At 39.7% G+C, this 72,089-nt stretch overlaps 1 long non-coding RNA gene across 1 annotated transcript; it reads right to left on the reverse strand.

The window, feature by feature from the left end:
- Positions 1-35,717: 35,717 nt before the first annotated feature.
- On the reverse strand, positions 35,718-57,649 carry LOC309385502. The gene is made up of 3 exons (XR_014174237.1): positions 57,569-57,649; positions 40,448-40,539; positions 35,718-36,384 (listed from the first exon to the last, which is right to left on the reverse strand). It is a non-coding gene; the product is annotated as an uncharacterized lncRNA (long non-coding RNA).
- Between the last annotated feature and the right edge of the window lie 14,440 nt (positions 57,650-72,089).

The raw sequence follows: 72,089 nt of genomic DNA on the forward strand, positions 1-72,089 counted from the left end.
GAGTCCCTTTGGGGAGAGGGGGCGGTATAAAAATCGAAATAAAGGTAAAGGTAAAGATCAAGCTGAACTCATTGTGAAGTTAAGGGCCATCCTGAGCCGTTTTCGCCAGGCTGGGCTAAAACTTAAGCAGGAGAAATGCAGTGTGGAATTTTTCGGGTACCTGGTGGACGACAAAGGCATCCACCCTACCCCATCAAAAATAGAAGCCATAAAAAAGGCACCCACGCCCACGTCTAAGGTAGAGCTTCAGGCTTTTCTGAGGCTTCTTAATTTTTACGCCATATTTTTGCCCCATAAGGCTTCATTGGCAGAGCCTCTGCACAGGCTCCTGGACTCTAAGATGCCCTGGCATTGGGGTCCCAAGGAAGCCCATGCTTTTCGGGCGGTTAAGGATGTTCTCATGTCCCAGTCACTGCTTGTCCAATACAGTGACCGCCTCCCTTTGGTTTTGGCGTGCGATGCATCACCCTATGGCATTGGGGCTGTTCTGAGCCACGTCCTTCCTAATGGCTCGGAAGCCCCAATTGCCTATTATTCCGGCACACTCTCAGCTGCAGAAGGGAACTACAGTCAGTTAGACAAAGAAGCTGTAGCTGCTGTAGCAGGGCTCAAGTGTTTTCACGATTATGTCTATGGTCGTTTCTTTCAGTTAATTACAGACCATGGGAGACTGCCAGACCCCGCAGATTTTGTCACCTAGAATGTCCAGATGGACCGTTTTCCTGGCCGCATACAATTACCAACTTATCTATAGGCCAGGAAAGAATTTGGGGCATGCAGATGCCCTCAGTCACTGCCCTTTGCCAGCGCCTGTGGAGGACCCTGTTCCCGCTGCCTCAGTCCTCCTCGTAGAGGAATTAGCCATGCCAGTATCCACCCAGGATATTGCCAGGTTATCTGCATCAGACCCAGTCCGCTCCAAAGTGCTGGTCTGGGTGCGCAGGGGGTGGCCACAAGGGCCAGTTGGTCAGGAGTTCCAACCCTTTTATGTTCGACAGCATGAGATGTCCATTCTCAATGGGTGCCTGCTGAGGGGAAACTGGGTAGTACCTCCCCCCAAGCTTAGGGCGCCAATTTTGAGTTGCCTGCACACTGCTCACCCAGCATTGTGCGCATGAAGGCGCTGGGCCAGAGCTACATGTGGTGGCCCAAAATTGATCAGGAGATAGAGCACTGGGTAGCCGCCTGTCAACAGTGCCAGCAGTCTAGACCGGCTCCCCCATCAGTGCCCGTCAGAGAGTGGGACATGCCCCAAGCTCCATGGGCGTGAATCCATATGGACTTCGCTGGCCCATTCTTAGGGTAGAATTTTTAAATTATCGTTGATGCCTACTCGAAGTGGGTGGAGCTGGCACTCATGCCCTCCACCACTTTGGAGACCGTCATTAAGGTGCTGGGGAGACTTTTCGCAACCCATGGGCTGCCTGAAGTGGTGGTGATGGACAACGGGCCCCAATTCACGTCGGCACCCTTCCAAATGTTTTTAGGCCAGCATGGTATATAACATGCACCCACGGCTCCGTTTCACCTGGCCGGAAACGGCTTGGCGGAACAAACCGTCTGGTCGGCTAAGGAGGCACTGGGCTGCCTGGGGCCAGGAAATTGGCATGACAAATTGTCCCAATAGCTTCTGTTGCAGCATTCAACTCCGTGCCCGGTTACCAACCAAAGTCCCGCAGAACGACTTATGGGTCGGCGGCTCCGGACAACCCTGGACCGGCTGCACAATGGCTACGCCGCAGAGAAGAGCTTCAACACTTGATGTGGGAGACCTGGTCTATGCCCAAAACTCCGGGGCTAAACTAAGGTGGCTCCCCGGACTAATAACACAACTAACTGGACCCTATAAGAATAGGGTCCAGCTCGACGATGGGTGAGAGTGGCGCCGGCACATCAATCAGCTTCATCAGAGACCTCCCAGTGCAGCAGATCAACAGCCAGGACAGGCCAATCCTGCCCTGGTGAACTAACGCCACTAGAAGCCGCTTCCGCACCCTTCTCCAACGCGTTCTCGTCGCCAACCCTACCTGGTAGTCCAGTTGGTCCAGTGGAGGTCACTCTTCCTGCCGTCTCGGCTGCTCAGTCTCTTGCAGTTCCACAGGCCCAGCCAGCAGAGACTCCTCCTCTGACCACCAGAACTGAGACGATCAGGGCAGAGCCGTCGCTGGCCGGCGTACTTGGCAGACTACGCATGTGCCAACTGGGAGGAGAGGGGTGTTGAGTACTGAAGTTCCCTGCCATTGACTTACATTGCTAGTTCCTGATTGGCTGAGATGCGAGCAGCCTGCTGGCTGGAGAATCTAGCTACCTGATTGGCTAAGCGTCTGACAGCTCTAGTATAAAAGAGCTGTCAGCTGTCCTTTGCTTCTCTGTTTGCCGGTTCGAGGTTTGCTTTACATATGAGCTGTTTGTCACTGTTAATAAAGGTTGTGTTAGCTTCAACCTGCCTTGCCTCAGTCCCTGTCTGCCTCGTTCTCCCTACAGAACAGAATCCAGGACAATATTCTTCCATTACTGTTTAAACTGGGATTTGGGATTCACTTACCTTCCCAACCAGTTTGCAAATGTGAGTGTTACATACTGGCAAACAGTATGGTAGTTTCCACCAAGGTCCTCTGTTCCGGTGGGAACAGTATTCAAATCTGATTGGTTGAATGGTCTAACAGCTCCCTATAAAAGGGCTGCTTCCAGACGGAGTCTTTGCTGGATTGTACATAGTTGTCACTTAAATATGAACTGTTGTTTGCTGAAGCTTGAGTCTGCCTCATCCATTCACCCGATCTAACAGTGAGCATGCACGCTTTGCTCACATGCACCTCATCTGCACATGTGCATTGCCTTCTGCGCATGCGCAGTGCTCGCCAATTATGCTGGGCATGTGGGCAGAGCCTCCCTCAGCCACCGCTACTGGTTCACCTGAACCTGAGAGAACTGGCTGAATACCACTTCTGGAGCAATTGTATTCCGCTCCCCGCTCCCCGCTCCCATCTATCAATGGCATGTTAAATTTTCTCTTGGCATGAAGTAATTCTGTTGATAGCACATGACAAACTAGTAGCAGAAACGGAAAAAAACCCCACCCCTCACTCCTGGGGAGGGACATTTTTCTCTTTTTAATATATGATACTGTCCTGGATCTGCCATTTAATTATCCTGAAACTCATGAACAGAGTTCAAGCCCAGAGCATTTCCCAATGTAGGGAACAGGGTGAGAAGAAGATTGCTTCCTCTCAAAACCACATTGCATGTGCAGGCACAGAACACTGGCTGGGGACTATGGGTGCTGAAAGCTTCCTAATATGCATCCATACATCATGAGAATCCTTTTTACGCTGTGGTAGAGTAGATACAGATCACTTCTAGTCAGGGCACATAACTTTTCTACAACATGAGAAAATGAATTATTGTCCCCTCCCAAAATAGAGCCATTCAGCAGAGAGATCTGGAACTGCGTGATAAGGTGTGAATCTGAAGTTGTGGAAGATAGTCAGGAGATAATGGATGTCTAAGAGGATGGTAAAAAAAGAAAAAGAAAATCAGGATTCTGGCAACACTTTTTTGCAGTAGGATTTAAGCTAGGGTGATGTGGGGCGATGAGGAAAGGAGTGCAAATCAGGTTACATGTGAGACAGATTACAAGTACCTTTCCAATGAACAACTGTAAGAGGATCTTCAAGAACAAAAAGTCAATAAATCAGGTACATACTTCAGGCCGAAACTGCTCAAGACTAAAAGCATCAGATTTATTTTATTTATTTATTTATTATTTATTTTACCGTGCTTCTAGACCGCCCCCTCTCCCAAAAGGGACTCGGGGCGGTGTACAGTCCATGCAAAATATATCAAAATACAATAAAAGTTGAATATGTACAGTTGGAATGGAGGAGGTTAAAATGGAATTAAAAGAACTGTACAGAGCCAGTATATATAAATATAAATTTAAATTATAAACCCCTAAAACACACACAATAAATTAAAAACAATACCCCTAAAATAACCAGTTAATAGTGCATTTGCCAGGAGGAACAGTTGTAATTATGCCACTTGCCCACAACTGAAAAAGAGCAAAGCAGCAATGCAAAAAAAGAAAAAGAAAAAGAAAAACATTAAAAAAAAAACCCGAACCGAGTTACCTCAGAACAATAATGGGATAAACAGACGGAAAGCTGAAAAAAATAATGGGATTATTATTTTTTATTTATTAATATTTATTTATTTTCAAATATTTATTTATTTATTAGATTTTTATGGCCACCCATTTTAAAATAATTCTGGGCAGCTAACAACCATTATATATGAATCATACAGTTGTATGACAAAAACTAAAACCCTAAGATTGGTGGAGTCAGAGTGAATGGGACATTGTAGAAATAATAAAACAGGTCTCTTATTGATTCAGCGGGCAGCTCAATGGTTAAGATGCCGGGTTTGTCAGCTGGAAAGCCAACAGCCCAGGTTCGAGACCTGAGCGTAGAGCAACGGGGTGAGCTCCCTTTCCTGCCCAGCTCTTGTCAACCTACCAGTTCAAAAGCAGGCAAATATGAGTAGATAAATAGGTATCACTTTGGTGAGAAAGTAACAGCGCTTTGTGAGGTCACGCTCGCCACATGTCCATGGAAATGTCTTCGGACAACGCTGTCTCAGTGGCCTTAAAACAGAGATGACCATCACCCTTCTATAGATGGCAATGACTGGTGGAGTAAAATCCGCAGGGACTTTTTAACCTATTGTTTCAGCAAGTGGCTTGGAAGTATATGAACGGAAGGAGCCTATCTGATCTCTGAAAAATGCCTTTGCACTGCTCCTGAAGATAAATTCTGGTTGGTGTTAAGTTTCTGGAACAAGAATAATAAGATTTACCATTTCCCCCCTTCATGTCTGTGATCCTTCTGTTGAAGAAATAGCAGAAGACTGAAGTGACTTTATCAGACAATTGTCAAACTAAATGCAGGCAAATGTCCCAGCACTGTGAGAAAGTCTGTTGCCTGAATTCAGATAGCCAACTCCAAGCCCTGCCTATCTGCTCTGCATCCTCAAGACCGCACTGGGCCTCATTTTCTCACTTTAGACGTAAACTTTTCTCTTTTCCCTGGTACTCCCATTAACACTGGCACATGGAGTAAAGTGATTCCGTAATATTTTTTATGCCTCTTGTTCTTGTGTGTGCTTTCTAAAGATAGCTCTAAAAGTCAGAAAGTGCCATGAGAATTATGGGTTACTATACTCTATTGTACTTTATAATAATTATAATTATTGTAAATACTGACCCAGACACTGTAATTTTCGGCTCTCCATTGGGTCTTTCTTTGCATTTTCTTCTTTTTTATGAGTGTTTTCTAAAAAGGTTTCTACATGTCACCTTATGCATGTTTAAAATAAGAGCTGAATTCAAAAGAAAGGGGTGGATAGAAGGTTATTGGAGGTAAAACACAACAAGATCAAGGGACATTGTAGCTTATTTTGAGAATATGAAGCATGCCTTACTCAATATAGAACGGGTCTTTTGAGTGGTGGCGCCTTCATTCTGACATGACCTTAGACTGATTCAGGAGACATCTCCATTATTTTGGTTTAGGTACCAAGCTAAAACTTTTTGAAACAGTTTTGTTGTTTTTTTGTTGCTGCAACTTGATTGGATTCGTTTTATGCCTCATTATTGAATTACGTTTTACCAAACTTTTTTTGGGGGGTGGGGGGGTGGAGAGTATTGTCAAACTTGGGTTAAATTTAAAGTTTCTCCAGATATTTTCTTCTACATATGAAGCTTTTTGAAAGAAGTCCCAAATTAATTTTGCTTTCAGAACCTCAAAGAAGTTTGAAGCAATTTTTTTTACAGAAACAAGTTTACAGATTAACAGAGTTGGAAAGGACCATGTAGGTCCATGATGGTGAATCCATGGCAGGTGGCACATGAAGCCCTCTCTGCAGGCATGTGAGCCATCACCCCAGCTCAATTCCACCGTGCATGTGTGCATGTCTCCCACCGGCCACCTGATTTTCAGGTCTCTGTGGCCCATGCGTGGGGGAAAGGGAGGAGTTGTGCATGAATGCATGGGGGGGGGGAGTGGTGTGTGTGTGCAGCATGCACATTACATTATGGTTGTGGGCACACGCATGCTACCGCATGCATGCGTGCTTTCAGCACACGAAGACAAAAAGGTTAGCCATCACTGATGTAGATTGTCTAATTCAATCCCACATCCAAGCAGGAGACCCTACACCATTTCTGACAAATGTCAGTCCAATCTCTTCTTGAAATTAATAGTATTGTTAATAGTTAATAGTACTGTTTTATTAGTACTGTTAATATCTTCTGCGGGTATTACTCTAAGTTTGGAAAAGCCTGATTTTCATAACAATATAAGTACTCCCAGATTGGTATGGAACTGTGAGAATTCAAGTGTGTTGCCAATCAGTATATATCTACAATTTAGGCATTCCTAAGCTGAGAACCCCAAATATTATTTCAAAGAGAGTTGAACATGGTTAATATGAAAGAAATCAGCATTGTATAATAAAGGGAAACTGCCAATCTAGTCAATCCTGTTGGAACCAATTCTGTTTTTTTTATTTGCTATCACTTTGTCTCTCATACAGTTAGCTATAGGTTTACTAGAACAACAGTACAAGGGATAGGCTAAATGGTAAGGTGTCAGATTTGAAATTAATATCCATTATGCAATGTTCTTTCTATGATTAATATGTTTTGAACTAAGAGGGCAAGGTCCACTAAAAAAAAGGAAAGAAAAGAAAAAGAAAGCCAATTAAAATGAGGGTCATCCAACTGCAATAGTTAAGTAGCAAGAAATCCAGATGGCCCAGCAGGTCAGAAGAGTTCAAAGAACTGCTAGAGTATTTGAAAATCACTGGAAAACCTCACTTATCTTCATTTATTGCAAATGCCATAGATTCTTTAGGATTATAGCTCTATCATTAAGAGTTGAGAGAGTTAATGAAATTGGCCATGTTTCTTTCCCTCTTCTCTCGCTCTCTTAAATGTGACTCCTTGGCTGGAAAGTTAAGTAAGTGACAGCTGAGGAAACTGAGCGACTAGCTGACGGGCAAGAGATTTGGGAAAAACCAACTGAGCCATGAGAACAGTAGGAAGGAACAGTTAATTTTTTAAACACTCTGTGTCAGTTTTCCCATAAACTAATTATTATAATCCCTATTATAGTTTATAACACCATCTGCATACAATAGTTCAATCTTTTGAAGCTATACTATCATATGTTTTCCTATTTTTTTTTATACAGGAGCTCCAGTTAGCACCTTGGTGTTTGTTTTTCTATGCTCCCCCCCCCCCAATATTCTTGTCCTCAGTATCACTTTTTTCAGAGTTCCCCAGATCAAAGTTCCAAAGTTTAGCACAAATATTTAGTGACAATTTGGAGGCATTTAAAAAAAAAACATTTCCTAAAGTAAAAAAATAGATGTATTAATGCTCTAGAGCATCCCTTCATTTCTCTTCAAAACAGCCACAAAAAATAAATTATAAAAACAGGCCAAATGTGAGTTTTGTGCTATCTATGGCTACTACTAGATTGACTCCACACTGTCTATAGATATATTTAAAACTTAACAATAAACTTGAAAGGTAATGTATCAGTTAAAATGCCAGAACTGGATCAAGGACATATTTAGTTCAAATCCCTGGGCAGCCTTGAATCCCAATGGGTTTGATCTCAATGGATCACATCATTCTTTTGCAGCCCAACTTACATTTCAGGGTCATAGTGAAGATAAAAACAGAGGGGGAAAGAAGAGAAAATATTATTATATTTCTTATGATAATTCTTAAGGAAGGATGGAATTTAGAATTCAATAAATATATAACTCTGGCACAGTCATACCACTCTTGACAATAAGGAATTGATACTTACTGCTCAACTTAGCAACTAAACAGGGTTTCAGTACATACACACACACACACACACACACACACACACACACACACACACAGGTCCTGTGTAATTTCAAAGTTGATTTGCAGTTATCAGCTACAACCAATATGACTAGGACAACTAGTCTAGATAACCAGACTAGATAACTAACTATCTACAATATCATCTATCTACAGCAGGGGTGGCGAACACGCGGCTCTCGAACCGCATGCGGCTCCCGGCCAAAATGAATGCGGCTCTTTGCCTCTTATCATTATTTTGTATACTGTGGCTCTTTGCCAAGTTTGGATTTTGTGCCTTTCGGCGCTAAACCCGGATCGCGCGCTCCCTTTCGGCGCTAAACCCGGAAGTACGGTCTTGCCCTGCCCCTGGCGATGCGACGACGCTTGCCTGCGCTCCACCAGCTCAGCTGGGAACGGAGACGTTTCTCTGCTCAGCAATGTCTTCAGTGGAGTGGTGGCAGCCTGGCAGGCTGAGCCTGCGTCCCTTTCAGGCGCTCCGCTCCGCTGAGGAAACGTCTCCGTTCCCAGCCGAGCTGGTGGAGCGCAGGCAAGCGTCGTCGCGTCGCCAGGGGCGGGGCAAGACCGTACTTCCGGGTTTAGCGCCGAAAGGGAGCGCGTGGTGTGGCTCTCTGACTCTCACAGTTTAAAATTTTGGCTCTTTTTGTCGAACTTGTTCGCCACCCCTGATCTACAGTGTGTGCCCGCCCGTCCCCCTGCCTGCCTGCCCGCCCACCTGCCCACCCGCCCATCCATCCATCCATCCATCCACCCACCCACCTACCTGCCATCTACCTACCTACCTACCTACCTACCTACCTACCTACCTACCTACCTACCTACCATGGAGTTCATTCATTGGCTTTATTTGCATTTAGACTCATTTGCATTGTTTGGAATTAAGCATTATTTGAATCAGTCTCTGCAGAGCTTGAGCAAAATACTCAACTCAGGGGTTCACCCATTCCTTTCTTTGTCCAATGTGACTAGGAGAGGGTTCTGGTTCTTGATTTGCTATTAAAGTAGAAACTATGGTTTAAAGTGGAAACTTGTTAAGCAAGCTACTTAAACATTCCAAGATAGGTAATTGTCCTTTTGGACAAAGAGCAGCAGAGATTAAAATATCACTTCTAATTTGCATATAACAGCAAATCAGGAATCCTGGAATGTGAAATGGAAGATAAGCAGAATTCTTTTCCTGGTTTCACTACCCGGAATAGTGCTGCCTGGAAGCATGCCAATTATTTTGACAGAGCAGCATTCGAAATTACTTATATCTCTAAATCTTGTAACACCTTTAGCCATAATGTAACTTATTTCAGAGGAAAAAGTGGTAGAATTAACCTAGCCAAAGGACTAGACTGCTTTTTCTCTTTTCCTAGGAGACTACACAATATAAGGGGGTTAAGCTTTGGAATTGAAGGCTCCACCTAAAACACAGGTGTCAAACTCGTGGCATCACATGACATTTTGTGATGTTTTTCCCTTTGGGGAGCTGGGGTGGGAGTGGCCTGTGTGTGATGCATCCATCCTGTGGGCCGCCAGTTTGACACCCCTGACCTAACGCATCAATGGAAGCCCCCTGTTCAATTCTGGAGCTGACTGGAAGTCGGGTTCTTCCACCATAGTGTCTTCTCTTAGTGCATCATCCTTTTTCCTCTACCTGTCCTAACCGAAATCCCTATCAATTGTGGAGCTGACCGCAACAGGGAGCCACAGCAGAGGGATGAAAGAGCCACATGTGGCTCCAGAGCCACAGGTTGCTGACCCCTGATCTAGTCTCATTCAATTGCAGAAGGGACAAAACTATTCCTGCTACTTCAACGATCATGCTTGAAAAAAACCTAAACTGAACTTATCACAACTTTTAAAGCAAGCAAATCACAGGATTTGAGATTCTTGCAATCGTCCACATAATATCACTGGAAATGGTCCTCCTTTGTCCAGAGCTTAGAAGAAAATCAGAATTAGCAAATGCTGTTTTGAATTCGAAACATTTGGAATATTTTCCATACTCTCTCTCCAACAAGTTCCATGGTTTTGCTTGCATGGTTAGAGCTATGATGCCACTGCTATGTGTTTGGTGATTTGTCAGGGAGTCCAGACAATATTCTTGATTTTCAAATGGGCAACAGTAGCAAAATGATATATTCTAAATTATTTAGCAATTTGAAGAGTCTTCTAAGATTGGTGCTCTAGTTCCATTGTCTCTTTACAGCTGAATGCCTCAGCCTTTGCAATCCTTTATTTTTCTTCTAGAGACTAAGAATTTGTCCCACTGCTGCAAAAGCACCAAGGGAAAACAAAGGACAACTGCAGATCATCTGCCTTCCCCACGTCTTAGGTATGACAGTCATCAGGGAAATGTTTACCAATTTCCCTTGTGCCTCTGTATTCTCTGCCTATATTCATATTCACCTAACCATAGTGTCAGCCTCTTCTTTGCTGCTTGCTTTCGGCTGCCATTGAAACGGGGAGGGGAGTATAACATGGTATTTGGGAGGGGAAGTTTCAGCACAGGAGTGAATGAAGAAGGGAGTGGTTTTCTCACCATCTACTGGGTATGCTGCAGATAGTGGAATTGCCGTCAAGGCCAACCATCCGGTATACCAACCTGATGATGGGTTTTGAAGCTGCAGCCCACATGACACCTGTGGGGTGTGCGGATTGGACTGGGTGATGGGGTTACTAGGGGGAGGGAGTTGGGTCACATATTGATATCTATGATTACGCGCGCTTTTGCCTCAGATCTTGCTTTGCTTAGCTGCTTCTACTCATAACCAGTAAAAGTACCCTTAATTCTGAAATATGGAGTTGAGTGGTTTATTTCTTGGTTACTGAGGGAGGCTGCCCTGACACATAGACACAGAGGAATTCCTTTGCAGTTATCCAACCTTCATTAGCTGCCCTCCGGTCAGAGCAAAATCACCTTGTTTTTTCTGCCAGGTGAGATGACTGAGATTCCCTCTGCAGTGCAAATAGAAGGGAATCTTGACTTTTAAAGGGCAGTGGCTTATTTGAACATACACAGCAGGAAACAACTTCCTGGCTTGGGCCTACAAAGCCACTGGAGCATACGTCCCTCTTTGCCAGGGAAATCCCACTTCGAGTTTGACCTGGCCAATTCATAGGCACCATCATTGGAAGGAACTGCACAGAAGCGTCGCACTAGAATATTGCATTCTCATCTAAATGGCTCTGATCTCTGAGCAGGAGTTTACCTTTACCCCCTCAGCAAATTCTTACAAGCTATATATATGCACAACTCTTGCCTGAACAGATGAAGAGTAAACAGAGGCTGCGATCAAAGGTGAGCCAAACAGAAGGTCATGAAAACCAAGCAGCGTAACCAGGAATCTCTCAGACGAACTATGAATGGGAGATAGAACTGAAGTCTAAGAATCAACTCGAATTTCTGTGTTGGATTCAGCAAATATAAAGATCAGTTTGTTTTCTAGACTCTGTGAGAGATTTTGGTAGTCAGAAGGAGACGGGAGGCGGAAAGCATTTGTTACAAATCATTGCAAGTTTTATTTAACATCTAAAACTGTCACCATATATATTATAAAAAGATTTACAGTATATTACCATTTTATTTGTTTGATATGGTTAAACATTTTACTTCACATAGATCATTAATACATCATTTTCTTAACTATTATAAATTGCAAATAGCTTTTCAGGCCCCAAACCACCCAATGCGAAACAAGTCAGCACACAATAAACCAAGCAATCTAATTTGTAGTTTGCTTTACTGCTAAGTTAAAATTTGTTCATAATGGTGGTCTACGTGCATTGCCAAGCAACCTGAGAGATTATCATAATCTTCAAAAATCTCTGCCCAAATCTGTCCTTTTCTTGCTCTCTGTAAGAACATTAAATAAATAGCAATTTGCCTTATGGAAGCTTATGGCAACTAAGTTGCAGGTAACTGCCTGTCAAAAGAAGCAAGAAGGGAAACCTAGAATCATATTTCAAATTCTTTTGGGAAGCCATGAAACTATAGAGCAGGGGTGTCAAACTCAAGGCCCAGGTGTTTAGGTCTTGCCAATGAGGCCACCCTGGAAATATTGGACTGGGCTTCATGCAATCTTCCCGGGCTCCATTTTCGCTGGCAGAGGGCTGCAGGAGGATCCCCCAGCCCCACCTGGGCCTAGACTGCTTTTTCTCTTTTCCTAGAAGACTACACAATATAAGGGGGTTAAGCTTTGGAGTTGAAGGCTCCACCTAAAACACAGGTGTCAAACTCGCGGCATCACTTGACATTTTGTGATGTTTTTCCCTTGGGGAGCTGGGGTGGGAGTGGCCTGTGTGTGATGCATCCATCCTGTGGGCCGCCAGTTTGACACCCCTGACCTAACGCATCAATGGAAGCCCCCCATTCAATTCTGGAGCTGACCGGAAGTCCGGTTCCTCCACCATAGAGTCTCCTCCTAGTGCAGCATCCTTTCCCTCTACCTGTCCTAACCAAAATCCCTATCAATTGTGGAGCTGACCGCAACAGGGAGCCACAGCAGAGGGATGAAAGAGCCACATGTGGCTCCAGAGCCACAGGTTGCTGACCCCTGATCTAGGCTTATTCAATTGCAAGAATGGAGTTAACCCTTTTCTGTTGATTCCAACATTGATTGGGAAGAAATCACTATCACAAAAATTATCTATTTTCTTTTTAACAATGGACACAGACAATTCACCTTTTAACAAAGCTCTAATGAACTATCACAAACCCTTTTCAACACATTTCTACTTTAAAATACAAATAGATGATTATATGATTAATTCTGGAAATTAGCAGGAAGTTCACTAGACTAAATTAATTTTTTCAATGTGCTGAAGCTGAATGGTAAAAGGCAGTTTTTAGGATCAACTATCAACGGTAAAGGAACAAGCGGTCCAGAAATATAATGCAGATTAGCACGTATTAGAACAGCCAAGAAGGTATTGGAAAAGGTATTCAAATGCTGCGATGTGTCTATGCCTACAGAGATCATAACTGTGTAGGAAGGTTGGAAGGGACAGTTCAACTTTAAAGAAATAGGATATGAAGAGTCTTGATGCCTTTGAACTTTGGTATTGGAGAAGATTCCCGATAATACTGTGACAATCAAGGAAACAAAATGACAGATCATCCGACAAAAGAACCCAGTCTATCTCTTAGAACTGGTCGGGGAACTCTGAAAGTAGAAGCCTTACATCTTAAAGTTTCAAGTTTGAGAAAACTCTTCTAAAAGTTTTAATTCTGTTCCATCATGTTTTTGTCTATGCAGAGTTGCCTTCCTATCGGAAGTTGAAGAAAGTTGATGAAATTGATATTATTTAGGTAACCTATGGAATAACATGCTTCAATATCCTACACTGTTAAGTAAACGGAGAGTCAGTTTAAACCATGTGAAATCCATTTCCTATTATCTTAAAATGAGGCTATTAAAAAAAGTCTCTGAAAAGGTTTAATAAAATAGCTATGTATAATTCTCTTTCTATTGGAGATTCAGCTCTGGAAGGGTAATCTTAATTTACAGGATCTTCCCCCCCCCCAACCCAGTTGTAAAAATATTGCTGCATTTTTAGTGGACAGTGATCGGATGATTAATATGGGATCAATCACTGTGTGTTAAAAATGCACAAGTTCTAAATGGCTATATTTCCAATATTTGCAATCTGCCAGGATTTCAAGGAGTATAGTATCTTTAGGTTTGGGGAGTTAAACAGATTAACATACATACAACATTAGAAGGACAAATCTACACCTGATTTGCAGCAATAGTTTATTGATATGTGATGTTGGGGAACATTTGAAATACGATTTTCTTTCTTCCCCAAGTAGCATGGATGAACACTTTTGAGAAACAAGGCACTGTGCTTCATTCTGTTTGTAACATACTTTTCCTGTCCCTTTCTATTTCTTCTTCTTGATTATTGCTGTTATTACTTTGAAATTACATTGCGCATTGTACTATTGTAAGTATTTATACTCCTTTGTGTTAATTAGTTTAGCACCACAAAATTATTTAAAGAATTTTCAGAGGTACTTGGCTCTGAGACATTTTCTGCCTCGTGAACCTGTGGAACAAGTCAAACATTTCCTTACACATTCTTCTTTTCCTTCTGAAGGAACAGGGCACCCCATTGTACGATAAAGTTGCTTGTCAGGATCTTGCAAGTAATGTAATGACAGATATGCCAAGCTGACCTTAAAGTTTATGGCTTCACATTCGCTACTAACACAGGCTAGAGTGAGATGAACAATCATACTTCAGTCAGTTTTAAAACAGTTCACATTTTTCACTTAACTAAGAATCTTATTTAAATATCTTGAACTATATCAGGACAGGTTTTGCATTATAATTTTATTTACTATCTATCATTTAGATGTGTATCCTAGAAGAGTATATATTTGAATTCCTAATCTGCCCTCTTCTTGAATACACATCTAAATGATACAGGAAATTGCCTGTAACCTGAAGGTGTCCAGGACTGAAGTCCAGCACCATGGTGATACTAATATCAACCGGCTTACAGTTATTTTGAAGCAATCCTTTAGGGCTCAGTCATGCTCAATTATTTATGTAAAAAACCACCATCCTTCACTTCTGAGTAATGCTATGGCATTACTCAAAGTGGCTTACAATTTAAAATCACAACACAGTAATATACACACAAACATGTGGAGACAGACAAGACCACCATCAGTGTTTAAAACTGTCATCCTTTTGGCAAGGCAAAAAATATGTTGAAACAAAATCAATTTTGCAATATGTTTGAACAAAGCCAAGGGCTTCATGGGGCAAGGTGTTCCACACACAGAGAGACTACACACAGAGAGACTCACACAGCCACTTCTAACAATATACAGTTCATACAGAGATGACTATCAATTCTACAATTTCTTTTAATTATTTGGATCAGGAGCTGATTCCCTTGGATCACTATTTGGCTTCCTTGGTGTAGCATAGCAAAGAACAAACAGGTATAACACAAGTAACAGAAAATGTTGATGGATGAAGACCTATTATGTCTTCAGGTCGTGAATGTGTTTGTACTGAACAGGGTCACACTGCCCCTATCAAATAGCATTAATAACCTGGGTGAATTCCTGAATCCAGCTAGTTACTTGATGTTCTGAAGGGCTCACAGCTAGGAATACTTCTAAACTGCGGGAACTTTAGCACCCGTAGATAGTACTCTTCTAGCACTGTGTATGCTGTGTATGAAACGGCAACAGATTTCCTACACTTTGGTGGATAGATGCTGTTAGGTGCAGTCCACATTGTTTCATCCATAGTAAAGGCAAGTTAAAAAACAGCATACCTAAACATGCAGCACCATGTTTATTTATGTTCCTCAAGTTTGAACGTTGTTTGAAAGTATTGTTTTTTCATTTACATTTTACTGATCAGTAAAGCTCGTACTGTTTTAGAGAATTTCAACATCTGTCCCAAGCTGAGATTCAGGCTCCTTGCAGCCAGCCAGCCCGCCAGCCAGCCAGCCTTGGCATCTTCTAGTGCTTAGGAATCTCGGTTATGTACCCAGAACTGATCAGAACTGTTTTGGTCATTTTTGTTTCTATTACAATTCTATAATACTTTTAAACATACAACAGGGTATATATGACACTACCCCCTCTATGTCATTTATATCTTTGTAATGGCAGCAAGACCCCCTCAAAATTCCACTGCATTCCTCAATGTGGTGAGAGGGTGAACAACAGCAAGTAGGGTTTAAAAAGAATAAACATTACAGTATAATACCAACATCCACTATTAGTGCCATCTAATGGGGATACATTAATCTATATTGCCCCCCCCCCACACAACACTTTCCTGAAAAGCCATGAGGAACCTCTAAAAAGCCACAGCTGCTTCCTCAGGACTTGGGCTCTAACATGAGTCTGAAAGCCCAGAAGACTAAACCTCTGGTCCTGGTGACCAACTCAGATTGGATCCTGTATACTTCTTTGCATAAAGTCTTTCTCCAGACTGTTACCTGAGCCTCATATGAGAAAGAAGGCAATTAATGTTGCTGCCCAAGGCAGGTGAGCTACTGGAACAATTTGGCTGTCCCCAAATCTTATCTGAAATCCTTTCCTGGCTCACACATGGGATTCACATGATCTTCTGCCGGTATTGACTGGAAGAACTTTCCTTTGAGCATTTACATTCCACAGCTATGCCATAAATGCATGTTCTTTCTAATCTCTAGTGAATGTATAGTAATTATCAAACCACACAAATTAATGCCTAACTGTCCTGACAAACTGCCAGGACACAAAAATGTGCAGGAAACTCCCTCTGTCAGAAATGGAAAGCTAAGCTATTCAAGAATCCATTAATTTTTTTAAAAAAAGAACTTGCATCGTAATTCATGAAGCTGATTGGTTGTTAGTGAGGAAATACTCATAATTCAAATCCACTCCTTCTTTCGTCAGCTAAAATTGCTAACCATATGATACAACCATTGTTGTCAGTGTACAAGATTACATATTTGTGACTTCCGGTTCCGGCGGCCGACGGCGACGAGCAAGTCTTGCTCGCCCCCCGCTTCCCCGGTGGGCTTCCCACTCCTTGGGGGGCACAGGACGCCCCATAGAGGCATCCTGCCGAAGGGGCGGCACTGTGGGGGATCCCTGGATCGGCGGCGGCCAGCGGGAGGTCCCCCGCCTCACTCCAGGCACCGGGGAGCACGATGGGGAGATGCTCCGGCGTCTTTGCTACGATGCCGACCGGAGAAACAGAGACTAGAAGGATGCAGCTGCTGTGCGGTGAGGCGTGAACTTCCTCCATCCCTTTTATCTACTTTATTAACTTTAACAAAAAAGTCAGCTGTTTAAACTCTACTTTCGGCGTGAATCGGAGAGGCGCGGCTGGAGGGAGGGGGATTTCCCCCCTCCCTTGGACAGGCGGCTGGAAACGATTTAGCTCTCAGCCCCAGGGAAAGGAGGAGGAGGGGGAGAGCCAACCAATGATGTCACGCCCCTACTAAGTGAATTTTCGGACTTAAACCTTAAAACAATGATGATCTGGAAACTTTGAACATTGAACTTTGAAAACTTTATTTGTTGCCTCCAAACCCGAAGCTGGCAGGGCAAGATGGCACACTTCCGCTGTCTTTATGAAATGTGAAATCTGACTCCACCTTTGAAACTTCAGGCTTCCGGTCTTTGTCTCCGTGTTACTCAGACAAGTCTCTTGTGGATTGCTGTTCTTTGAACTCCCTGGAGTGGAAATTTTGCTCTATTGCCAGGGCCAGTGGAAACAAAAACTCTCTTCTGCCTGGACCTTCTGTCTCTTGGACTCTCCTAGCTGCTTTGCCTTTCTGACTGATCACTCTCTATACGGATTGAACTCTTTATGGTATAAAGAATGCCACCTAAAAAACCACCTCCTGGAAAGCCTGGCTTTGCTGCCTCTGCCCCGACATCTGCAACCTCCAGTCCTAGTACACAATCAACGATAACAGCTTTGATGCAACCTAAACCTCTGGAGATGGAGTTTCAACAAATGTTTCAGCAAATTATACAGGGACAAGAGGAAATAAAGAAACAACTGCAGGAGATGAAAGAAGAAATTAAACAGAACCAGGCCAAAATTAACAAGAACTCACAGAGATTGGACCTTTTGGAGGGTGGGGCGGCTGAGATGAGGAAAGGGATGGAAGGGATGCAGAAGGGAAACAAAGAACTTGACTCCCAGCAGATGAAAACAGAGTTTGAGAGAATGTCCTTTTATCTTAGATTTCAAAATGTGATGGAGACAGATGATGAAAATATAAGGGACATCATGACAAACATTTTGGCTGACTACATCCAGAAAGAGAAACAACAGATGGGGTGGGAAATAGACCTGGTTTATAGAGTGAACTCAGCTTATGCTAGGACACACAATGTTCCCAGGGAGGTACATATTAAATTCCTTAGAAAAAGCACAAGAGATGAGATTCTGAGCACACAAAGGGGGCAAGCCCTGACATATAAAGATAAGGAGATAACCATTCTGAAACAGATCCCCAAGAAAGTAAGAGAAAAAAGAAAAAGCTATTCGCAATTAGCGAATAAACTATACCAGAAGGGGGTGTGGTTTAGATGGTTGATGCCTGAAGGTATGCTAGTATTCTGGGAGGAGACAAGAGTTAGAATTAATACACCCATAGAGGCACAGGCCTTTATGGAAAAAAACAAAGTACTCTTAGAAAAACCTGATGATCCTCTACCAGATACACAGGACACAGGAGGGGCCGGAGCTCTGTCGGCGGGGGGAGATGGGGCAACATCGAGAAAGCTCAGATCACAAAAATGAGTAAGAAAATACACCTGACATAAACTGATCGAAATTATTAACTGAACTTACATGCTGACTATATGTTATTATGTTACTACCTAATAATGAACTATATGCAAATGTATACTATGAGTATGGAGGGGGGGGCGCACCTACCGCACACTGCAGTTGCCAAAATTTGTAACCTATCCCCTACCTTTTCCCTTTGTAAAATATTAAAAAAACCAATAAAACTTTGTTATAAAAAAAAGATTACATATTTGCAAATTGGACTTCAGTAACATTTTAGAAATATATCAGGATTTCAGAACCTCCAGTTTCAGAAGTTTGAAACTCATTACAAAAAAATATCCATAATTTAAAGGGGAAAACTCACTGGTGGGGTGGTAAGAAAATGGCAGAGATTATGAACTCTGTAGAGTTTCAAATGGATACAGCTGGATAATCTCAAGGTTTTCACTGCAACAAATTTAATATGAAAAAAGTGGCATTCATAATTTTGTCATCCCTTATTCTTGGCTTGATAACCATTCATTCAGTTTAATAGAAAGAAGGACTAGGGGAGACATGATAGCAGTGTTCCAATATCTCAGGGGTTGCCACAAAGAAGAGGGAGTTAAACTATTTTCCAAGGCACCTGAGGGTAGAACAAGAAGCAATGGGTGGAAACTAATCAAGGAGAGAAACAACTTAGAACTGAGGAGAAACTTCCTGACAGTTAGAACAATTAATCAGTGGAACAGCTTGCTTCCAGAAGTTGTGAATGCCCCAACACTGGAAGTCTTTAAGAAGATGTTGGATAGCCATTTGTCTGAAACGGTATAGGGTTTCCTGCCTAGGCAGGGGGTTGGACTAGAAGACCTCCAAGGTCCCTTCCAACTCTGCTATTGTATTATTGTATTGCATTATCATTCATTTTCAAGACTTTTCAAGACTTAACTCTGTAAGGTCAGATTTGATCCAAAATCTGTAGGAAGATTGGGAATGCCAAGAATTGAGCAGATCTTCCTTCCAATTGTGTTGGCATCTTCAGGATAGAAGTGTAACATTTCATTAGCACAAGAGAGAAATAAGAATGAAGATTCTTATTTGCCTAAGCACATTAAAGAAACTGAGAGTTGAGAAAGTGAATGATGTTCAAAGCAGTATTGCTATTTCAGTATTAGGCACAGAATTTAATGAGATAAAAAAACCACATTGGCAACCTACTCGTTAACACTGTCAGAGATCCCATTATACCTCTCAACCACAACCAGCATTTTCCATGTAAGAGACTAAAACTACAACACTTTATATTAACTGTTACAATATCAGTAGCAGCAGGAAAAAAACAGTTGATCTGTAGAATTATACCTAAGATTGATTTACTTGAAGATGCCCAGTAAAGTTTCCCAGAGTGAAAGCTTTGCTATCGTTCCTGCATTTGGCATGTAATAATAATTCTTTTCCTGGATATCTGTGGAATATTTATTAGGACATCAAATTAAACATGCTGTATTGATAAGGAAGCCATCATGGTCTGGTTGAATTTGGCAGACACGGCTCACCACAATGTGTTTGGAAAAGGTGTGGTCCTGCAGTTAAGTGGGAGGCAATTTCTTTGTGGAAAACATGGTTATTTAGATATGCTTCACAGTGTTAAGTGAATTCCAAGATGTTCACTTTTTGAGACAATGATCCAAATCAAAATGTAAGAATAACATCCATTGTGTTTTAAGTATTGTTATTTTTTGCAAACCCATAATTTTACATAGAAATACTGTAGTATTTGATTTTTAAAACACTATTACTGAGAAATATAATATGATTTTTTATGGCAAATGTCTTTTCCCCCACCCAATATTTCAGGACATATTAGAAAGATTTTTTTAGAAAAAGGTTATTGGTCTGGCTGGGCTGCTGCAATGAATATTTTCATATTTAAAAAAAACCTGAACTGCTATTTTTAATTAATTTATATTAATTAAATAAAGTCTCCCTTTATTTATTTATCAGTACAATTACAACACACACACACACACACACACACACACACACACATATATATGTGTGTGTGTGTGTGTGTGTTGTATTTGTACTGATAAATAAATAAAGGGAGACTAGTATAGATCTATTTCGAGCTAATTAGCTCTCATCAGCTAGCCATACCTTTACTGGGATTTGAACCTTGGGCATACCAGGGGTTGTAACACACAAACACACACACACACACACACACACACACACACATTCATCTTATAACCAATTTTGGGCAGCTCCCAATCTCAATTTTGAGAAAAGTTGTCTCTGGTTTTAGAGGGAGGTGGGATTTCTGAATTGGAACATATTAGGATGATCCTAAAAAGCAGGTAAAAAAATTGGCAGCTAAAGTTTCTTTTTTAACAGCTAAAGATCAAGTTATTTAGCTATTTATTCAATTATTTTACAGGTGAGAATCTTAGTAAATGGAACCATATGACATTATTGTCCTGGTGAATGAATCGTGTTAGGATTTTCACATCTGAGGAAGAAATAGTCCCCCCACCCCTTTTCCTTCCTTTTTAAAAAGAATGTTAAGCATAAACACAAACTTGCAGATTATTTCATTTTTATTATGTTTTAAAAATTAAAAAAAAATACCATAAAAGAAGTCAAAGATGTAATTTACAATTTATTGTAGGTATCTGTTGTCATCCTGTAATAGCAATAGCACTTAGACATATATCACTTCACAGTGCTTTACAGCCCTCTCTAAGCAGTTTACAGAATCAGCATATTGCCCCCAACAATCTTTTTACCAACTTCGGACGGATGGAAGGCTGAGTCAACCTTGAGCCTGGTGAGATTCGAACTGCCAAATTTCAAGTAGCCAGCACTCCAAAGGAAACAAACATGTTGGGAAGAACTCTTACAAGAAGCTTACAAGAAGCTTCAAGCAGCCATTCCTTTCTTATGATATGCAACTGGGTTGGCATGCATTTTTGTGGTATGGGAAAATAGAATACATGGTTATTTTCAGAGACACTATGTAAGAAATGGTTTGTATGGGAAAAAGTAAATGAAAAGCACTATATGGAAGTACCAATGTGGCTTTCAACAGTAGAGGCTTTGACACATCCGAATATTAGTAGTATGAAAAAGGTTATTAGGTACAAAGATATATTAGCGCAGAGAGAACTAAAAAAGAAGAAAGAATTAGAAGAACAAACGATTGATATAGGATGGTTTAAACAAATGCAAATACAAACAAGATATGAGAAAGATGTTAAAGAGTATGGTTTTAATATGGAAAACTCAGAATTAGATCGGATACTCATGGGAATAAATGAAAAAATGATTTAAAATTGTACAGTTATCTACTTAGAATATACCTAGAAGAAGAAGAGGTTAAAGAAACAATGATAAGATGGGCAAAAAACTTTGGATATACAATAGAATTAGAAAAATGGCAACAACTATGGGAAAGGAATTATAATCTGACAATGGCAACAACATATAAAGAGAATTTATATAAAGTGTTTTATAGATGACACCTGAAAGATTAGCCAAAATGTTTAAGGATAAATCAGCTAAATGTTGGAAATGTCACCAATTGCCAGGAACGTGTTATCATAGGTGGTGGATGTGTAGGGATGCAAAAAGCTGTTGGGTTAAAATACAAACATCGTTAGAGAAAATGATACATAAACTCATAGAGTTTAAGCCAGAGATATTTTTATTGGGTATTCTGCCAGAGAAATACAGTAAAGAAGATCCATATTTGATTGTACAAATAATAGCAGCAGCTAGAATTGTATTTGCACAAAACTGGAAAGCAGACAAAATCCCATCGGAAGGGGAGGTAATAAAGAAGATATTAGACTGTGCAGAAATGAATAGGTTGACATTGAGAATAAAGGGCAAGGAGGAATCAGTGTACTACAGGACATGGGGGAGATTTTATGAGTGTCTTGAAAAAAGATAAATAGAAAAAGGAACAAAACATGAAAGTATCTCCGATAACACATGATTAATATCAGGAGAGGGGAAATAGGAAAATATCAAAATGTAAATATACAGGCGGAAAAATGATATGAATTGACGTATGTTAAATAACAATTATAATAATGTATATCTAAGAATGAATTTTAAAGGAAAAATAAAAACTTTTTACAAACCAAAAAAAAAAAAAAAGCTTCGATCAGCCATTCCTTTCTTATCACCATTATTCATATTTATTTTTTATGGAAGCAGTATTTATGACAGTCATTTAATATTTCATAGTGCAACTGATTTACTGTGATAGCTTGGCATAAGGAAATTTCTCTGTCCAATAGCTGGTCTTTGAACAAGGTTAAGCCACATAATTGTGCCATATAACAAAAGGGGACAAAGATATTAAATATTTGACTTTGTGCTCTAATTCTTCATAGGCTGCTCCCAGTAAGCAGGACAGATTTTAGCGGGCATTCAAAGTAACAGAGATAAGCAAAGATAAACTTCTCACCTTTTAAGCACCTTGCGATGAGTCACACAGACATCAAAGTGCTATGTAAAAGTTTTATAAAAATGATTGGCAGAGATGCCACATTGTGGCTTTGCTATTAATAGTAAAGCCAAGCTTGATATAATGAGGCAGCCATGAGGACTTAGTCAGACTTTGGTATCAGGACTGGGAGAGTGTTTCTAATATTCAGTAAAATAGGAGTCGTCTACTGAGAGAATGACATCCCAAGGCAAGGGAGCAGCAATGGAAAAGGCCTCTATTATGACATCATTTGCCACCAATGATGGAAACCTCTGAGTTAAAGGACTTGAGGAGAACCCCTTCTTTATGTGATCTTATCACAGGATGAAACTGAGAGAATGTAATTGTCTTATTAGTAGGTGTGTCACATGGTCGAATCATTACTACTTAAGCTACTGCAGTCTGGACTAGCTATAGCTTCTGTATGGTTTTCAACCTCATGTAGAGCCCATTGCAATACTTCAAAGAAGGAATCACTTCAAAGAAGTGAATAAAGAAGGGTGTCTGATCTAGGAAATGTCATAGCTGCCACACTAGATGGAGTTGTGCAAAGGACCTCTTTGCCAAAGCTGCAAAGTGCCTCAAGCAGGAGCTGAGAGTCATGACATATACTTTACATGTATCAGTTTGGCATTGTGTGCATATCCTCATCCCAGACTAAAGTTTGAATATCCCTAAAATTCCGTGGCTTGTTCACCAAATGCCATCTTTCTTCCTAGGATTTAGCTTTAGTTGGTTTTTCACATCCAGATTCTAATATCCTTCAGGTACCTCAACATCTGTTTGACCCAGTTTAGATATAATACTCTGCATTAATATTTAACCTTTGATGATTGATGGCCTTCCCAGAATGAAGTGTGTTGAATCTTTGAAATGGTCTCTGGCTTAATTTTTTCCCTTCATCTAGTACAATTGAACTTCAGGAAGAAAGACAACCCTTGTAATATGGCGTCCTCCACCCACTTCAAACCCTAAAAGGAGGTCTATGGAAGATATGATGGTAAATAATGTTCAAAACTTCAGACAGGTTGAGCAATTCTTGAAAAGCTGTAGTCATCATATTCTAGTTTTGCCAACAGCTGTCCGTAAATGTGATCATTTTAAATGATTTAGTATACAAAGGGGCAGGAAAACAAATTCACCTGTCACATAATATTGGAAATGAGCCAGTCTTAAATCACTTCAAGCAAAATGGTCAAAGTGGAAAGATCTAAAAGGCTTCCACCATGACATTGGCAGTGGAGTAAACACTACCATGATAATGGTTGCTGGTATGCATTTTTTCCCAGAAGGAAAATTCTACAAAAAGTGTGTGTAGGAAAAAAAGGTTGCATGAAACAGAAACACTGATACTTAAAAGGAGAGCTCACATTATTGAAATTTTATTTTAAAAGTTAGGATGTGGAAAATAAAAGAACAAAGGCAAGGTGGTTTAAATTTAAAACTTTTGGGGCAATTTATATGAACAGCTACATAATTTGAGGAAAGATGCATAGGATGCCTCCATATGTTGTAAGATTCTACAACTGTAGAAAATTGCTCCCCTTCAGTACGTTACAGATGAAATTCTGATGGGCTTTATTTCAATATGGATCTGCATACTTTTCTCAGATGTTATCTCATAGTTCTGTGTTGTTTTTGTTGTACTTATTTCCTCTAAAGAAATCTGTTGTATGCTGATTTCTAATTCTAAAGTAAATGTGTAAAGGTCATTACTACTGCATCAGGGAAAACATTTAACACTGCATTCTCCTCGGTCAATGAACAATTATCCTTAATCCATTGTAATTCACATCCTGTACTCAATGTCCAGGTGGCCTTCTGAGGCCCCATGTACTGATACCTCTGTTGTTTGCACCTGTTGTTGGAGCAGGCTAAAAATGAATTTGTCCAAAGGGAACACAGCAGCACAGAATCCCTCTGGCAGGAATCCAATATGTTGGTCTGAGGGTAGATTCCAAATTCAGAGGAATGTTTGAAAGGCAAGAATATGTGTTGACAACTCTGCTTGATTGCCATGTCAAGAGTAGAATTAACACCATGTTTCTACATCATGCAAGCACAGATTGCTCACTGAATGTTGTAATGAATAAAAGATCTAGGATTCGAGTCATATTGTTAAGTGCATCTCTCCAGTAAAGCACCTGCTAACATATAATGCCATTTCCTAACAAAAAAAAACATTATTGATACATTTGAGTCCACATTATGTATTTTTATATTATGGTATGTTCTCCACATTAAAGATGTAAAACTACTTAAGGGTTAACATTTATAACACTTCTACTGTATATAAATAGGCCATATTTTACAGAGGCCAATGCTTATGTTGAGAGAACTCTAGATCTGAAGTGTTAGCTAATAATCTCTTGTTAATGTTAAAAGGGCCATAAGTGGCTAAAGACATGTCCATGTCCTAACCAACCTAGGATGAGTTTTATTGCGAAAACTATAATTATTTTTAATAAGAAATCCATGTTGTTGTTATTAGTTGTGAAGTCATGTCTGATCCATCATAACCCCATGGACAACGTTCCTCCAGGCCTTCCTGTCCTCTACCATCCTCTGGAGTCCATTTAAGCTCAACCTGACTGCTTCGGTGACTTCATCCAGCACTTCTCCTTTTGGAGAAGGGCGGCATATAAAACCAACCAACCAAACAAACAAACCTCATGCTCTGTCGCCCCCTTCTTCTTTTGTCCTCAAACTTTCCTAGCATTAGGCTCTTCTCCAGTGAGCCCTTCCTTCTCTTAGGTGGCCAAAGTATTTGAGTTTCATCTTCAGGATCTGGCCTTCTAAAGAGCAGTCAGGGTTGATCTCCTCTAGGATTGACCTGTTTGATCGTCTTGCAGTCCAAGGGACTTGCAGGAGTCTTCAAACAAGTGGGTATCCATACACATTCTCTATTCTGGTAGTACCTAACAGAATAGAGAAGGTAAACATTGCCAGCCATCTTATCCCGTGATCTTCCAGATATACAAATGGTACTTGTAGATAATAAATGGAGTCTGCAAATCAGATAGGCAGAGAAAGGGAGAGAGTTTCACAGAAAGTTGGGGAAGTTGAAATAGACTAAAAAGTTGGGGCGAAAGGAAAAAAGGAAAATGTCTACCAAGCAAGGTTGGAATTAATCCCACCATGAGATGCTGAAAGGATGTAGCTTCCAAAATGACTCAAGACTAAAAAAAAACCCCACAAATTGGCATAGGCATGCATTGAGGATGATGCAACACTGGCTCTGTCTATTACAGTGACAACAATGTGAAATCACAGCTGCCAGTTTTTTTTAGCTGGTGTTGGCCTTTATAACCATGAAGTCTTTCACAAGAACCTAGGATGTCATAATGTATTGGTGTAGAATATGTGCAGATGTGGCTTTTGCAACTGACAGTTGGAAAATTGTCACTGTGCATGTTTTCTAATGCTGCCCACGATATTTTGATATGGCACACAGTGTGCTGATAACCACAATGGAACCACCACTAGTGGTTTACATTATAATTTTCAGACATTTTCAGATCTTGTTACTTTATGTTCTTCTTCTATTCTACTATCTCCTGCTATTGCCACATCAATTATCCGTAGTTACTTCTTTTCAAGCAGGTTTATAGCTAGTATTTTATCTGTTTATGAAGAATTTATCTGTTGGTGTTCAAAAATCCCACAATGTTTAATCTACTGTCCATCTACTGTTTCACCTCTTATGTTCCCACCCATTTTTCATAACTGGTACATAATATTTTTTTACAGATCTTCCAATAAATTACGTTGACGACTTTATTATATCATTGTTTACAATTAGTTTGTGCAATCTTCTTGCATGAGCTACCTATATAATCTACTGGTTTTTTTTTTGCCTCTTTGCATAATTTGTACTTTGGATAATTTGACAATTTTTCAGTTCAGGTTTTAATAATAATCGTTTCAAAAATTTGTTTTCAGCAGCCAAAAGCAAGCCTTCAGTTTTTTTTAAATGTTCTAGCTGTAAGTCATTGCCATGTTTTATCTCCCTGATGTTTTGAGGAATTGACTATAATTGACTATTAGCTAGTCAGATATTTGAGCCAAAAGCCACACAATTGACCATTTTCAGGGGATACCCAGTTTTTAATCCTTTTCATTTGATTTTTAATGATTTCTGCTGTTATAAGTTCTTCCATTTGATTTTTATTAAATTCATCTTCAAATTCTTTTATCTGCCCAGCATCTTTATTCTGTAGTCTTTTTGCGTTTCCCATAGATCTTTCTAAAACTGAATTGTTTCCGGTTTGCTTTTTATTATTAATGAAATACTGATATCCAAAAGGAGGAGAAAATCCAAAACACACAAAAAAGATCTACATTTTGTGGGTCATGAGAAGTTGCCAGCTAAGTTTTTTTAACCAAAGATTTTGGTAAGTCTTTGATGGAATTTTGAAGTGGTTACATTTTAGAACAGGCACACTATTTTATCAGGGGTATTACTATTGTTGGCAGATAGATAACTGAAATGCTAGAACATTCAGGCCATAAAGATACTAATGATTTTTTATGTTCCTCAGAAGGCAGGAACTGGAAAGATGAAAACTGAGAAAAACTGTAGGATTTTTTGTATATAGCAGCTGAATTTTGCTTGCCTAGTTAACTAACCAGAAAATGGAATCTGACGGGGAAAAATGATGTCTTGTTATCCTTGTTATGATGAGAATAAAGGTAAACACTGATATAGGTCAAAAGGAGGTCCTTGCATGCATTATATCTAATTAATGTTGAAAATAGCAATAACACTTAGACTGATATACTGCTCCATATACTATTTACAGCACTCTCTGAATGGTTTACAGAATCAGCATATTGCCCCAACAATCGGGGTCCTCATTTTCACCAACTTCAGAAGGATGGAAGGGTGAGTCAACCTTAAACTGGTCACGATTGAACTCCTGGGCAGTTGGCAGAATTAGCCTGCAATACTGCATTCTAACCACTGCACCACCGCGTTCATAATATATAGTACATGCACATAAAATCCATTATCTCTTTTTGTCTCATGAATGTGTGGGTGGAAAAGGGCTAATGCCTGCATTGGCAAAAGCTGATGCAAACTATATATAATAGGTCTGACTAAGGAGGGGTGGCAAAAGATGATCTTTGTATTATCTTTCCTTGGCAAGTTGGAGGACTCTGTTGAAAAGGGTGATAGTAATATGGACAGCAGAGAGGAGAAATGGCTATGTTTGATAGTGGCACCTTTCATAAACAGAAGCTTTGTTCCTTGAAGGCATCTGTGCAAGATTTTAAGCATTCTCTTTTTTTACTCAGGTGCAATAAGATCCTTAGTAGAGGGTTTTGGGTTGATTTAGGGAGATCTCTGTCTCTGGCAATCATTTCTCACCAAATGGTGTTGCCCCAGGTGTGGAAATTCCTCAAAGGACCCATGTAGTGCAGACATCTTTGGTGTCATTTTACTGCCTTTTAAGTGCCCAACCTTTCTTTTCTGGGCCTCTTAATCTTCACCTCTTTATTTCAAGGCTTGCTTGTTCTTCAAATGTTTTTAGTCAACGTTCAATTTTATACAATGTATTTCTTGTTGAGCTATCTTGATTGTCTCTAAATAAATAAATCATAGGTATACAAATCGGCAGGTAATTGCCATTCATTACAATATGTGATCCATGATGAGATACACTTAAGCCTATTTGAACCTTCTGATTTTCTGCCTACAATTTGAATATTCTTAGCGGTAACAGAAGAACCAAATCCGGATGACAGCACTCATGACTAAGTTGTTTCCAGCTCCAGAAGAGAAGTGATGTGTGGGACAATTTTGGCAATTTGCTTGGGGGCAGCATATCCTGTGATCTGATGTTTGCCTCTTCCAACCTCATTTCCCAAATTAGGCCTGATTATGTTTGTGCTGGAGCACCTTCATAGTTAAGTGGTTTGGTGATGCCAAACAATGTGTGGATATATTCCTACCAAAAGTTGTATCTGTAAAATTATGTTGTAAGAGGCGGATAATTAAAGTTTTAGTCATGTAACATGTTGTAGGCAGTAAGAGATTATACCTTTCGCATATGATAATAATGGCCAAACTCAAGTGACTAACACAGAAAAAGCTTTGTCCTCCAGTATTTTTTTCTTAGCTGTTCTATTATTTGACCTTTTAAAATTTAAAGCTTCTCTGATTAACCTTTAGAGTAGTGTCCACAAGGCCCACAGTTTACAAATTCTAGCTATCAATTCATATTTCAATCAATGTTGTTTGTCTTCTTGGTTCACATGACTGCAATTACTTTGCATTAGCATGATGTATACTGTAGACACAACAAATATATCATGATGTTCTCAGAATGAGGCTAATGGGAATTTATTATAAGTCTGTTATAGTGGGTCACAGAGATAGGCAGATGTTTAGACTGGATTTGGCATTTTAATTCACTTATAAAGCCCTTCCCAAGGACCTGGGATAGGCAGAAGTTGTTTGATGATGTTAAAGATATTGTCTTAGGGATGTAAACTGTTCCAAGTAAAGCCATCTTTTGCAATTGACTGATGCTGACTTTGTCAATACCAATGCAGTTCAAGTGGTGCTCCAGTTGTTTTGGGATTGCATTCAAGGTACCAATTATATTAATATTATTATTGAGAAATCAAAGATCTAGAGCAGGGGTGTCAAACTCAAGTCATCACGGCGGCATCACGTGACATATTGGGACTTTCCCCTCCTTTCCTAAACCAGGTGTGGACATGGCCAGCACATGACACATCTGTTCCATGGGCCGGGAGTATGACAGCCCTATTCTAGAGATATAAAGGAAGTCTATTTCTCGCCACAGGGTTGGTTGATTCTTCTTCAATTGAATCTGACTGGTTGTTCAGGATCATCTTACTTCATTGGGTGGGAGGTTTAGAGATCACTGTGCCATATCTACAGCAGTAATATAAATTCTCCCTATAGGATGATGAGAAACAGTATCTGATCCATGCATGCCTACGTACATACATAACTTTGCATGCATTAGTGCCAGGATTATAGCAGATCCTTCCTGATAAAAATTATATTAGCTGGCTTGTTTTTTATGGCTTTTTTTCCATCCCATGATCATATGTAATAGAGAACAAATCCCAACTTTAAAATAACTCCTGCCAGCCATCTATTTCAGGAGTTGGTTCATTTCAACATATATTGAACCACAGCCACATCATTCAAAGCCAAACTTCTGTTGTACCTAGAGTGGTTTCTTCCCTCCACGTCCTCTCATGCTGCTTAAAATAAACTGCAGTATTGTTTTTTTTCTTTTACTTCCTTTGCTTGTTAGGTTTGAGGTGTTAGTCTTTAGTGGTTAGACTGCTGACAATATTGTAGTGACATCATGGACCCTTGACCTATTAATGCTATATCTGGAGATTCTGAAATAACCATTAGAAAGCACACAACCTTGGGTTTTCTCCTTTGGCTTGAGTGGGCTACATCCCAAGTAGGTGTGAATGAGTCGGGTTCTAAATTGAGATCGATTGAAGTCAACAGACTTGGTATACAACTTGCATAAATGTAACATAACAGAGGTGAGTCAGCTGACAGCTTCATGGCTTAGCAGTTAGCTTGTCTTGGAAACCATACAGGAAGAAACACAGAAGAAGAACACATGGCAGGGACTCGTCAATAAAATGTTAATGCTTTCCTGCATTTTAAGTACATATGCATATACACAATTAGATGCCCAAGATGTCATTGTAGGTTGTATGGGGTAATTTGATATTGTGAAACAAATATGTTTGATCTGGTTTGGTTTGCTGGATGATCCATATCTGTATTAGAGAGGGACTGGATCACAATTTAAAAAAACCCTGAAAACGTATTCCTGACTAAATGAAGTAGTACTGAAGTAAAATTGAATCAGTAATAGCCTAATGCCAGTGTTAGCAGCATTGCAATCTCCTTAAAACTCAGGCTCATTTATTGTGGGCATGCTCTTAGATTTGGTACTGTCCTTGAATTCTCCCATGGGGTGGGGCTGAAGAAAATTTTCTTTCATCTTGGGCTGGTTTACCAGCTACACCCTTTCCTGGGGAAGAATGAAAAAGCTGGTAGCCATGGCAATTCATGCCTTAATTACATCTAGATGAAGTTATTTTAATATACTCCACATAGGGCTGCTTTGAAGAATTTCAAAACCGCAACTAGTTCTGGATGGGGTCTCTGGAATACTCACACTATTTCTAAATCCAATATTAAGGTCCTTAACTGGCTTCCAGCTGATTTCTAGCTCCAAAGATACATTTAATCTTTAAAGCCCAACATGGTCTGGATCCAGCATACATCAAGAGCTACCTTTTCCAATTTCCCAAACAGCCATTACATCAAAGTTCTACTTAAAGTTTGAAGACAAGCATGCCAACTGAACATTTAATATACAAGTATGGTAGTTAATCCCTGATCAAACAGTGCAGGATGATATTAATTCTAAAATGAATACTAGAAATATCCATCCACTGTGCTGCTCTTATTGCATCCGCAGATAACCGCCCTGCCGCCCTGTTTCGGGTGACCCGCTCCCTCCTATCACAGAGGCCGCGGGAAGCCCCTTTGCAGGGTAGAGCAGAGGAGTTTGGGGAATATCTGCAGGACAAAATCGCTCAGATCCGGAGTGGATGGGCCCCCTTCAGTGGCCCAGGGGAGACGTCGGAAGCAAGTCTTGAGGCACCACGCTGGGAGGAGTTTGACTCTGTTGCCCCTGAGGATTTGGACAGGTTACGTGGGCGACTGCGAGCCACTACATGTTTATTGGACCCATGTCCCTCCTGGCTTGTACTGGCATCCTGGGAAGTTACACGAGGCTGGCTCCTGGGTCTTGTGAATGCTTCATTGGAGGAGGGGTCCTTGCCGGTCGCCTTGAAAGAGGCGGTGGTGAGGCCCCTACTCAAGAGGCCTTCCCTGGACCCGGTGGAGCTAGCTAATTATCGTCCCGTCTCCAACCTTCCCTTTTTAGCGAAGGTTGTAGAGAGTGTGGTGGCACAACAGTTCCCACGTCACCTGGAGGAAACCGACTATCTAGACCCGCGCCAGTCCGGCTTCCGGCCCGTCACAGCACGGAGACGGCCTTGGTCGCGTTGGTGGATGATCTCTGGAGGGCCAGAGATAGGGGCTGTTCCTCTATCCTGGTCCTATTAGACCTATCAGCGGCCTTCGATACCATCGACCATAGTATCCTATTGCGCCGGCTGGAGGGGATGGGAGTAGGGGGCACCGTTTTGCGGTGGTTCTGCTCCTACCTCTCCGACTGGACGCAATGTGTGTTGGCAGGGGAGCAGAGGTCGACCCTGAGGCCACTCACTTGTGGGGTGCTGCAGGGGTCGGTCCTCTCGTCCCTCCTGTTCAACACATACATGAAGCCGCTGGGTGAGATCATCCGTGGTTTTGGGGTTGGATACCATCTGTACGCTGATGACACACAGCTGTACATTTCCACCCCAAACCACCCCAACAAGGCCGTCGAAATGATGTCCCGGTGCTTGGAAGCCGTTCGGGTCTGGATGGGGGACAACAGACTCAGACTCAACCCCTCCAAGACTGAGTGGCTGTGGCTACCAGCGCCCCGGTTCAACCAGTGGATTCCATCGCTGGCCATAGGGGGTGAACAACTGCCCCCCGTGGAACGGGCACGCAATTTGGGCGTCCTCCTTGATGCCCGGCTGTCGATGGATGACCATGTGGCAGCCGTGGCAAGGGGGGCGTTCCACCAGGTTCACCTGGTGCGCCAATTGCGCCCCCTATTGGACCGGGATGCCTTACGCACAGTCACTCATGTGCTGGTGACGTCTCGCCTGGACTACTGCAACACTCTCTACATGGGGCTCCCCTTGAGATGCACCCGAAGACTGCAGCTAGTTCAGAATGTGGCTGCGCGGGCCATCATGGGGAGGACAAGATACTCCCATATAACACCACTCCTGCGCGAGCTGCACTGGCTGCCTGTGGTTTTTCGGGTGCGTTTCAAGGTGTTGGTTACTATCTTCAAAGCGCTCCATGGCACGGGACCTAGTTTCCTGCGGGATCGCATCTCACCTCATACATCCCTGCGACCAATCCGCTCTCACAGGGAGGGACTCCTCCGGGTGCCGTCCACTAAGCAGTGTCAATGGGCGGCGCCCAGGAGCAGAGCCTTCTCTGTGATGGGCCCAACCCTCTGGAATGACCTCCCCCCCGATATTAGAACTACTACTGACCTCCGCTCCTTCCGACAGAAGCTCAAGACCCACCTGTTCCAATTAGCTGGCTTAACTGATTTATAGTCCCATTTTAACCTCCTGGCAAACATCTTATTGGGTAGTTTTTAAGGGTAATTTTAATGTTTATTTGTATTTTAATTTAAATATTGTACAGTCCATATCTTACCTCCTCCGTTTACCTATTTGTATATTTAAGTATTTCTATATTTTGTATTTATACTGTTTTAATATGACTGTACACCGCCCCGAGTCCTGTTTAGGAAAGGGTGCAGTTTATAAATTAAAGTTTATTATTATTATTAATATTGGTTTAGTGTCTAATGGAGAAGAAGACTATTTCATCTGGAATTAGGAAATGGATTTAATTGTGTGACACAACATCTATTTCTAATAAAAAAAAGAGAAGATAATATGAGATGTGTTCTCTATATTATCTGTTGGTCTTTCCTGGATTCTGAACTTACATTGATTGCGATGTGTCTGAAGGCTGCATGTATCCCTATATACAAATTGCCAATACCTTGGGAAAATTCTATGTTGAGACTATGTTCCTCCCCAAATAAGACCCAATCTTATTTCTTTTGGGGTCCAAAATAAGCACTAGGGCTTATTTTCAGGGGATGTCATTTCTTTTGAAAGCTGCTACTGCAAGGCGGGGAGGGGTGGAGCTGCCCAAGGTGCCCTGCACCAGCTCACCTCAGGGCCCCTGCAGCCAGGTCATCCATGCATCGACACCTGCCTTGCCTTGTGATCACAGCACCAGCGTGTTACTCGTCCTCCTGCTCCATTGCAAGCAGAAGTGGGCCAGTGTCCATATGAGGTCCTGCTGCCAATGGCTGCTGCTGCTGCTGCTGCTGCTGCTGTGGGGCATGAATGGCTTGGCTGTGGGAGCCCTGAGGTAAGCTGGTGTGCACGTGGGGCAGCTCCACCCTCCCATATAGTCTCACCTCACTTCATGTCAGTGGCACTGCGAGAAATCAAACAAAATGGGTGGGCAACTGGCTGCCCAGGAGCTTAAGTAGGGCTTAATTTTGGCATAGGTTTCATTTCCAGGGAAATACGGTAATACCACAAGATGTAGAGTTTTGTTTGTTTTTAAATCCCCGTTGTGTTCATCTGGAAGAATCTTCGCTTCACATCAAATTAAACTACAACATCTTATAAGGGCAACCAACTTCAAGGAATTCAGTCCAGAGTCAGGAATCCAGCACTTTTAGAAGCTGTGTATTTAGGTGTCAGTCTTTCAGAGAAAAAGAATCGAGTATTAACAAGTTGCAAGAAACATACAGTAGATAAATGGAAATTAAACCCAACAGGAAATTAGGTCTCTTTACGAATAAGAAATCGTTGAGAATCATGATCTTATTAATAAGGATGAATTCTCCCTACAGGGTCAGAATTCCTACATCAGGCATGTGGGGTTAGCATAGAGGTTTTGGCTTTGCAATTTCACTCTCTAGTACTTATGCAGCACTAGATAACAAAACTGTTTAACTAATTCTTAACTTTGCTTGTGGTAAACAACCTATAAGTTTTGGAGTTAATTTCAGCAGTACTCCTGGCTCTTATTTGGACATCACGCACGCTAGTGTTTCTCATTACTGGAACTCTTAAAACTCAAAAGAACTGGGTTTTCCCCCCTCCACTTTTCTATTGTGATTTCACTTTGCACACTTTTAATCCTATTAAATAGAATTCTACTATTTTTCTGTCCCCATCCCCTCTGCAGTTTAAGGAGTTAATTTCTTGGTTGCACGGTACAAATTCATCTACAGTAGCTCAAACTGTTTGTATCCACAAGTGAAGATTTTCATTGCTAGGGAACTATGCATTACTGCACTGTACTTCTAGCAATTATTCTATATATAGTCATTGTAATAGTATAATTTTTCCCATGAAACTATATGTGGCTTCAAAAGCAAACTTGAAAACTTTTTAGTTATTTCCTTGGATATATTTTGAATTCCCAGTTTCGACTAGTCATGATTAGGTTAAAACTATAGGAAAAACAGGGGACTAGCTGCTGAAATAAGCAGGGGATAGAGAGACAATTAAATGGAATTAATGTAGGCAAAAGAAGACATAAAAATGTTCAATAGGAAATATGGAGACTTGTTAACATAATGGAGTGAAAAAGATAACCCTATTCAATAGTCCAATGCAATGTCAAATAAACTGCAGGAGAAACCTGCGTTTCTATTAAATTAGTTCATTGAGAAAAGTCAGCTAAAATTTCAATCCTATGATTTTTTAGAGCCTTCTAAAAGCCAAAGACTGGGGGAAAAATCCCTCCGACTTCAGAAGGGGAAATCTGATAGTGGAAACTCCCTTGCTTTTTCTTCTGCTGGTTCCAAGAGGAAGGATTAACAACACGGCGCACACACACACACACACACACACACACACACACACACACAGTGCATGGAGAGGAAAAATGGAGCAAATGCTACTTTGCTTTCATATTTGCTTCCCAATAAAATAATGCATATAACAGCTCATTCTCTTTTAACTGACAGCACCATGGCAAGTAAGATTGCTGTGTAACTCCATCTGGAATCAATGATATATCCAGATACATGACAATACAAAATCCATTGACACTTTGAATAGAAATGTATCATACGAGACTGCTAAAAAAGGCAGCCAAAATACGTATTGATTTTTGTCCTTCTAAGTCATCTATTCACAGTGGTCTCCAGCAGAAGTGTTGAAATCCAAACCATACATGGACACACACTTAAAAAAAAGCAAAATAGCGTTGTTCTGCTAAAGAAATAATATGCGCTTCCATATTACCATCGTTCTGAAGTTATATAATCAAGCATATACATTTTTACAATCAGGCAGTACTGATATGATCTGACATTTGCATAGCCACGTGAAAGTTTACTTAACAAAGAAAATTTCAACACAGCTTCCTCCAACTTCTTGCTAACCTTTGACATTAAAACTGCATTGATAGCTTTGATCAAAACACAATAGTGCAGAAGAGATCCAGACGGGAAGGTGAAGTGAAGGGAATACAGAGATAATTGCTGCAACAGACCGTTATACTTTGAGCTTTACATTTTCCAATAATTTAAAGTTTAAAAAGTGACCATGCAGACAGTTAAAATGTCTGGGTAGGTCATGGACAATATGGCAGGCCATAGGGAGCATGAGTAGCTTCTTCCAAATATATGATATAATCCAAATTGTCATTTATTTACATGTTTAACTTTAACTATGAGAGTATAGCAGAAAGGGCTTAATTCTTTTTATCAAGAGTACCAGAAACAGGCTCTTACTGTCATCTTGGCTGTTGTAATAAAAGCCTTGTTATACTAGTGTTCTATTGATTTATCCTAATTAGGAACAGAGTTGCCTTAATTAATAATTTATTTGAAGAGTACAGTTAGAAAAAAAAAGCTATACTACAGAACAGAGCATTTAAAAACTTGACAAAATGCTGATTGGAGCACATTCGCACCCTCTTCCTTTCTTCTCATCAGTGTAATTTTTCTTCTTTCATGCTGAAAAAAAACCCCAGTCTAGTTATCAAGCATGTGTAAGGAAATCTGAAATAACTCTTAGCATTCAAGTATTGGGCCAAAACTACAGATGTGAGATCCCATGTGGGATGCCAGGAAGAATTGCCTTCTTGTACTCCATATAAAGACTCTGCTTTGAAATGAACTCAAATGAAATCACAATTATTATTTAGTCATTTGTAATGATTTGGAAAATGCAGATTCAAATCTTTGGGGGATAAACAGAAGTTAGCAAGGTAATACAGTAATGATACATTTCCTTTGTAATATGTAAGCAAATTCAGTAATAAGTAAATCTTAAGATGAGAATTAGCTACTGCACATTGGCTCCAACTTCATAAGGTTGAGTAACTAGAAGCTTGGGGCAATGTAGGCTAAACAGTTATGTCTTGTGATCAAAAGATTGCTCATTTTCAGCACGGTCTCCTTCCCTCTACTCTTTTCCTTGGCTAAACCCAAATGGGAAGAATGGAACGAACAGAAAGAGCAGGGCCTCCCACATTATCTGACCCTTTTCTGTGGCATTACACCACACGGTGTGACTTTGGACAAGTGATGGCTGGTAAGATGTATCTTTTTGAGTTTCATGGTTTGTGGTATTTGAGCCCACATGAGGCAGTTTTAATTCTTGACTCAACTGAGTCACTTTTCAATTGCTTTTATGAAAATCCATCAGGTCACTAAAAATATAAAAAAAATTGGTAGATGAATTAACATTGTGTTCTTATAAGGAAACTACCATATGGGCTTCATTAAATGGAAGGGAAACCTCACCTCTCCTTTCAATAGTCTCACATATTTAGTATTCAAATTATTAAAATAAAACTTGTCTGGTGTAAAGAACACCAGACAAGTTTTATTTTAATAATTTGAATACTAAGTTGATTAAATGAAACATCTTTTGTCATGCATATTGGACTTTCCAACAGTTGGTTATCATCCTGCCTGCATTCAGTTTGACTACATTGGTATATCTATTGGTTAATTGCTTTCTGGATTATGGGGAACCACATTCTTGGGAGGAAGTTAAAATGTAATCGGGGTGGGTTCCTGCTGGCATTACTACAGGTTCAGTGCCCGAAAAATTTTGGTCCGCGTGCCTGCACATTTCCACTTAAAAAGGCCTGAGCATGCGCGCACCATTAAAAAAAGGAAAAAATACATTTTTTTCAATGAAGATAGTTCTGCGCATGTGCAGAACAGAAAATAAAGATGGCGGTGCCTTGGTACGGTCACGTGTTCGGTTGAGTTACTACCTATTCGGCCCAACTGGCCCGAACCGATAGGAACCCCCTCTGAGTGCAATGACATTAATATATTACCAATGATAGCTACATAATTGGAACACCACATGACTATTTATAAGGAGTTTAAAACTTAAGTGCCTGATTGCCAAAAAGGGAATGATGCACACTCTGATAATTGACAGAATGATATTTGCCAACTCAGCTATCAATGGGCTCTTTATGAATGGAAAGTAAATGGCCAGATTCCATGTGGTCTGGGATCATTTCGTTGTTTATCATCTTTTCTGTGATGTTCTGAAAATGTGGTAATTTCAGAAAAAGCTGCTATTTTTCAGTAATGGTAAATCAGAATAATTCTATTTTAATTTAATTCCCCCCTTTTTCTTTTCCCCCCTTTTCTAACATGCTTTATCACTTTATATTATTTCAGCCATATTTGTGTGCATGTGTGCATGTTTGAATTGTTTAAATTGCATTGACATGTTTATTTTATTTTATTTTTATCTGTCCATTATAAGCCAAGGTTAGAGTGGTTGCAATGGTTAGAGTGTAGTGCTGCAGGCTACTTCAGCTGACTGCTAGCTGCAGTTCAGCAGTTCAAATCTCACTAGCTCAAGGTTGACTCAGACTTCCATCCTTCCGAGGTGGGTAAAATGAGTATCCAGATTGTTGGGGGCAATATGCTGACTATGTAAACCGCTTAGAGAGGGCTGTAAAAGCATTATGAAGTGGTATATCAGTCTAAGTGCTATTGCTATAAGAGAATGAATATTAAATTTTAAAAAAGGAGTATGTATGTATGTAGATACGTAGGGAAATATGTATGTGTGTATTTATTTATTTATTTACTTATTTATCACAATTCTTAACCACCCATCTCCCTCAGAAGGGGAGGGGCTCTGGCTCCTTATTTTGAGGATTTATGTTTTATGATCTATTTTTCCTAATTTCTGATGTCAACTAGAATTATGTAATAAAGGTTAGTGGAACAAGAAGGAGCAAGCAAAGAACTCACTGGCTTGATACCATCAAAGCTGATACCATCAAAACTGATACGAAGATGAACATCCAACTAAAGAAACTGTCCTTGACAGGGTATCATAGAGAGCACTTGCCTATTAAGTTGTCAAGAGTTGGGCACAACTAAATGGTTAAATACATATAGATATACAGTACACACACACACACACACACGAACATATTCTTAAACATATGCATTTGAATCCATATGTTATTAAAATATTGCCCATTATATGCCAGACTTATTCCTGAAATATTTGTAATATGTGTGTGGTGGGTGTATGCATGTCTCCAGAAAATCATAATAAATAGACCCTTGTTTTAAATAAAAATATGCAATTACTGATCACTTCTACTGAAGATAATCCAGCAGAGAATTTGTCATGTCTGTTTAGCTTGACCAAAGTTGGTGCGGGTGTGAGGGTGTGTATGTGTGCGAGACTGTTTCTGCTCTGTCTGAAATCTGCATTCTGATCCAGTGTTTTTTGGCATCCACTTTGAATTCACTTTGTACATAATTGACTCCAATTCCTGCTGTCAAATCACAGCAAATATGAGAGGAAGAAAGACATTTGACTTCATAGAATCAAGCTTCTAAGTCATAAGAGAAAGCAGAAAAAGAAACAAAGAGAGGTAGCTGTCAAAAGAGAAGCCAAATATAAGCGCCCAAGATAATGTTGTGGTAGAAGACAGACATGTACTCTGGAATCCCTAAGACGAGGAGCTTTTTCCTGCAAAGTTTTTAGTCCAAATACAATGTTTACTTTTGCAAAAAAAAAAAAAAAGCAAAAGAAGCATAGAATGTATTAACTGTGTTTGGAATTTAAGTTTCAGCAGCCGAGATGCAGATGCATCCAACAGGACCAAAAATATATATTTCATGACATCAGTGTTTACAAACAGCACAAGACGTGTAGTCTGATTCCATCTGGACTTTGAAGGAAAACAATTTGCAGCTTAATATATACCTAAATAGAAATGGGAAGCGTGTCCTCTATTTCTCTGCTTTGAAAATCTGTCATTTGCAGTTCTCTCAATATTTCCCTTTTCTCTTTATAGTATCAATTCATTTTATTTTCACAATCTTTTAAGAATTTCGCTATTAATTGGGTTATCAGATTTGGGCTGCTAAAAAGGAGGGATGATCAAATAGCTGCAACGAGACACCAAAAATGCCGACCATTGATTTTTTCCATTAGCCTAGCAGGAAATTTTTCAACCTCGACGCAGAAATCATATTTTAAAAAGAAAAAGAAATTGTTTACATTAAAATTGTTGTGAATATGTTGCTATTCTGTTTATTCAGACAGTTTTGGCAATATATTAATTTCCCCGATATAATGCTGCTTGTCTGTTACATTTATGAATGCAGTACATGAATTTTTGCTTGGATGTTTCTTGTATGCACCCGTGAAACTTTGTGTGGGAACTATATTGCAAAATTTTCAGAGCTGCATGTTTCAAATAATAACTTATTTTTTGCTCATGTATTTGAGAAAATGTGAAATTAGATAGGTAAAGGAATTAAATATTTAGATGCATTGCAAACAAATAACTTGCTAGCTTCTAACTGAATGTCATTAGAGATCTGAATTTCCCCCCTAGAAAAGTTGAAAAGAAATTCATGTAAAATGCACAAGAAATTTCACTTATTTTATAAGCACATTTATATTGCCACCCAACCAGTGGTGGGTTCCGGACCCCGTTGCAACCAGTACGGTTGCAACGGGGCCCGGCATCCTCCACATGAATGCGTGCAGCGCACACATGCATCTTACCTTCCAGCGATGCCTCCACGATGCTCCAGCTGCTCGGAGGAACGTCACACAGGTGCTATCTGCGCTATGCACGTGCGAGGAAGCGCCGAAGGCTGTAAAGTACAGGTAAGAAGTGCCGGGATGTACCACCTGCAACCCATCACTGCACCCAACCCACACTCAGTTGCCACTGGGTAGCTTACAACATTAAAAACCCAAAATCTACTTGAACTTAGAGTTGCTTCAAAATACCATCACACGTTTCTTACCAAAACCTTTTCACAGGGGAAAAAATAATAATAATACCCTAAGAACAAAATATTCTGGGTGGTGCTTGAGATAAAAATGCTGGTCTTTGGAGATTAGTTTTCAGATAGCCACTGTGTCCTGGTATTGATGATAGAAGCCTAAATCCATCTAGTGGTTCTACCTTTATTGCTTTGGCTTGTGTTAACATTCCTGATGTATGATGCTTTATTGCTGTCATTCTCACTATTCTTTTGTATCTAAAAATTGCAGTTGTTTTATAAGTGCCTTTGCCCTGGGCTGGGCTGATTGTCTTTGACAATCCAAGCGCCAAGTCTTCCAGTTAATACATTCAACAATAACACCATAGGCTGAAATCAAACAGGCCAGAAATAATTTATATGTTTTAGCTCTTTCTGTCCCACCTGATTTAACAGGGCATCTATGCATTGTTAAATACCAAGAGGCCTTCTGACCAAGGCCATTCTTACTTGGTCTCCAATGTTTGTCTGAAGAAAGGAGATACAATTGTTCTGTATTCAATCAATTGAATCAATGATGCCAAGTGCATGAGTTATCAGCAGCTGGCACACAATTTTGCAAGCATACATATTTACTAAGATTCAAGCGATCAAAACGATACCATTTATTTCTTGTTTCAAACATAACAGGGAGCAAATCTGGAGGAATGAACTTCACAGGCAGGATCTGTCAGGAAGGAAACCCAGCAAAAACAAATGAAACAGTTACAGTTCATTTAGGCTAAGCACGCCAGAGAGAAGGTCATAACAGACCATGCCTGGGGCCTGTGTTGTGCTGAATTCTCCTTCTCACAGGAATATTTCAGGCACATCTTCTATTAAGACCTGATTGGGCAACTTTCTTTACAGCAAGGGCCACATTAATTTTCCTGGCTCGAGAGAGTAGTTGGATCACAAATGAACGAAGCCAAACTTTTTACAATCTGTTTAGTGGAGAAGCACAAGAGTTAAGATGCTTTGAGCCTTAAAACCTTTCAAATGGGAAAAACCAGTCCACTCTGGGAGCCGATTTTTTTAAAAGTGTGATTTGATGCCTCTGCAAGGCTTAGCAATGGGGGAGGGGGTACTTTCAGGGATGGGCTGCTATGGGTTCAACCAGGTTCAGGAGAACCTGTAGCTAACATTATGATTGGTTGGGAGAACTTCCAAATTCCACCCCTGGCTGGCCCCACCCACCCTGCCTCTCCCACCCCTCCTCTGCCAGGAGTCTCCACGCGGCCCATTTTGGATGCGAAGTAACTGCAGGGCCCCTGCAGAGGCCCAGGGAGGGGAAAAAACAGGCCTCCCAGAAGTTCCAGAAGGCCAGAAACGGGACAGTTTCCAGCCTCCGGATGACCTCTGGAGTCTGGAGGAACAGTTTTCGCCCTCCCAGAGACTCGGGGAAAGACTCTGGAGCCTGGGGAAAGCAAAAATGCCTCCCTCCCTGCTATGGTGCAGGAGGCTGACTAGGCCATGCCTATCAGGGCCATGCCCACCCAGCAACTGGGCAAAGAACCCATTGCTGAAATTTTTGAAGCCCAACACAATTCCCTCTTGTTTCTCCATGGCAGTCTGTTTCTAGCCTGCTTGGCCTCATCATATGAGTTTGGAATTACAAGGAATCAACATTTCATTTCTCCACACATAAATAAAAATTGCTCAGTGCTTTAAAAATGGGAGAACTAAAGTTACGAAACAGGTAGTAATAGGGTAGCCTAAATGAATTTACTAGCCACTAAGGCTGTGATGACTAAGAGGCTTCTTGTTTTCTTTTCCCCCCACAGTGGTTTGCACTTTGAAAGAGATAACAAGGCTTAGGGCATCTGTGATTACTCCATCTTTGGCTGGGATAAACAGGTTCTGTAGCTTTTCAGTACTACAAACATACTGAAAATTTGTTTGGCCACCGGCAATCTAAACATTCGTACATAGGAGGTAGCTAGGCCTCCCCACTACACTTACTTCCCCTTATGTAAGAAGGAGCTCAACACAATTCTTATTTTTCAGTCCCTCTGCCAATTCCCCAGTGTTAAGTTTTCAAGTACCTTCCCCAGAGAATGGCTGAGCACTCAACATTAAGGAAGAATTAAGGAAAAAAGAAGAATGTAATGTGGAAAGAAGAGAAAAGAATTAAGAAGGCAGCAAATGATGTTTCAGCCACAGAAGTAACCATAAACCGTCCATCACTTTAAAACCAGGTTTTCCTTAGCTATTATGCAACTTTGCCCCTCTGCTCACAAATCAAGCCATTATGTGTCTGTTTAGTTCAGTGTTTTCCAACTTGGCAATTTTAAGATGTATGGACTTCAACAGCCAGAATTTCCCAGCCAGCCTGATTGTGAGGAATTCTGGGAATTGAAATCAACACATCTTAAAGTTGCCAAACAAGTCTCTTAGACTTTTGGTATTCAACTATTCATTTTATATGTAAAGTCAAAATATTTTTATTATTTTGAATTATTTCAATATTTCCAATGAAGGTTTAAGTTGCACCCCTGGGGGCGGGGGGGAGGAAATGAGGAACTTTATTAAACAAACTATTTAGAAAGGGATCTAAAAATACAGCAAGGAGAAAAACAGCAAAATATTTTGGATTAGTAACATTATAATTCATGCATCTGGAATCATCCCCATTCTCTGCTTCAATCTAAATTGCAATTTAAATGCTAGTTGTCAAAGAGATTAAAAAGATTGGGCAGGTAGGGAGGTTGAAAACACTGATTTTATGTCTCCATAGAAAACACTCCCTCCAGGCAGAAAACTAACATGTTTAAGCATTCAGCTTAAATTACTATTTATTGTTATTGTTTACAGATTGTTTAGTTACGGTTATACATTACATTTCCCATGTGGCTGAAAATCTCTTGTACAAAATGAGTCACTCCATAATGGCATGCTATAGGCCAAATTCAGGCTCATCACTTCAATGAGAGCCAATTAGTTCTTTCTTGCAAATACATAACTCAGGATTTGAGCTCCTCCCAGTAGCAAGTAAAGCATCTTGTAGGTGAGGAATTTCTTACCATCGAACATTCATTATCATTAGCCATATCACTTTCTTGGCTGTTTATTGAGTGATTTTTCAATCACTCCAATTATGAGTTTACTGGAGGATTGTATCTTACGTGTGTGTGTGTGTGTGTGTGTGTGTGTGTATCCGGGTTTGCTGTCATAAGCAATTGTGGAGGAAGAATAGTTCTTCCTTGGTGGAGGTTTGTCTACACCAAAATTTCTTCTATTTGCATGCTTTCTGAAACATTTGATGCCCATATAGGGTTAAAATAGAAGAGAAAATTTCTATTGTTCTGCTTCCTAACAAATAAAGTGGATTAGAATACCATCACTATCTTCATCAGTTCACTATTTATGATCCAGGATGAATCTAAGCTGGATACAACTACCCATATTTTACCAAAAATAGGACAGGGTCTTATTTTGTTTTGGGCTCCAAAATAAGCACTAGGACTTATTTTCGGAGGTATCTTATTTCCATGTATGGGAGGCCCATTTCTTCTGCTTGCTTGCGGCCACAATGGAGCAGAAGGAGGAACGACATGCTGGTGCCCTTGGCTACAAGGTGGAGGTGGAACTGCCCCATGTGCCCCACACCGGCTTACCTTGGGGCCCTCCTCCTCCATGCCCTGACACCTGCCTCACCTTGCAGCAACAGCATACCACTGAGGTTCCTGCTCAGTTGCAGCCATGAGCAAGCAGAAATGGGGTGGCGGCCACATGGGCTCCTGCTGCACATGGCTGCTGATGCTGCCTCCATGAGGCAGGTGTTGGGGCATGGATGACCTTGTTGCAGGGGCCCTGATGTAAGCTGATGTGGGGTGTGTGGGGCAGCTCCACCCCCTGCCTCGCCTTGTGGCAGTGGCAACACGAGCAACCAGACAGAATGGGTGGGCAATCAGCTGTGTAGGCTCTTAAGTGGGACTTATTTTGGGTGTAGGGCTTATATTAGGTGCACACGGAAAACATGCTACATCTTATTTTTGGGATAGGTCTTATTTTGGGGAAAACAGGGTAATATAAAGCATGGCATCTAATACAAAACATTACCTTTTTATCAGTGCCGTTAGCTGTAGAAGTCTATTTTTCTAGGATTCAAAATAATATTTTCTCCTGGATTCCAGTGTTATGGTTAAGGAATGCAAATGGTGAGGCATTTTTTAATAGACTAGTATGTCCCACTAAACAAATTGCATTGTGCATTGTCCATCAGAAATAAGCATTTAGGATTTCTACTTTGTTTTCCCCAAAATATGACATGTCTTGAAAATAAGGCCATGCAAGATTTTTGGGGTGGGCAAAAATATATGCCCTCCCCTGAAAGTAAGCCCTTTGGACAACACCCCACCCCTTCATCCAGGCAGAGTGCCTCTCACTGACCTAGCAGTATCCCGAAGGTGCCAAGCCATAGGAGCTGGGGGGGGGGGGGAACAGCTTGGCACCTTTGGGATACTGCTGGGTCAGTGAGTGGTGCTCTTCCAGATGGAGAGGGGTGTGTGCACCTGTTCCACCCCCTGCTTGCATGCCTCCCAGCCTCACCATGACCTGGACCTGCTCTCCCTGCAGGGTCAGAACACTGGTGCCACCACCATCATCCCAGCACTGGGGATGGCTTCTTCTCTGGCTTCCAAACCTCGGAAGCCTACTGCCAAATCTTCCAGGAGCTGGGACAGAGAGTCTTCTGGCAGCTGGGGCAGAGAGTCTTCCAGCAGCCGGCCTACAATCACAGAGCAGGAAGCACACTCCCAGAGCGGCTACTGCCGGAAGACTCTTTGCCCTGGCTCCCGGAAGACTTGGCAGCAGACTTCCAGGTTTTGGAAGCCACAGAAAAAGCCATCCTCAGTGTTGGGATGGCAGTGGCACCAGCACCCTAGCCGTTCGGGGAGAACTGGCCCAGGTCATAGTGAGGCTGGGAAGCACATTAGCAGGGGGCAGAACAGACGCTTATGCAACCTCCCCTCTCCAGCTGGGCAGAGCACCACTCACTGACCCAGCAGTATCCTGAAGGTGCCAAGCTGCATGTTCTCCCTGGCTCCCATGGCTTGGTACCTTTGGGATACCGCTAGGTTGGTGAGTGGTGCTCTCCCTGGCTGGAGAGGGGGTTGCCGGGCGGCTGCTCCTTTGCGAGTAGGCTCCCGAAGAGCCTGGCACAGGGACGGGAGGACGTGGGCACAGCCTCAGGGGCAAATGGCTGTGTTGCATTGTCACAGCAGTGCAACACAGCAGACATGAGGTGACCATACTCGCTGCCTCCTGCACTCCCAAAACAATAAGCCTCCCCTCTCACAATAAGGCCAAGGCCATATTTTGGGTGGTCAAAAGAAAATAAGACCTTGTCTTATTTTTGGGGAAACACAGTAATTTTAAAGGTGGAACCTGTAGATTTCTAAGCGCTACTCTCTAACCTCAATACTACTGTTTAATTGATAATATAGAAGAATATCTGATTGAATAGATTACCGTGATCTTTTTGAGTTGTCATATTATTAAATGTCCCCATGATCTTTTCTTTCTCCCTTATCTCCTTAACTTTCTATTTCTTCCTAAATATTTGCTCACCAAATAAATAAACTCAGAATTTACTACAGCCCTGGTATTCAACCGTATGATAAAGGATTATATTGTTTTAATGCCCTTCTCCACAACTCTTGAATTAATTCGTTTCATCCTGTGAGGTCACATACCACAACTAAAGAAAAAATACTGCAGAAAAACTTCAGAGTCTCTCTGCAAACATTGGAGTATTGGCATCAGAACTGTTCTAACTTCAGAATGAAAGCCTGCCTGCATTGCATAGATTTTAATAAGCAGAAACCCCTTATTGGCTTTTGAGCTACTGCATAGACTTTGACTATATCAATGACTGATACAATTTCCTGGGAACACTGAATAACGTATATCAGTTATTTGAATCAGCTTTTGACAGTTTTGGAGTAAATATCAACTGACTGATAATTTTATTTGATCAGTTTGTTATAAAAGTAAATATTATCAGAAATATCATAGATATTTCACCCCCCCACCTCCCAACAACAGAGCATAAAATCCTGCCTACTTCATTCCCTTAAGCAAAGGTGACTAAACTGAAATACTAAATTGTTATTTTGGTTGTGTGGGTAATGTAAGTATGCTTATGTATGTTCATGTGCCTACACATATGCATGCATGCATAAACATACAGTATGTTAGAACACACAAGTTAATACAAAATAACAGATCATTTAATGAGATATGTAGTATTCTGTATATGAGAAGCTTCCTGCAAACATACATACAAGCACATATATCCTTCCTAACAGGAACTGCAATAGAGAAAGCGATAGTAAGAACTGAATACTATTGTAATCCATAGTAATCAAGGCTCCCACCCCATGTGAACAATTTAAAAAAAATTGGACTATTGAATTTCCTTTAACTCACTTCAATATATCAGGGATAAATACTCAAATTATCAGAGGAAAACCTGTGTTTTTGGGAAAGTGTGTGAGAATTTAGTCATCCACCTGTATTAAAATCTTCAATTCTTGTTTGAGAACACTTCTGCAGAGTGAAACTTTATTTTGGACCTTAATTCCTATAGAAGATGCAAATCAGTGAACAAAAGCTTCTAGAGAACAACTAAAACTAGAAGAATACTGACATTCTTCAAAAGAAGGATTAGATTTTTCCCTTGGAGGTTATAGGGACAGTTAGTTTTTGTTTTGTTTTTTCATTTTGTACTGAAGGGATATCTGGCGGCTTAATGTTGTTATGCTTGAAACTAAAATATAGTTTGTTCCAGTAATTGCTTTGCAAATTCTCTTGTGGCTTGATGGGTTATACTTAGAAATGGCTTTCTTCTTGTCAGTCTATCCTGACAAGAATGATCCTGCTTTTATTTTCAGGTGACCACATCATTAGAATCTATATGTCAACTTAAATTATATCATGCGGACAATGGTCTTACCTATTCTCAAGGGAATGGGTTACATTGTAGGAAATGTCACCATGAACAACTCCGATAATAACTGAAGCATCACACACTGACACCAGGACTGGGTGTGCTTCCTTTTGAAAAAAAATATATCTCAGGCAATCTAGTTTTTTTATAGTAAGAAAAGCTTTGACCCACATGAATAATGCACTTTGAGTGTACTTTCTCTGATTTAGCATTAATTTTGTTTTCTGCATTTCTCATTTAACTTGCTGCAACCAAGGGCCGTGGATGGGTTAAAGATAAACACAGTTCTCAAAACTTTTCTACATCATAAATTATACAGTATTAAGCTTCTCAATAATTTGGGGAGGAATAAACGACCTCTGTTAATTTATTATTTAACCATTATCTGCATGGTTATACAAAAATCTTGCTTTCATGAAAACTGTACTATAATTGTAGGTTTGCTGAATTCAGTATTCTCATTCTTCATAGTCAAGGGGACTGTTTGCATATTTTAATAGTCTTTGATTTCCTGATATTACATAAACTGATGGAGGATTTCTTTCTACTTCCGATTGAATGTGTGAGTAGAGTATACGTTGAAAAGGGATGGGTTGACTTTGTTAAAAAGTTAAAGTTTGTTTCACTTTACTCTGTTTTTAGGGCTCATGGTAATAATGACATAGGTGGAAAAGTTCATCTGTGTTCCAAGGGAGGGATCATTGCCAAGAGCATATCTATCTTATCTTATCTTATCTTATCTTATCTTATCTTATCTTATCTTATCTTATCTTATCTTATCTTATCTTATCTTATCTATCCATCCATCCATCCCCCATCTATATCATCTATCTATTCATTTTACTTACCTACTTATTTACCCATCTACCTACTTATTGACTTATTTTTGCATGTAATAACTTTCTCACCTTCCTTAAAGACCTTATTGCAGTCAGTCAAAACTGCCTCTTCCTTTACAACATCACCCATTAGAACAGGAAACTAATGCTTTTATCTACATACCCCTTTCTTATGAAATAGGTTCAAATCTGTAAATGAGAATTGCATTCAAATGTTGCCTATACTTTTCTTTCTTCCATTTCTCTTCTTTTTTTCTTAGAATGAGGTCTCATTAATGGTCTTTCTGTTAATTCATCAAATCTGATTTGTGGTTAGAGTTAGCCCTGCCAAGCTGATACTCTTTGGCTTAACGTAGCTAATATAGACGTAATTTTTCCAAGTGTTTTATTCTAACAAACTTCACAGAGCTGCCCCTTCCTGATGACATCATTCAACTGTACAAAAGGTCAGCTTTTTTTATTACAGACCAACTGCTTACAATGCAGGAGGTTCGTACTCTTGAGAACAACTAATGAGCTTTCTAAAATAAGCAGCCCAATTCAGCATGAAAAAATGTTCATTGGTAAATTGCAAGGAGTATTATTTACATCCTTGCCTAACTTGAAGGCTTCAACAACTGTTCAAAATATACTCAACAAATAGTGATCAAAAATACTTATCACCAGCCTACAAATAGATGTAGAGACTTTCTTCACTGCTTTAATTCATCCCGGCGTTCTTGTACAATCATTTGATATTTACCTCTTCATAATTTAGTCATATAATTATGCATTTTCTAGTATATTCATTATTTTATCTTCTGGGTTTACTGCATTTCGATCTATAGCTTTTCAAGGGTATTCAGTCAATGGCATGGATAACAAGACTTTAAACTAAAGTAAACCTTGCAAATTTATTTTTGAAAAAAGACACTGGATTATAAAAAGCAATGTAGTAACAGTTGTTTTTCCTGTTTATGGTAGATTGCCTTTAAACTAGTCTAGATTTCATGATTTAACACCCAGACTTTCATCACTGGCAAAGAGTTTGGGGTGCTGAAATCTGGACTCATCACTGGAGCATCTGGGCAATGAGACCTTGATATGGGAATATATCCCATCAAGAAAAATTGCTTATGAATGTCATTTGAGATATGTTTTGATCTTTCTCACTCTGAGTAAAACAAAGTCTGACAAAATATCAGTTGCTCCATAGTTATACGAGTGACCCTTGAACAGTAGTTGCATAGATTAATCTATTCGAAGTATGCATTGCTACAATTGACATCCTGAGGTCATATGCTACATACCCACTGCAATGCATGTGGATCCTGGTTGCAAAAGAACAACAGCACTGTCAAGCTGCAAGCCCTGCTATAACATGCTTCCTCTTATTTGAGGTGTACGCAGCTACGCTCCCAAGTTCTTCCTTCCTTCCCTCTCAGCTCAGGTGCCAATAAACGAAATAAGTGGCAGGACACAAAAGGACAGAGATCTCAGCAAAGGCCAACTTTTATACTTATTTTCACTCACTGTTTATTGCATAACCTGGCTGATTCATATATCCTGTGCTGCTTGTTAAAGAGAAAGACACACCTGAGGACTATTTTAAGAGAGAAAATGATGTAAGATACGCATTGTTCTAGGGAAGGGCATTAAGTTATTGTATTCTATTTAAAGAAAAGAAAATTGGAAATCCCCACTGCTTAAGGGCACAGGCCTGTATGCCTTGCAGTGTAGGGTATTCCTCCCAAATAGCTATAGACAAATGACGCTGAGTTATCCTCAGGATAGACATGTAGGTTATATTAGGTTAAATAAGAATGATTACAGACAGCTCTACCAGTATTTGAATAGATAGTTGGTCTTTGAACCAGATCTCTATGTAACCTCTCTATCTGATGTGACAGAAATGCCTCCATTTTATCCTGGCTCATCTCCAAACTCAGACTATGCATGCGATATGAACATATGCTATTTTAGGTAGGCGTGGTTTATCTTCCTTTTTACTTTCTCCTATTATTAGTAATGAAAATCATGAAAGCACAGCACAATGGCTGTGAAAGTATACTGAAGGAGATTGAATGGGTGGCCTCAGGGGTGAAATGCTACCGGTTTGGACTGGTTCGCCTAAATCAATAGTAAAAATAGCTACTGGTTCACCCAAACTGGTAGTAAAAAAAATGCTACCAGTTCGGGGGAACCGGTATCTCTGACAGTCAGCTGTGATGCGTGATTTATGTTAACTAGAAAGATCTAAATTGCACGGCACAGCGGATTCCTCCACTTGCTGTTCTACTTACCTTTTCAGGCGCACTTGGTAGCAGGCTCCGCCACCTGCCCCGACATTATCATGTCCATTTTTGATGCTCTGTGCATGCACGGAAGGTCCTCTGCATGCACGGAAGCGGCATGTGCTCACATTTGCGAACCGGTAGTGAAGGTAAGTAGATTTCACCCCTGGGTGGCCTGCTACAATTTCAAGGAATATATGCTGATTTAATGAAAAATTATATTTCATTAAAATGATTGTTACTTTTAAAAACATGAGTCTGAATTCCCATTTTGAAAATTAAGTACAGGAAGTCCTTGAGTTATGACTACAATTGAGCCTAAAATTTCTGTTGCTAAGTGAGAAATGTGTTAAGTGAGTTTTGCCCCATTTTACAATCTTTCTTGTCACACTTGTTAAGTGACTCACCACAGTGTTAAGTTAGTAACATGATTGTTAAGTGAATCTGTCTTCCCCGTGGATGTTACTTGTCGGAAGGTTACAAAGGGCGATCACATGATCCTGGAACAAAGCAACTGTCATAAATATGAACCAGTTGCCAAGCATCTGAATTTTGATCATGTGACCAAGGGGATGCTGCAATGCTCGTAAATGTGAAAAATGGTTATAAGTAACTTTTTTTCGGGGACATTGTAACTTTGGTCGCTAAATGAGCTGTTGTAAGTTGAGGACTAACTGTATTTCTATTGTCAGCAGTGAACCTTTGTCTTTACAAAGATTACTGAACTATAAATCCCAGCATACCACACAATTGGATGATACTGCTGTTTTATGTTTCTTTACTGACATGCAATATGTGGTTAATATGGAAAAAATTACTCCTTTTCCATGAAATTAACTCCAGTGCATTCAAACTGTTAGAAGTCCAGTTCCTCTTTTGTATTGTTTCTTCAATATGTCTAAGCCACATGATTTGTGGCTTCATCACTTCAAATCAGTTATTTAAACAGGGAAGGAAGTTTGTTGCAACAGTTAAATGTGTTGAATCAGTACTGGGGAACACAGGTTCAGCCTGTGTTACTATTTTTTATCTCCTTGCAGAGTTCTGTTGGAAGAAATGGGAGGAGGAGTTCTATGTATGCCATACTGAGCCATGGCATGTTCAGTATGACATACATAGTATGTATAGTATATAGTATGCATTTAGTACATGTATGCCACAGATGAGCCGTGGTGGCGCAGTGGTTAGAGTGCAGTACTGCAGGCTACTTCTGCTGAATTCAGGCTGCCTGCAATTTGGCAGTTCGATTCTCACAAGGCTCAAGGTTGACTCAGCCTTCCATCCTTCCGAGGTGGGTAAAATGAGGACCCAGATTGTTGGGAGCAATATGCTGACTCTTTTAACCACTTAGAGAGGGCTCTAAAGCACTGTGAAGTGGTATATAAATCTAAGTGCTATTGCTGTACTGAGCTCTATGGAGAAACACATGGCATACATTTAACAGATAAAGAAAAAAGTAATATTGACCCCAAACCAGTTTCTTTTTTCCTACTGAAGTTGGAGAAGCAGCAGGAGACACAGTTTACCCTCAGTTTCCCACATGCTGATATGTTGTGGTTTTTCACATCATTCTTGTGGCTTTATGATCATTCAATTTCAATTCAATTTATTTGTGCTTCTAGACCGCCCCCTCTCCCAGAAGGGACTCGGGGCGGTGTACAGTCCATAGAGAATATCACAAAAATACAATAAAAAATTAAATATGTACAGTTTGGAGGAGGTTAAAATGCAATGGTGAATCATGAAATGGTGACTATGATTATAGTAAATGGGTTAAACCATTTTGTGGAATCTTACAATGCATGAAGAGTTTGGAGATACTCTGGGTGGCCTTGCATGGGACATTTTTGAGCCATTGTTTGTCTCTCTCAATGTACCATATCAAGCATTCCAGAAGACTTACAGATGCATGTTTGAAAAACATTAAATTCCATGTCCTCCAATACACACCTATTTCTGATGGCCCTTCAACTCAGAGACGTGAGCAATGATCTGAGGAATGGAAATTGAGAAACATTTCACCCACCAGGAGCAAGCTTCCAAAATTACAAAGATCAGGTCTCTTTAGGAATGCATGAATGTTCTTGGTTATTTTTCTTGAAAGACTCCCAAGCATAACAAGGTGGTAAGTTGTCACTTAGTAATGGGTGCTATGCAACATTTCCCCTAGTTTTGCAAATCTGACAAAGCTTTGTCCAAGGTCACATTTTTTCTTCCATAAAGTTTTGCGAAATAACCAGTTTTTCTAATAATAAACAATTCAGACTGGAAAAAAAATACATGACTGTGGTTTGGGTAAAAGTTCGTTTAACAATAAGCATAACAAATTAGACAATACTATGATATACATATCCTGAGCTATTGAAGAAAGTAAAAAAAAATGCATTGGCTTCTAAAACATGCCCATCATAAAGTCTCTTTGTTTTCATTTGGAAGATTCAAGCTAATCTGGCAAAACTGGAATCCACATTACCACTTCTTCATAATGTTTGTAATAATTATTCTGAGCAAGATTTGTTTTTATACATTGTGCTAAGCCATGGTTTGTTTAAGTTATTGTTTGCTGAATAAATAACAATGTGAAATAAACCACAATGTTTATACATCATGCTAAGTCATAAATCATGGTTAAAAAACCACTATGCCTAAGTTCACACTAAACGGTAAGACAAAAAATTAGCTTTACCACAATGTAAATTCAGTGACTAAGTATAGGTTGTCTCCAACAGAGAGGAACAGAAGATTGATACAATAGCAAAAAAGCCATTATTAAATAGCTGAAATTAAAGGCTGTGAAGAAAATACTGTATATATGCATAAAGCAAGCTAGGAGCACAATTTTGAAAATGAATTCCAATCTTTACTTCTTAATTTGAAGAATATAACTCGCCTTAAAATAAACTTAGCTGTTGGATCTTAAGGGTCTAACAAAAACTAAAATTCATCTATCTGTCTGAACTCTATTCTTGGTCTAAAGAGATGAAATGGAATGTTAACCTCTGTTGATATCCAGACAATCTTTTTTTTTTACTATATTACTTTTTATATACATACACCAGCAAATCATATTATTATTGGTTTTTGTGAACATTTGAGGCAGAAATCCATAGTAATATGAAACCCTACCTTACACACGCCCATAGAAGATACAATAATAGAAGGGAAAAAACAAGTGGCAGAATTAGACAGCATAATCAAGGCTGTCTAATCTTTTGATCAGGCTATCAACCACCTTTTTCACTTTCTTTCTTTTTTAATAGAGTGACTGAGACTGTCTGGACAATATATAATATTTATGATCTCAGTTGATCATGTATGCCCATGGGCATCAGCAGGGGAGGGCAAAAGTCTATTGAAATGTTACGTTGCAGACTTTGCTCCTTTTGAATCATACGGATTTCAGCAAGACATCTTTAATCCTAGTTAGAGTGAAAACACAATACAGTATTGTGAACTGTAAAAGTAAGCCCCCAAGCAAACGTATAACAAGCCAGTTAAGACAGGATCTCTTTGAAAAAGTTCTTTTCACAATCTGTACCTTGAGGACGTGCAGCATAATTGTTGTAGCCAGTGAACTGCTCTTCTACCTGGTTCCCACAAGGTCTTACACATCCCTACTACAGCAAGAAACTAGCTACTTCGCTGCTTCATTGCGCTTCATTTTTTGGACTCCTGGATTCTTGATTTCTGTCTGTCACCTGAAATTATCTAGCTAATATTTGGCTTCTCTCTTATCCCTTGGAGTGACAACCATTACTTATCTTTCTTCCAGTCCTGATTGCTTAGCTATTACTGTGACCCATCTTCTGTTTGCCATTTTGATTTCAACTTTCTGCCTGAATTAGGACAGTATTCTAGACCAATGGCTCTTCCTCTTTGGGTTAGGATTTTTCTGGAGCAGCAATCATCAAATTTGATATCTTTTTGATACCTTAAAAAGTTTCAAAAATATGAAAAGAGAAAAGGGATTTTCCTTTTAAAATGTGTTGATCAGTCTTTCTACCCAAATGTCCCGGATCCTCAACCATGAGGCTTCAGCTGTGGGGAACCCTTTCCAATGGACTATGTGCTGTGGGGTCCCCTTATGTACTAGAGAATCTAATACTTGCTGTATTTCGTAGTGGATGCAGGTTCCCTATACCTCTTTTCTGGTGCACGCAGGTGATCAGGCTGCATCCCCACTAATTGTTTCTGAATTTGAACTGGTATATGGCGATGCACAGTCCCAAACTGGAGGAGTAAATAGGCCTCTCATTTATGAATTTATCTAAACTTTTAAAAAGGCAGTCTAAGTTAGTGGCTTTCTGGTTATGAATTGTACAGGTTAATTATGTGCTTTGTGAAGAAGTACTTTCTTTTGCAAACTCTAAATCTCCTTGGTGAACTGCTTCTCCTCATTCTGAAGTATGCTCCTGCTGGGTGTTTCAGCTTAAGGGGAAAACAAAACTCTTAGCTGCTCAATTTAGCATGAGCAGTAATGAAGGAGGCTGGAAGTTATAATCCAGCCACATCTAAAAGGTCACTGTCAATTATTTCTCCTTTTCCTTTAGATGTACTGGACTACAAATCCCATCAAGTTTAGCAAGCTGGGGAAGAATGCTTGAGAGTTCCCATGAATTAGATGACCCTGGTAAAGATTAAGCACTATTTGATACTGCTTTCTTCCCCTGGAAAGAAGATTATTCCTGTAATTTCTCTTAGTTGCCAGCCAGTCACAAAGATGAAGGAGTTGAAAAATTAGCATGCCAATACCTGATATTGTCACCAATTAGTCTAAGCTTCTCAGCATGAAACAATAACTGGAACTGGGACTGAGATTGGGACTGAAGTAGTATTTAAGTAGTTCATTGGAACTATTGGCAGGACTTTCAAACAAGTATTTCATTGAAGGTGGAGGGTGGAGCTGAAGCTTTGCCTTTCCAACAGCAATTATTTAATTGGAAAGAATTTGTTTGCCCAAACAATGTACATAATATAGAGGTGACTTTGATAAGCATTTGGAAATATATCGTAAAGTAGCAATAGGTTTTCAAGAAATACTATATATAAGCAACCATGAACATACATTGTGTGTGTGTGTGTGTGTATGTGTGTGTCTGTGTGTCTGTGTGTGTGTTGTATTTGTGCTGATAAATAAATAAAGGGAGACTAGTATAGATCTATTTCAAGCTATTTAGCTCTCATCAGCTAGCCATACCCTTACTGGGATTCGAACCTGGGCTGTATTACATATTAGGCAGATATCTTAGCCACTAAGCCACAGACTCTCCTCCTTATCAGCTGAGCCAGGGAAATAGGTATGCATTTGTGTTACAACCCCTATATATATCTTAAATACAAACAATTTTGGGACCAGGACATGATCATCAAAGAAGATGAATCTTCAAATATTCTATGTTAATCTTTATATCTATATTATGGCAAAAATGATGGACAATATGCACATGTCCAGATTTCAACATTTGTCATTCTAAAATATACAAAGTAGATAATTTTGTTCAGTTGAATATTTTATACACTGACATGCATAAATATCCAATTATAAATGAAGAAATAAAATTGGACTTTTTTTTGGAGTAAGCATAAATGTGTTTGTTATGAGACTCCAAAGTCATTGTCAATCACTTGATCATTTTGTATAATGTATGATGACAAGGATCCAGAAAACCTGTTGTGAGTCCAGGTCCACAATTTGACATTTACCTTTCTGGGATCTATTTGTGACAGGATCTTTTCCCCCCAAACAAAAGAGAACATAGTTGTATTTGCTTTTCCTCACCTGCTTTGGTAAAAGCAGCTGTCTACACAAGCTTCATCACCGTAACAGCACTGAACAATCTGAAGGTGATTTATGTCTCTAGCACCCTCGCCTCCCTCCATCAAAGGAGAGGCCAGGAAGGAAGCAAGAAATGAAGGTGAGAGAGGGAAAGATGAGATGGTGTCCTTTCGTTCTCTGCATCAGAACAAGACTAAGCATGATTTAAACGTGCAATTTCACCATCTTTTCAAGAACAGTGGCCAAAAGGGAATAACATATGTGAAATAAATATATGAAAGAAAATTGGCTGCATCTCAAAATCCCACTAATATCAACTCAGCAATAGTTGACAAAGGAACTAATACTTCAGAACATGAAAATTGCTTGATAACTAGATTCTAAAAATAATGTCTATTTTCAACTTGAGCAAATTTTCATGAGGTAGCAAACAGAGATTTAGAAAAAACTGATGATTATGAAGCTTTAGGCGTCATTAAGAAAAAATGTGAAATATTCTTACAAAAAAGGCTTGAAAAGCTTATGTTAGTTACATATTCAAATATTATTGTCATTGAGCAACAAAGCAAAACAAAACATGGAGAATATCTTTATCATTTATCAAATGTTTCCACCCATAATATTTGATATGTTTTCCACCAACAATGGAGCAAGGAAGCAATAAATCATTATTTGCATGCTGGAGTACAAAGCAAGATATTGTGTTTCTATGGAGTGTGGAGCAAGATTAGCATGGAGGAAGGAGGTCAGAAGAAAAGGAAGAAAGATCATGACAATTAAACCTATTGAAGGGAGGAACTCACAATCATAGTGAACCTCATTTCAAATTCTCAGTAATGGTTGGCATGGAATTGTAGCATGGCAGCCAATTGAGGGTGTTAACTTGTTATCTGTAGCAGCCTATTTCCATTTATAATTTTATGGATCAAATTGGTGACAGTAACTGAGAAATTGGGGAGTCAGGTTGGGGTAGGAGTTAATGCACCAAACTGGAATGTTCCCAGTGACATCCCAGTACAAATCTGCCCTTACTTACTTATCTATGGATATTCTCAGTAATCCAGATCATGGTTGTCCCAAAGGTACTTTTTCAAAAGGCAACTGGACTTTGTTTTCCCTTGAAGATGTTTCCCTTCTTATCCAACACATTTCTTCAGAAGAAGCTTCTGTATAATATAATACAAACTGTTAGGATTAATTATTGCAAGACAAAATGGGATATGAAATTATTTGAATCAATTATAACATCTTTAGTGCAACCCTTTACAGTATTTCCAGCTCAAATTAAAATTCTTCTCATTATAGTAGCTGGTATAAAGTCCCCAATATTTCCAGCCTATGTAGAGCAGGGCTAGATTAAGTACAGAGGGATACATTTACCTTTACCAACATTTTGAGGCACTGAGGAGGTAGACCTTGGGGAAGGAAGATGCCCCAGAGCTTGAGGGACAGATGAAAAATTCATGCATTTCATGATATAACGCAGGATGACGCAGGCCATGTTTGCCATGGTTTAGCTTCTTTCTTTCTGTCATCCTCATGACCAGAGAAGCAAAAGGGATGGGAAGTTGTCAAAGACATGACTAGCATGGAAGATGCCCCTGGTTCTTTACAAATCTGAATAGAGATTGATTTCGCTGAAGCCTGTGCGGAATGGAACATACAGTATTTGTCAGTTTGGCTTTTCTTTTCTTTTCTTTCAGTTTTGCAGTGCGGTTCTCAGCAACAAATAATGGGAACTCTGATAGGTTTCATAGAAAATGGTATTTAAAATGAATACTTTAGTACGGGTAAATTTTCATATGATTTATTTTTTTTAAAGTGGAGAGGAATATCACAAATTAACGAAAGCTTACACAGGTCCCTTAGTAGCTGTTCCTCTCTGGCTCACACGACAAGAAAGGAGGAGGAGCTTAGGTAGAGCTATTGGCAGAAATCAAAGTCATGGCTGAAAGGCATTTTCCTTTGGGATAGGAATGTATTAGTATTTACTGGTATTTATTTTTGCTAGGGTCACTGGTCAGATCCAGTTAATTTTAAACTTGATCTTTCCCTTTCCAGCTTCTCTATCTACTCTAAATTTGATCACTTCTGGAGCGTTATTGTACCTATGGAGTAACAGGGAAAAACCCCTATCCTGTTCACAAATTTATTTCACACCATTCTGTTGGATTGGAAACAATGACATGGTAAGGAAAGCACAGAGAGGAAGAACATTCAAGCCCTTTATCAACAGTGGCCCAAGAAGAAATCTATGAAGTGGTGTGCCTTTGTATATGTGTGCACACTTACTTCATGGGGATTAATCTGAGGGAATATTGCTCTTGGGGGACCTTCCCTTTTTGACTCCAAAGACATAGATGGTCCCAACCCTGTTAAGAGTTTCAAGAGAGCTGTGAAGATCTGGCTCTTCCAGATGGCCCCAGATGGGATGGAATGTAGCATGAATTCAGCTTCAGTTCATTTGCTGTGCCAGGGGTATCTGGTGGTCAGGAGGGATATTTCTGCTGTTGGCTTCTTACGATGACTTTATATTGCTTGTTCTTACCTGAATTACAGGATATATGAATTGAATACTACTCAAAGCCTGTTTTGACTGGGGTGGCATAGAAGCTACAGTTAATAAACAACAACAACATCAACAACAAACATAATGGTGTTCTATTATGTGTTGCTTTGGCATTTGGGCGAGTGGGTGAGTGCAAATGCTCCATAGAGGTGCAATGCAAATGCTCCATAGAGGTGCAATGCAAATGCTCCATAGAGGTGCAATGCAAATGCTCCATAGAGGTGCAATGGTGATGGTGGTGAATGGGATCCCTCTACTGGGAAATATTTTCTCCTCAACCCTTGGATAGATCTAGCCCATTTCAAGCATTTGGAACTTTTCAAACATTTTCAAACTGTTGCTGCATTTGCCTGCCATACCAAATTGGATACTGCTTATTCAGTTTCCAGAGACTTATCTTGCTGATGGATTGATAGACGAAGTTCTGGGTCTCTTTACATAATTTCTTTCCAACATTCCATTGGGTTGGAGAGACTAAACCTAGGACACAACAGAGTTGTGGATAAATAGCCTGGAAATAGACTGACTCTATGCCCTCGCCCCCACCACCCCCGAATAATAGTATGTTTAGATCCATACCACAACCTTGCTTTTGGCAACGACTCATTCATGGAGAGGAGGAGAATTGTCAGTACTGAAGCATCCGTATTGTTGAGGATTGAAAGAAAACTTGGAAAGTATGTTGTACTGTCACCATGTTTCTCATGGATTTGTGAATGGAAAAAAATTGCAGAGAATTTTTTCTGCTGTGCTGATTCTCCTTATCCTAATTTTTATGTTTTCTTTTGTACATTATGCATTCTTTTAAATTTGTAAGTAACTTGGAGTCTTTTGGGAATTGTGGTGCCCAATCAATCAATCCATCCATCCATCAATCCAGAGAATTTAGACTACAACCTTGAAGTCAATCAATCAATCAAATCCCCATATGTTATGCTACTATTTCTTATTCTAGGAAACTGGGAGACTAAAATACTTTCCGAAATGAAAGTATATTTTTGAAGTATTTTGTTACAGAAAACAAAAGAAGGGGTGGTTGAAGCAGATGCAATAGCTGGAAAAATAATACTATGGATCTCCTTAATAATAATATACAGGTCCTGTACTACATCAACCAAGCTATATTGCCCCTGCTAATGATTCTCTTGTGTGTGTGTGTGTGTGTGTGTGTGTGTGTATGCCCATGTTGTGCCCTTCAATAAATATCATAGAAATTTTGCTATTAACTAGGAATTTCAGGATGTCAAATAGTCAAAACTCATTAATCATTAAGAAACTTCTGGAAGTTTAAGTTCTGGAAACTTAAAGATGTTCAAAGATTAAGTTAATGACAACTAATAATTCTGTTTCAAATTCTCTGCAAATGAATAAATGAATGAATGTGTTTTAGCTTGCAATACAGTTGTTTTTGCATCATGGTTTCATGAAGGAATAACAGGTAGACCAGTCATAGGATTGAGTGTTAGCATGTGGTCAGGGGTGAGTTCTGTCAGGCACTGCTGCCAGTTCGTTCATGGGTGTGCTGTGTGAAGTACCATAAAAATTGTTCTGCGCATGCTCAGAAGCAAAAAACAAGATGGCTGCACCCATGGCGCTGCCCAGAGAACCAGTTTGGGGGCGTGGCAGGCCTGGGCCGCTGCCGGTTTCAGCCACTCAGGCCGCCAAACCATTACTGGTTCAGCCGAACCACTGCATGTGGTAAATGTGGTAAGTCCAAGACAATTTTTAATATTTCAGTGTTAGCAAATCTTGGCTGGTGAAGTACTAGCCAGAATAATCTACCTAGTCATTGTTTTTCTGTATTAAAAACAAAATAAACAAACAAAACCAAACATGGTAGGTATTATTATGATTACTGTTTTAATTACATGGATGATTATTTATTTGAATATACTTGTTTTCTACTGTATGTAGCACTTTCTCATTTAGAACTCTTTATATATAGTGGTATTAATACCACTCTATAAAGCCTTAGTAAGACCACACCTAGAATACTATATCCAGTTTTGGCCACCACATTATAAAAAAGATGTTGAGACTCTAGAAAAAGTGTAGAGAAGAGCAACCAGGATGATTAGGGGACTGGAGACTGAAACAGATAAAGAAAAGTTACAGGAACTGGGCACGGCAAGTCTAGTGATGGGAAGGACCAGGGGAGACATGATAGCAGTCTTCCAATATGGCTGCCACAGAGAGGAAGGGGTCAAGGTATTTTCTAAGGCACTTGAAGGCCAGACAAAGAATAATGGATGGAAACTGATCAAGGAAAAATTCAACCTAGAAATAAGGAGAAAGTTCTCTCTTCCTGACAGTGAGAACAATCAACCAATGGAATAGCTTGCCTTCAGAAGTTGTGAGAGCTTCATCACTGGAGGATTTCAAGGGGAGAATGGACTGCCATTTGTCGGGGATGGTGTAGGGTTTCCTGCTTGGGGGGGGGTTGGACTAGATGGCCTACAAGGTCCCTTCCAACTCTGTTAATCTATCTATATAAATCTTTTAGATAAATTACTTTTAAAGTACAGGTTGAATGCCAATCATATGATTTTTCTTCATTGCCTCAGTTGTTTTTGAAGACATTCCATTTCAAGAGTTAGATGATTGACCCATCTACCTACAAATATATTCTTAATTACTTGCAAATGCTAATTCACAAGCTGGCTAGTGCATTGCTTTGTGAATAAACACATTAACCATTCAAATATGCATAGCTGTCTTTCAGAGATTTGTCTGTTATATTTATGAGAGTTAGGAGCCACCTAATTTTAAAAAAAGACTTAAGGTGGTTTGCATCAAAAGAACAATAAATGCAAAACAATAACAGCAGCAGCAACAATAAACTGTAAGGAAATCCCGTGTATCTGGACAAACACACTTTCACCAACAAAAAATATCATTAATAGGTCTCCACAAATTCTATATGGAATTATAATTGAACCAGTAATTGGCTGAACAGAGGCATATTTCATATTGAGAAGACTTTCACATGAGCTTGTACATTTCATAGGGAAAGTTGGAAATGGCTGATGCAGGAGGAAGGGAACGGTAGTGGGTGGGGCTAATAAATATCAAAATTTCTTGTACTGAGGGCTACATAAAATAATACCTGGGTTAGGCAAATATGGACATTTGTGTGATCTCAGAAGCAGAAAATTTATTAACTTGGCAATGACTCTAAATACCTTGTCTGATGAGAGAACAGATTCTGAAGTTGCAACTTCAATGCTTAAAATGCATTCTTCTACTACTTTGCATTCCTAGGTCACTATGTCATCTATTTGGATTTAGTTTTTGTTTTAGTATGCAATATGAAAGACAACTTCAGATTATCCAGCAGATAATGTTAACCATGGCTTAGTCTAGGGCAGTGGTTGGCAGGCCGCGGCTCGCGAGCCACATGCGGCTCTTTACACATTTTAATGTGGCTCTTCTGTGTGCCGGCCGCCCGCTCCCCTCCCTCCTCTCGGGCACTTCAAAACAAGCGCCCCTTTCCCTTTTTTCTTTTCGACCCACAATGATTAGGGAGGATCCTGAAGTCGGGCGGGGACGAGAAGCGAGGAGGCAGAAAAAGAAACGGAGGCTAAGGAGCTTCCCCCCCACCCCCTCCCAGCAAAAATCTAACTGGGGAGCCGGGCAGGCAGTACCAAATTAGCCGATCACGCCGCGTGATCGGTTAATTTGCTATTGCCCACGCGGCGTGATCGGCTAATTTGCTACTGCCCGCCCGGCTCCCCGGTTAGATTTTTGCTGGGAGGGGGCGGGGGGAAGCTCCTTAGCCTCCATTTCTTTTTCTCCCCCCTCGCTTCTTGGGGCTCCACCAATGGGGGAGCAAGGCCCGCCCAGCGCCAGGCTTTGGGCTAACACAGAGGTCTGCAAATTGGCTGTTTTAAGACTGGTGGACTTCAATTCTCAGAATTCTGGGAGTTGAAGTCCACCAGTCTTAAGAGCCAATTTTGCAGATCCCTGGGCTAATATGATTGATGCCCTTGGTGGACTTCAACTCTCAGAATTCTGGGAGTTGAAGTCCACAAGTCTTCAAGCTGTCAGGTTTGAAGAACCTGGGTTTTTTTTCTAAAGGGTTGGGGGTGCGAGGGTCTTGCAACTTGACAGCTTTAAGACTTGCATGCTTCAATGCCAGAGTTCCTGAGCCAACATGACTGGAGGAGGAATTCTGGGAGTTGAAGTCCACAAGTCTTCAAGCTGTCAGGTTTGAAGACCCTGGGTTTTTTTTTTCCTAAAGGGTTAGAGATGCAAGGATCTTGTAACTTGACAGCTTTAAGACTTGCATGCTTCAAATACCAGAGTTTATTGAAACTAAAAATAGTGTACCATCCTATGTATTTTCGGTTTCAAAAATGTGGCTCTCAAAATAAATTTCAATCGTGGTTTTGGCGAGATTTGGCTCAGTTGAAAAAAAAAGGTTGCCCACCACTGGTCTAGGGTATAAACCTAGCCTCTGTATCTCATATCGCGTCAGAGATAGCCATTGGCTTCACAAGGAAGGTTCCCTGAACCCACTGTCTCAATAATGGAGTCAACAATCAGTTGTGCTTTTCTTGTTACTGTCCCTGTTGCTGCAGTTGTGCATAAGAGGGATCTCTTTGGTGATGAGATGCTGTTAGAATGAAGTGCTTAATGGCTGAAAGAACTGCCCTGATAGTCAAGTGGATAGTGTATACGTTTCTGAACTTTGTTCTGACTATGGAAGAAATATTTGTTCAAATTACTTATTGGTTATGACTCTAGCAGAAGACATAAACATGTCTAACAGCTTTTGTATGCTTTAATCCTTTGGTGTGTTCAGTACTGTCTGACCTTTAGATTAATCACTTTTATGTCTGGTCTCTATGGTGTTATTTCAGGTTTTGATCTGGTTTAGCGGAAATCCTGTTATCTCTTCTACTGGAAGTAATGCTTCGCAAAGCTTCAGTAGTCAGCTGTAATGACATTTCAGGTGATCAGGATCATCACTTAAGATCAACTTTCCCAATTCATAGCCTTACCAGCCGGTGTGGTACTCTAGTCCTTACACATTTGAAAGGCACCAGATGGAGATGATGCTCCTTTAATTGCTGCATAGGTGCATTTTTATTTCAGATTAAGGTAGGATAAAATATCTAGCGTGCCATATGTTTTTCTACAACAGCTATCAGCATCGCTTAACAAGTCCAGGCTGACTGAGATGGCTGGGAGTCAACAACTTCTGAAAAGCCACATCCCTCAGTTTAGCCCAGGGGTGTCCAAACTTGGGAACTTTAAGACTTGTGGACTTCAACTCCCAGAATTCCCCAGCCAGCCATGCTGGCTGGGGAATTCTGGGAGTTGAAGTCCACAAGTCTTAAAGTTCCCAAGTTTGGACACCCCTGGCTTAACCAATGTAAATAGTTTTGTCTATCTGGAGAAACTGAAGAAATCCTATGTCTTCTGAGGCCAACTTGGTTGAACAAATGCCGACTATGTAGTTGACCTATAATACCCTATTTTAAGCTTAATTTTAAAATTCTAGGAATTGTCCTAAGACAAATGTAAGATCTTGCTTTGCATGTTCAGATACAATGGGAAGATTGACACACTGCATCCTGTCATCATCTGTTTGTGTTCTCATGAGTCAACACTAGCCATTTCTACCTTCAAATAACCCTCAACTTTAAAAAGGAAGATTTCAAGCATTATTTATGTTCAGGGCCATGAAATAAACCAGGGTTAGATAGGAGTAAATATCTGGTCTGTTCTTCAAAAGAACAGAGTAAATACTGGATGACCTGTTAGCTGTTCTTTGCCTAACCTGACTGAACTTTGGAGGAATGTTATAAATAGCAACAGCAGTTGGCGCCATCTCTAAGTATAACATTCCCACATCCTCATACCAGGTATTCAAAAGTTGGTATGTTAGAGAAATAAAAACAGTACATGGGCAAAACGAAGGGATACCAAAGATCTGTGGCCTACTTGATGGCTCAGAATAATTAAAAAGGGCACGTTTAAGACCGCAAGGTTTGATTTGTAATCTGATTCAGCAGTTTGGGAGAATTTGAATACCTACTGTGAAACTTGAATCTATATTTCCTATTGATTAATTATGATTTTTTTTACTGTTTTACAGAACCGGTTATTTGTAGGAAAATATTTCTATTATGAAATAATGTAGATGTCATTGTTTTATACTAAGCACTTACAATTATTTTTGATGGGTTTTTAAAAATTCATTGGAATAAATTTACTGGAAAAGTTGGGGCAAATCCTCATGCCACATTTCATATGTTTGTATCAAAGTTATGTATAGTTTAGCAGCCACAATTGGGACCAGCAATTCAGTCATTAAGCAAAGTGGCTCTTAGGTGAAACCTCTGCTGTCCTTGTGAGTTTACTTCAGCTTTCCAGATCTGAAAAGGTGCTAAATGTAAATGTCAGTTGTAAAGTTACTTTTTCATCAACCTTGTAACCGAAAAATGGTTACTAAACAAGGCAGTCTCTAAATAAGGACAATCTGTATACATAGATACATAAATCATCCTACTCCTTGTCAGAGGAAGAGATATGCAACAAGCAGAAAAAAGGATAAGAACTGGTACCCCAAAGCAATTAAAGCTTGAGATAATGAGAAGAACAGGGAATATAGTTACATCTCCTTTACACCATTTTGTTCTTGCAAGCCATGCTTTATTTTACAATGTCCATAGTAATTCATGCATTACCTTTCCTTCTTTTAAAAATTTCTCTTTCTTTTTGAATTCCTTATCCAACTCCCTCAAGTTTTCCCTTCCTCTCAGCCCATCCACTCCCTATTAGTATCTCCTAACTAGATTTTACCTTGCAAGTCAACATACTGCTGACAGTATCCCACAAATTAGGAGTACTGAGACATACGGAGGGTCACATTTTATTTTGGAAGATGGTTTGTATATTTCTCTTGTGGTAAAAGTTGATTTATTTTTTCAGCCCTCCTCTGTATTTCCTTTCTTTCCTTTCCCTCCCCTTTCTTTGGCAATCTTGATCAAAATTACATGCATCCTAGAAGAAGCCCTAGGCATGATAGTACACATTTTGAAATGGAGAGATGCAAAGATTAAGGAATTGTGGATGGATGTGTTTTTTTTTTAAAAAAAAAACATCTTCTGCTTGTAGGCTCTTCTGCCACTTTTTCTAATTTGCAATCTCTCTAAAGCAATTGAATCTGATCTGCAATTATCTTTAATTATGCTAACCTTGACATCTGAGAATATGCAAAGATCAACATGACCCAAGCCACTGACCAATAGGAGAGTCTAAAGGATATTGTTCGTTAATGCCCATCTCTGAGTAACCACAGGTCTCAGAATAACAAAATCCCCTTAACCTCATTGCACATTAAAAAAAAACACCGTATGGCTCTCCCAGCCCACTGCATATTGCTATGAAAAAAAGCTCTTTAGGAGAATGTGACTATAAAAAACAAGCCACTTTAGCACCATTCCTTTTCTGCATTCAAGGATTTCACACTGGCAGAAGGGAGAGCTTTTAGAAGTCTAGATAAGTCAACATTTTTCACCAATAGAATTTGTAGTGCACAAAGAGAAGGGGGAGAAAAGGAAAGGGACTCAGTGGTGTGTACATTTGGCATCAATAACAAATCTAAGAATCACTGATGAATGAAGAGTAAACAATAGGGGAGGCAGGGTATAGATATCTAGGAGTTTGATTTTTTCCCCTAGATTCTACCATAGGTTTTTAAAATGGCAAACAGAGTTGAACATTAGCGTACTTGTGTAACATATTTCTTTGACATTTATTTCTCAAACCGTGATGATCAGATAACTCTTGCAACACTATTCACTGCAACTATAAACTAGTTGTTTCATTGCCTTCTCATCTAGAGAGCTTGGGAAGAAATTTATCTAATTTTGTAATCACCATGCCTTGGCATTTTTATTTACTCCAAGTAACAAACTGTTTGTGAAAGGTTCCTGTTGAGATTTTGTCTACTTTGACAAAACCTCGCTTTGCTTTGGATGTTCATCATCATTCTCACCCTTATTGAGTTTGACATTTGGATAAATTGTTGGACTAAAGAACATGCATCTTCATAGGATTCTTATGAATGCTCAGTGTTGATACATCTTTGTTACACTTGTAGAAGTACCATAAATACTTCTCAAACAATTTATTTTTAAAATGACTTTGGTCAATGGCATGTTTGAAAGTAGAAACAGATAATTTGTAAGCTATAAACTCTAATAATTCCTTTTCCATGTTATATTTTTCTTACACTCCAAGGCAGAATTGGCTGTCTTAAATTCACTGCTTTTTGAAGTATGATAGACTTCTGATTCTTATCCTTTGCTATGCTTCTTTTGCTCATGTAACACATTGACAACACATGCAATCGAGAAAACCTGGACTTAGTCCTCAAAAGAACTGCAACCTGATGGCATGCTTTGAATTTCATCTGTAATACAAGACCATCAATCTTTTTTCAATCAGTTTATGGCCAAAAGAGCCTCTGAGAACCTTCCAGTAAGAAGAAACTTAGTTCACTTCCTGAGAAAATTTGAGTTAAGATGTGGGCATAAAGTTATCCAGTTCATTTGCCATTCCAAATGTTTAAACAAAGCAACATGGTCTGGTAAGTATTTACAATCTTATCAAAAATTCCGACAATCATGTAAACTGCACATTCTACCCAGGGGTGAAATGCTACTGGTTCAGGCCACTTGGCCCGAACCGGTAGTAAAAATGCTACTGGTTCACTACTGGTAGTTAAAAAATGCGTTAAAAAGTAAAATAAAAGTTCAGACGATCGTGCAGCACAGCAGAATCAACTACTGATTCTACCCAATATGTTTTCTTGATAGTTTCTAATTTTCAAAAAGTAACCAGAAGATCTTTCCCAGTTAAATATAGATTCAAGTTTCAAGCATATGGACAAGGCAATTTTCAGTGAATCTTACACATTAATTGTTCTAAACATGATGCGATTTGAGTATATCCTGAGGCTAGCACATAGACTTAGAACACATTCCTATACAATTCACTTTGCTATGAAAGAAAAAAGAAAAAGGAAATGTGTGTACCTGAGAATACTCACAACTTCTCAGCAGCTATTTCCATCATCATTGTAATATACACGAAAATATGAACTCACAACTGCCAGTTCTTTAGTGGCTGTTGGGCTTAATATGCATCAAGTTCTTCTTAAGAATCTAGGATGTCATAATGTCTTATCACAGCATATGTGTGGATCCAAGCAGTATGGCCTTTTGTAATTAACAGATTGAAATCTAGTCAATGTGCAGATTTTCTAGGCACTATACAAGTGTGCTGATAACCACTAGACCACCATGGCTGGCTTATGTCATCTTTCCATTTCATTTTTCAGATCTTGATACTTTATGATCTTCTCCAACTCTTTATCTTTTATTATTTCCTGTGTTACTACATCATTTATTCACCTTTTCTTCTTTCCAACCACAGTTATATCTGGTATGTCAAGACTACATCAGCTTGTTTTTGGAAATCACACAATATTTTAACCTGCAGAAGAGGCCTTCATCCTGCAGTTGATTAAGTGATAAAGATATAAGTCATGTGGAAATGAAGAAGTCAAAATAAAATTAATCTTTTTTTTAAATATTGTGTGAAAGAATTACCATGATTGCAACAATCAGTTGTCAGTTGAAGAGACTTGTTCTCCATCCACCTGGAGAAGATAGGTATGCTTCACCCAAAAGACAAAACCTCATTGTATGTGCAGTGGGAATAGAGGGAATCATGTATACACATTTCAAAAGGGGCAGCAGAAGAGTGAATAGAAAAATCAGAGTGACGTCTGGAAAACCCAACAGACGTCAATATGCAATGCAGTTGAATAGCATAGGCACAACACAAGAGCCCTTTTTCCTCACACTGAACAAGGGCAAATTTTAATTCTCTCCAGTTTACTTCATGAGGTAATGTCTCGGTGTATGTGTGTGTGTGTGTGTGTGTGTGTATTAGAGGAGTGAGTACAGCTTAAGACCATATGAATGGTGCACTTTCCTAAACATTCATTGCATTTATGCTGAATGCAAGCTGCTTCTCAGCCTTTGACTAATATATTCCTAATGATATAGTTTTGAAAGGGAAATATTCAGAGAAGACACTGCTGTTACCTCTATGACATGAGCAAAACAAGCTCTGTTTCATGTAGATGGGACCTCATTTTCCTTCCAAGCTTAAGAACCTTCAGGCCTGCTATATGAAATGCTATTATAAAGTTTTGCAACTCTCATCTTGAGAAATATGAATAGTCAAAAGAGAAAGAGCAGCTGGAAACACTGGACATATTGATGAGCTGTTAACACAGGCTCATAGATGGAATGAAATAAGAAGGGAGAGGGTGTGGGTGGGCAGTCAGTCCCTCCTGTCAGTTCCCTGTCTTAATTTTTTTTAAAGCAAGTAATTTGGATTTCTCTTTCTTGTGATCTGCAGAGGGAGAAAAGATTGTCAGGAACTATTTATTCTTGCTTCAGCTTTGCCTATCGTGTGGCTATTAACCGAATGGCTTGAGAATATGAAGTTCTCAACAGAACAAAAGAAAACAAGTGTTAAGCAGTTATCAATGGCTTTGGATAGCGAGACGGGCAGCATATAAATTTAATACACAAATCAATCCATGCTAAAATTGTAAAGTTTTGACGCACAATGCTTGCATTTAATCAAGATATCTAAGTACTTGCAGATATATTTTTGTAGTTGCTATTACATGCCTGGGAGTCAGTCCTCTGAATGGTCCCTGCATTTCTAAAGCCAGTTGGACTGATCCTTCTTATTCACAAAGAATCACAAAGAATATATTTGCTTGTCTCACAGGAAGCAATGGACATTTGGCTGTAATTGGTGGAGCCTACTTCTAAATATATTTGTTTGAATACTGAAGTCTCAGCCTCGCTTTATTACCCAAGCAGAATTTCAGGTTTGAATGATTTTGTTTTAAGCGAATTAACCAACCAATTAAACACATAGAAGCTGATGTTTAACGTCAATTAAAATGCAAACTAAACCAATTAATCTATGTCAAATATTTGCCCAAGCATTCAAAGAGGTGGAAATTTGAATGTGACTGCTTGTCAATTTGAGGAAGGGGGAACCCCAAAACTGTTTAACCACATTTATTCAGACCTCCCAGAATTAGACCTCTCTATATCCAAGCTAGTTTATGATCTTCATTGTTGCAGAACCCAAAACATTGAAGTATCTTCACAAAAGAACTTGCATTGTCCTTGAACTAGATTAATTCACTTGAAAAGCCCTCCGCTGCCAAGTCTGACAGAAATGGCTTTTCTCCTTTTTTTTCCTTATTACCAATCATATAGGTTATGTTATATTCTCTAAAGTTCAAAACCCATTTTTCGTTTTTAAAAAAGCCTTCCAAACTCTCCTTTTTTTATTGATTGCTTTTGTTTTTCTTTGTCGTATTTTAATAACTTCAAACTTCAGAAAAATAAAAAAAGAAGTCTGTATTGTTACTAATCTTAGTGCCCACCTGATTTTTATTTTATGTTGGAATTTGGACTTTGATTCAGGCAATAGCTTTTAACTCATCACAGAAATCCAAATGAAATTTATACCCAGGAACTACAGTCTGGCACAAGAAGGAAACATGCAGTGATCTTACAGTTTCTTTTCTATACCAAGTAGCCATTTTTTCTTTTTGTCTATAGAATTTTTTTCTGAAGAAAGAAAGAAAGAAAGAAAGAAAGAAAGAAAGAAAGAAAGAAAGAAAGAAAATAATTTAGTCTTCTTTCAGGTTCTCCATGATCTTTGCCAAGCATTCTGTGGCTACTCTGTAAATGGGAGGAAGGGAAGCACTGCTGAACTGTCATGTTATATACTTAATGTGATATATAGTTTAGTGCAGGGGTGTCCAAACTTGGGAACTTTAAGACTTGTGGACTTCAACTCCCAGAATTCCCCAGCCAGCATGGCTGGCTGGGGAATTCTGGGAGTTGAAGTCCACAAGTCTTAAAGTTCCCAAGTTTGGACACCCCTGGTTTAGTGGTTACCAATAGATTTTGATCACTGAGGTGACATTTTATATTGGCTTCTCTAACTTGGCATCTTTCAGAAGTTTTGGACAACACTACCTCTAATATCCGGCCAATTCAACTTCTCTGTATTAGTATTCTCTCTTGTGTGCTTTGCCTGGATTCACAAATCATGCTAATCCTTTTTTCCCCTCAAAAACTGCACTTCGATGGCTTAGTGTAATATTTAGCCTCAATTCCTCTGTGTATTACTAAACCTTTCATTATAACTGAATGTAAAATCTACATAGTAAATTCATTATGTGTGAAACAGTTCTGAGTCCTTTCAGTAAACTAAAAGCATCCATCCAGCTATCCTTTATTTATTTATATCCTTCTCTTCTCCAGTTGTGATGCTAGTCTACATTTGACATTCATTTTGTCCCACCAACAAATCATTTGTGATGTGAAGACAGAATGACTGGTCCAAAGTCACTTAGCAATTTTCCATGGTTTAAGGTGATTTTGAATGCGAGTTTTGTCAGTCTTTCATGACACTTGTAATCAGGATCTCAAGGCAACAATCTATCTCTGCAACAATCTTCAAACAATTAACTTTGGTACCATTGGAACTCTGTTCTCCTTGAATTTGTATGGTCCATAGTCACACTTAATTTAGATCCTCTCTTGGCTGCAATATGTATCATTTTGTTAATTTACCGGTCTGGTAAATTATGGCCATCAGTATAGCTTTCCCTCTCAATTTCCCTGTGAGGTAGTTAGGCCAATGCTTAACCAAAGACCTTCATAAGTGGCAGGCATTTAAATATGGACAGGACCATACCAAGGCATATTTTTATTTTATTTTTTTCATTATTGTCTCATGAAGTTTTCCTTTGGATGAGGCTTTAACCATTTAATATCAGATTGAATGACTAGGCTTTAAGGATTTGTTTATAGATAAGAGATGGGATATGTGAGGAAGAGCTCATTGGCTGTATTGTACG

The sequence above is a fragment of the Natrix helvetica genome, assembly GCF_964273705.1.
Source record: "Natrix helvetica genome assembly, chromosome: 2".
NCBI lineage: Eukaryota > Metazoa > Chordata > Lepidosauria > Squamata > Natricidae > Natrix > Natrix helvetica.